Source organism: Nicotiana tomentosiformis, chromosome 6 (genome assembly GCF_000390325.3).
Source record: "Nicotiana tomentosiformis chromosome 6, ASM39032v3, whole genome shotgun sequence".
In the NCBI taxonomy this organism is placed as follows: Eukaryota; Viridiplantae; Streptophyta; class Magnoliopsida; order Solanales; family Solanaceae; genus Nicotiana; species Nicotiana tomentosiformis.
In genome coordinates this window covers 4,256,031-4,328,119 of record NC_090817.1, presented here as the reverse complement: position 1 = coordinate 4,328,119, position 72,089 = coordinate 4,256,031, and the positions used below count along the sequence as shown (strand labels likewise).

Here is a 72,089-nt window from a genome sequence, read left to right as displayed (position 1 = left end):
AAATTGGAGCAAGCCGAGGTAAGTGATTTGTCTAACCTTGTGTGGGAAAAATTTCCCCTAGGATTAGTATAAATTGTAATGAGATGAAAGTTGTGTACACGAGGTGACGAGTGTGTACATGGGCTAAATGTGAAGTATTATGTTTTTAAATTGTGTAGATCACCGTTGCATATTAATTAAATTATTAAATCTTGTTATATTCTCCATCATTGATTTGATTTATATACTTTAAATATGCTTGACCTTTTTCTTGCTAATTGTTTTACCTGTTTAGTTGGAACTTGGTTTCTTTTATTCTGTGCATTAATTGAAGTTTATTTTATTTAAATTAAATATTATTAATATAAAGTATTTTACATTTTTAAATTTGGTATTGAAGCAACTTAATAAAGACTTTGAAATATTATTTTGCTGAATTATTTATTCCTGAATATTTTTGTAAGATTTTTGTACTCATTGTGATGGAGCCGCGAACTCTTTATTGAGGGAAAATATTATTGACGATTTATTTTTGCATGAGCCATGAGCTCTTTATTGTGAAAAAATATTGTTGTTGAACTATTTTGGCAAGTCAAATTATTTGAGCACTTGAGGTGCAAATTGTGTTATATTGCGATATTGATACACATGTGGTGGTATAAGGTCTGTGCATTGAAATGCATGCGGTGAGATAAGGGTGACTTGATACATGTGACTAGTAGGGGAAATTACTAGAAGTCATGCGGTGTGATAAGGATAGCTAAAACGCAGGATGCTATTTCAGAAAAAATATTTTCTTTAAAAATAAATTGTGAAGGCTCCCGCGGTGAGATAAAGAAATGAGATATTATGAATTTATTTATGATTTGGGACTACGAGACGGTACCTCGGGAGTGCCCTTGTTTATATAGATTTATGGCCGCAGTTGCCTTTGATTATTTGTTGTGATTTTCTTAAATTGAAAGAAATTTTGTTTTGATTCCACGAGATATTATTTGCCATTATTTTGTGTAATTAAATGGTGACATGCTACTTGATTCATTTCCATTTTTATTTTATTTTATTATATTGTTAAACATTTTACCATGCAATTATTATTTTCCAGTAGGGCCTGACCTGACCTCGTCACTACTCTACCGAGGTTAGGCTTGGCACTTACTGGGTACCGTTGTGGTGTACTCACACTACGCTTCTACATTTCATTTTGTGTAGATCCAGGTATACCTTATTAGACCAGGCATCAATAAACTAGTTGTACGAGGAAACTTCGAGGTATATCTGCTAGTGTCCGCAGACTCCGGAGTCCCCTTCTATCTTACTATGTTGTCTTCCTTATTTGCTTTAGAATCCGATGTATAGAGACATATAGAATAAATTCTTAGAAGCTTGTGACTTATTTCTACCGGGTTTTGGGAGTTGAAATTGTTTGAATTGTAGTTTATTTATTTCAGATATTTATTATTATTCCGCATTGATAGTCTTACCTAGTCTTAGAGACTAGGTGCCATCACGACATCCTACGGAGGGAATTTGGGGTCATGACACCTTTGTTGACGAAGGTAAGGATATCGGAATTGCTTATTCGACGACAAACATTTCTCTCGCGGCCGGTTGTTCTCCGTACACTGTTTTGATTCCCCCCGATGTTGGGAATTTAAGAACCTGGTGTAAGGTCAAAGGCACAACTCTCATGTTGTGGATCCATGGCCTTACAAAAAGGGCGTTGTACCTCATGTCGTTTTCGATTACGTGGAACTTCGTTTCCTGGATGGTACCACCCATGTTTATCGGCAGAATTATCTTGCCTTTGGTGGTTTCACATGCCATATTGAATCCGTTTAGAACCAGGATTGCGGGTACGACCTGGCCCTGTAGACCGAGTTGTTCTACAACCTTCGACCTAATGATGTTGGCCAAGCTACCTGGATCAATTAACACACGCTTAACTTTAGTTTTATTCATAAGTACATATATTACCAGTGCATCGTTATGAGGTTGTATGACTCTTTCTGCATCTTCATCATTGAAGGACAAAGCTCCTATGGGTGCATAATCCTGAGTTCGATATCGCTTTTCCCTCACAATCGATGTCTTAGTGCATTTAAGCACCAACCCTTGAGGGGTATCGACGACACCGATAATTATGTGGATGATGTGTTGTGGTTCTTCTGGTTCATTTTGTTTGCCGAAATCCCTATTTTTGAAATGGTTCTTTGCCCGTTGCTTACAAATTCTCGAAGGTGCCCTTTATTGAATAACTGGGCTATCTCTTCTCTTAGTTTCCTACAATCTTCCGTTCTGTGGCCATGGGTGCCATGATATTTGCACATTTGATTGGGATTCCTCTGGGCAGGATCAGTCTACATGGGTCGAGGATATTTAGTGTCTTTGGTGCGTCCGATAGCCGACATGATGGCGGATGCATCAATGCTGAATTTATACTCCGATAACTATGGTGCTTCCTTAGATCTGGTAGGCCTGTCGAACCCACTTATGTTCATCAGCCCCCGAGACCCTTGACCTCGATCATTTCTTTTGTTTCTTTGTCCGGGGTTGCGTCTCGATTTAATTGATTCTGTGGTTTCCACTATACGGTCGGTATCGGTCCCTGATCGGACCTTGTTCTCGATTGATATTCATTCGAGCAACGGTTCAGACCCCAATTGATCATCTTCGACTCTTATTTTTGATTGGTATCGATTGTGCACATCGGCCCAAGTGATAGCTGGGTACTCGATCGGGTTATGTTTCAAGCGCCGTGAAGCCGTAGAACTTCATTCGTTCAAACCTTGAGTAAAATCCTGAACAACCCAATCGTTTGTGACTAGTGGCAGATCCATTCGTTCCATTTGAAAACGAGATACGAACTCCCTTAGCATCTCGTTATCCTTTTGTCTTACCTTGAACAGGTTCGACTTCCTGGTCTCGACTTTTATGGCCCCGGCGTGTGCTTTTATGAAGGAATCTTCAAGCATAGCAAAATAATCGATATAATTAGATGGTAAATTATGATACCATATCATTGCTCCCTTTGATAGGGTTTCACTGAATGTCTTCAATAATACAGATTCGATTTCATCATCATCTAGGACGTTCCCTTTGATGACACCTATGTATAAGGTAACATGTTCGTTGGGGTCGGTAGTTCCGTTATATTTAGGAATCTCGGGCATGCAGAACTTCTTTGGGATCGGTTTAGGAGCCGCGCTTGGGGGGAAAGGCTTTTATATGAAGTTTTTGGAATCTAAGCCCTTCAATATTGGTGGTGCCCCCGGGATCTGATCAACCCTGGAGTTGTATGTCTCTACCCTTTTGTCATTTGCTTCGATCCTCCTTTCTTCCGATTCTATTCGTTTGGTCAGTTCTTCGAACATCTTAGCAATTTCGGGATTAGTCCCCGACTCCTGCTCATTTGATTTCACTATAGCTGGTTCCGTTGTATGGGCAATTTCTCGGGGTTGACTGGGCTCTGGTCTACTCGGTATCTGGGTTTGACTCTGCAACTGAGTGATTGCTGCCTGTTAAGCTTGCAACATTTCTAAAATCATACGCAAGCTGACGCCGTTTTTCTCGATGTTATGGGTATCTCGAGCTGCAGACCGAGTGCCACCATGAATGCTATTTTCAGGTTCAGAATGTAGGTTCGCCTCAATGGCCACATACGAATTGATATCTATCGGCACTTCGTTTCGAGCTCCAACGGCGTGGGCAAGTGGTCTTTCGGTACTGAGTGTCAACTTGTTATTCTCATCTTGAAGACCAGCTTCGTTGTCGATAGGTAAGGCCATTTGATTGATAGTTAGTCGTTGCTAATCCGAAATCGAAGATACTTTCGGAAACAAGCGCAAAACGGTATGTTTTTGCAAATTCGTATCAAATAACCACTATTATCCTTAGTCCCAAGGTGGGCGCCAAACTGTTTATCCGAAAAACGGATAGAGTTAAATTTGTACGTAGTTCTAAGGATATGTGGTATAATTTAACACAAATCGTATGGATAAATAAGAATATCTAATATTTGACTGTGAGGATGAAAGATATGAAGTTAGAAATGATAGTTCTTCAATATGAAATGTGTGATATCTCAGTTACCAAGTATGCAAAAACTTGTGTCTTACAGAAATAATAACCATACCCTTTATAGTGGAGAGATTCTACTTTAGATATAATTAAATATACATAGTGGGAGACCCATGATAAATCAGCTTTTTCATAATTTCTGCCAGGATTCTCTTCTCTAGTGGGATTGCAACTGCTCTTGTCTATAAAATCGATCTTGACCCGAGCTCTCGATCTTGACTCGAGCTTGATTCTGACCCGGATCCTTGTATTGATTCGGGGTCAGTGTTAGTCGGTCTCTGCCTCGTAAGCTCGATAACTTCACTTTGCATCATAGTTCGATTTGGACTCGAGTTCGATAATGATATCGAGCTCGACATTGATCGGTCCTTAGGGCTTGAAGCTTGGTGACCTGACTCCGAGTCTCAACCTGATTATGAAGATGCTTCTCCAATCCAACGCATTACTATCTCGACCAATTCATACAAAAGACTAATCAGTTTTTACCGTATACAACAAGACCAAATTTAGAGTTTTTCAACAAATAATTCTTGTTGTGTAGAATATAAGCCAAGATAAAAACAATACTATACCTTTGAAAAATAATTTCAATGAAAGCTGAAATGGAGGAAACAATGTATCTTCCATCGTTTTTCCTTTTCTCGCTCTTTTCTCTCTTCGCTTGATGGATCAATAACTACAGATAAGATGTTACGTATCATGCACTTGCTTTTTTAGTTTTTCAATTGATGATTTAACCAAAAACAAAATCTTATATCTTAAACCATAATTTTTCTTATCGGATAAACCGTTAACCCGTTAAGAATTTTTATATTTACACTTTTATATGAGATCAACAAAAGTTATATGAGTATTATCAGAAAATAAATTTGAAAATGCCTTCAAGTTTTCAGTCAAGTTTTGTAGGTGTAGGGAATTCCGATTGTATATAAATTTTCAGTCAGTTTGACCAGTTTTCAGTCTTTCCCTTTTTTTGTTGATATGAAATAGGATAACTATGCAACCAAAAGAAATACTTATAATAAGTGCAGTACAAATTACAAAGTGTTATTAGATTCTATCATGTAGCAACAGATGTTAACAAGCCTCGTAAACTAAAAGGGGATGCAACTTATACTCGAGTCACTTTATTAGGTTTGGCCGTTTAAGATTCACAAGACTAGGATTGTTCAAAAATTTTTTATTTGATTTAGTCGATAAATCGCCCAATAATCGTTAATCTGATACCAATCCGCCCGTTATCTTATTGGATTGCTAACTGATTACTACATTTAATAATTCGATAACCGATAAGATGAACCGTTAAGCTTAATTATCCGTCTGATTCACCCGATAAGCACCTCAACCCCTATGGCTGCAGTCCTTCCTCGAACCCTGTATAAACGCATGATATTTTGTGCCCGTACCAGGCTGGCCTTAGTTCCAAAATAACAAACTCTTATTTTGGTCCTTGTAATACATGGTTAAAACATATTTAACCTTTTTATATCTTTGCTTACCAACCTTGGCAAATTTAACAAATTATTAATTATGAAACTATTCAATTAACAAAATTCTTTTGTTAAATTTGTATTTTCATTTTTATTTGGGGGAACTATACTTCTAAATATAACATATATCCTACGTAAAAGGAACCCGGACGGACGTTTCAATTAATTGAATTTGAAGGTTGAATATGATTAATCAAATTTAACAAGCACCAAAATCACAATATATCAATAACTAAAGGATCAAAACTGCAATTAGAATAATATTCAGAGCTCGTTACAACAGTTTTGATTAGGACTCTTCAATCTCGTTAGTGGGTGGCTATTTATAGAAACTAGGGTTTGTCAATTAGGAACCAAACATAAAATTTTATAACATTGTAGAAAGAAATGTTTGAATATTTATATACTAATCAACTATTTTTGATATGTAGGTGGTTAGCAAATCTTATCAACTTTACTAGTTTGGTATATCAATTGGGTTATTAGCCAATTGTATTATTTCAAGTGGTCCTAAATGTGGCTTACATCCAAATTTAAGAACGTCAAAGCTAGAAAAGATAAGGAAAACAAATTGTTATAATAATAATTGAAAATGTTACAATAAGTCTTTTTTTAAAAAAAATTTGTGGTGTATGATGAATTCAACATTTGTAAAATGTGCTTTCAATTTCAAGTTGAATTATTTAATTGCAAGAAAAATAAAGGTCAACAGAAAAAGAAAGGAACTTTATTTAAAAGAAAAACATTAGTTCTAAGAAGAGGAGCCAAACTACTAAGCTTTTCAGAGTATCATTAATTATCATGTAAAATGGGGATAACAATATATTCTTACTCGCTATTCGCTAATAATTTCATTCTGTCACAAAAACATTGGAACTCAATTCATTTTAGAGAATATGATGCTTCAATAATCAAAAAGTACATTAGACCAACAAAAAATAATCAGAATTTGTTCTAAATATATATTCTAAACCTTTTTTCCAAGTGAAGGAATTTATTCCCTTGGTCAGGTAGGTCAGGAAGGGAGCTTTAGGTCCACGGTAAAGTTGTTTCCGATAAATATATCACGGGTTCAAGCTGTAAAAATGTGATGATCATATAGGTCAATTTCAGTTTTAACCTTTATTTCTGTGTTCTGAGACCTCGAATAGTTGCGTTTAGCCTTTTTCGATTTGCGTTCCCATTCCGTATCTTTTCTAGAAAAATTTTTATGTGAAAAACTAAAGAAAATGTGAAATTTTGCCTTAAAACTCATTTAAGTTGACTACAGTCAACGTTTTGTGTGAACGAACCCGAATCAGTATTTTGACGGTCCCGGTGGGTCTGTATCGTGATTTGGGACTTGGGCATATGCTCAGAATCGAATTCGAAAGTCCCTAGCTTGATTTAACGTGATTTCTTAAAAACTAGTAATTTAAAGGTTTAAAAAATTTCTAAGTTTGACCGTAGGTTGACTTTGTTTCTACCAGATTAGGATTTCGGTTCCGTACATTGATATAGGTTCATTTAAGTATTTATGACTTATCTGCAAAGTTTGGTGCAAAACGGAGTTGATTTGACATGATTCGGACGTCCGGTTGTAAAGTTGCATGTTCTGGAGTTTCTTTAAAAATTTCATTTGTTTTGGTGTCTAATTCATAGTTCTAGGTGTTATTTTGGTGTTTTGATCTCGCGAGCGAGTTCTTATGATGCTATTACACTTGTGTGAATGTTTGGTTTGGAGCTCCGAGGGCTCGGGTGAGTTTCGGACGTGTTTCAGAGAGTTCATGAGAGATCAGATTTTTGCTGGCGCTCAGATCTCGCATTTGCGAGCTTCATGCTAGCATTTGTGAAGAGCACAGTGGCCTGAAGAGTTCGCATTTGTGAACTCCCTATCGCATTTGCGATGATGGCCTGGCCTGAGTGTTGGTCGCAATTGCGCTCACTAAGTCGCTTTTGCGACATGTCCAAGTTCGCATTTGCGAACAATTCATCGCAAATGCGATGAAAGCAGAGATGAGAGTTCTTCGCAATTACGATAGTTTTCTCGCATTTGCGGGGTTCGCATAGGTCGCAAATGCGACATCTGGGCCTGGACAAAAAGCGGAGAATGCGGGATTTAGCTCATTTTTCACAAACTTTCAACCCTAAACACCTTAGAGGTGATTTTTCCAAGAGGTTTTCTTCCTAAATTCATTCGTAAGTAACTTTAATTTATTTCTTTTCAATTATCCATTATTTTCCAAGTATTTTCAACATTAAATCTAGGTTTTTCATGGTAGAGATTAGGGATTTGGGTATAATAAAGGATTTTTGTAAATTTGGGATTTAGACCTTGAATTGAGGTCGGGTTTCGAAATAAATTACATAACCGGGCTCGGGGGTGAACGAGTAATTGGGTTTTGGTCAGAATATTGGGTTTTGACCAAGCGAGCCCAGGTTTGACTTTTGTTGACATCTTCGAAAAAATATAAAGATCTTAACTCTATGTTTTGTAATTGATTTTCTAGCATTGTTTGTTTATATTAAGTTGATTTTGGTTAGATTCGATTGGTTCGGAGGCGAATTTTAGAGGAAAGGCCCCGGTTGAGCTTTAATTTGCTTGCGGAGCGAGGTAAGTATTGGGTCTAACCTTGATTTGAGGGAATTAGGAACCCTTTAACTATATGTTATGTGATTTACATGTGTAACAACGTATATGCGAGGTGAAGAGTGTATATATGCCGTCAAGATAGTTGATTTCATGCTTTCCCGTATTTCATTAATTAGTTTGTTCCATATCTTAACTGTTACATGCTTTAGTTGCTTCTTATGCCTTAACTTGTTACTTGTCACTATCTTATGTTGTATTGAAATACTCGTTTCTTCCATGCTCCATGATTAATTACTACTTGCCTTAATTATTTTACTTGTACACTTTAAATGTCATATATTTGGCTTGTTTTGTATTAATTGTAGCATTTCTTGACTTGGTACGAGATTCCTTTATGGCTTTGCTTTCATAATTCTTTAATCGCATAAATTCTTGTGAATTGAGTTGTTTAATTGATTACATTTATTAATTTTATTTATGGATCGGGTTGCACACCGCAACAGATAGAATAAGAGGGATTGATATTGATATGGTGGAACGGGTTGCACGCCGCAACAGATTTTATATGTGATATTGATATGGTGAAATAAGGGAGGATTGTGTTTGTACGGTAGGATCGGGTTACGCACCGCAACGGATTGTGTGTTTTGTATTCATTGTTGCATTGTGTTAGCTTTCAGTGTTTTCATACGAGATTTTGAGGAACGATGTTTCCGGTTTTACTAATTTCGAGGATTGAGTTATTTTCATCAGTTAACTTCCTTACTTTTTCTATATTTCTTTCTTGTTATTATTATTATACTGCATACGGGTTATTGTAAGTGACCTGCCTTAGCCTCGTCAATACTTCGTCGAGGTTAGGCTCGTCACTTAGAGAGTATATGAGATCGGTTGTACTCATACTATACTTTGCACTTCTTGTACAGATTTTGGAGTCGGTCCTAGCGGCGGTCAGTAGATTGCTCGAATTGATTGCCTGACGGAGACTTGAGGTATAATTGCACGGCGTTCGCAACTTTGAAGTCTCCTTCTACCTTATCCTAGCTGTTTATTTCATTTCAGACAGTGTTACTTTCATTCAGACCATTATTTGTAATATTCTAGTCGCTTATGCACTTGTGACATCAGTTCTGAGATTGTATTTAGATATCACTATTATTACGGTTTTCTCACTCTATTTCAGTTATTTCAGTTGGTGAGTTATTATTTAATATGAATTATTAGAAATGGTTAAAAACTATTTTAATGTTGGCTTGCCTAGCAAGCGAAATATTAGGCGACTTCATGGTTCTCAGGGTGGGACTTTCGGGTCGTGACAAGTTGGTATCAGAGCACTAGGTTACATAGGTATCACGAGTCACGAGCAAGCTTAGTAGAGTCTGGAGGATCGGTACGGAGACGTCTGTACTTATCTTCCAAAGGCTATGGAGTTTAGGAACAATTTTACTTCTATCCTTCCCTATCGTGCGATTTTATTCTATCATTGATGATTTAACCCTTATATTCTTGTTCTCTCACAGATGGCGAGAACACGCACAACATCGGTAGTCGGACAGGAGTCGGAGCCCCTAATGACAGATATGACCAGGGGCAGAGGTCGAGGTCGCACCAGAGGCCGAGGCAGAGGCAAAGGCAGAGCTCAGCCTAGAGCTCGAGCAACAACACCCGCAGTGTAGCCTCACGTTGAATTTGAGGAGGAGGTTCCAGCTCAGACTGTATCCGTCGGACCAACTCAGGTCCCGGAGGGGTTCATGGGCACTCTAGTGCTTTAGGACGCTCTAGTCTGTTTGGTGGGCCTTATGGAGAGTGTGACCCAGACCGGTACATTCTCAGTGGCACCATCCATATCTTAAGCTGGGAGAGGAGCACAGACTCTCGCTACTCACACCCCGGAGCAGGTGGCTCCCCAGAATCAGACTCCAGCAACCCCGCCAGTTGGGGTGTTTCAGCCAGTTGTTGCAGCACAGGCCGGTGATATGCCCACTATGTCTTCTAAGGCTTTTTTGAGGTTGGACAATATTACCAAGCTCTTTCCTATTCATTTCAGTGGTGCACTTTCTGAGGACCCACGGGATTATCTAGACCACTGCCATGAGAGCTGCGGAATATGGGTATAGTTAAGACCAATGGGGTCAATTTTGTAGTGCTTCAGATGACTGGTTCCTCCAAGAGCTGGTGGAGAGATTATATATTGACTAGACTAGTTGGGTTGCTTGCACTTACCCGGAATCAGTTCTCACAACGTTTTCTAGAGAAGTTCATTCGTGTCACTCTGAGAGAGGATTACCGCAGGCAGTTTGAGCGTCTTTAGTAGGGTAGTACGACTGTTACCCAGTACGAGACTCGATTTGTGGACCTAGATCGGCATGCCATTATCTTTCTCCCTACTGAGAGGGAGAGAGTGAGGAGATTCATTGATGGGCTCACTTTCACTATCAGGCTACAAATGGCTAAGGAGACCGAAAGTGATATTTCTTTCCAGACGGTTGTAGATATTGCTAGACAGATCAAGATGGTTCGTGCTCAGGAGAGGGGGCAAGTGTCTGATAAGAGGCCTCGTCATTTTAGTGGTTTTCGCGGTGCCTCATCTGGGGGCAGGGGTAATTTTGGTAGAGGCCATCCTCCCAGGACATTTTAGTCAGCGCTTCAGGCATCTCATAGTGCTTCAGGAAGTCGTGGTCCTTATGCGCCTCATTTTAGGTAGCCAGCCTATAGTGCGCCATAATCTCCTATCAGTGCACCTCCGATTCAGAGTTATCACCATGGTTATCCGGCCCGTTCGGGTCAGCGTCAGCTTCAGCAGCCACAGCAGCAAGATGGGTGTTTTGAGTGTGGAGGTACTTGTCACATCAGGAGGTTCTGTCCGAGATAGTTGGGCGGCATGCCATAACAGAGTTCTCGTGCCATGGTCCCGGCACCGATTGCTGCACTGCCAACTCAGCCATCTAGAGGCAGGGTATGAGGCCCCTCAAATTTCCGATGAGTCCGAGGTCATAAAGCACGCTCACAAGTCGCTTAAGTGTCGTCTTGCCTTCCACGAGAGGTTAAGGACTATAACAACTTATATGATTATGATATTAAGTGCAGTAGGTGTATTGGATGTTGTTTAGGGTCTATGGAGATCCCTAGAACTAAGCCAAGTTGGGAGCTATACAATGGGCTAAAGTTTCAAATAAATTTGCATAAGACCTAACTTCAAACGAATGTAACTCCCAAAATATAAAGACTTAGGTGGTGATATACCTATAAAATTAAATCTATTTGAGTCTAGTTTCCAACTCATCAAATCATTTGTCATTTAGATATTTCTACAAAAGGTTATGGATATTTTACCAGACCTATACCATTTGCATGCCCAAATGCACGGCAGCGCACAAAAGAGGGGTTTCTGCCTTGCGTGCGCACTCAGATGCGCGGTCAATTGCCCAAGTGTGCAGTTGCACACGTAGGAGCCCTATAAATACCCTCAAGGCCGGGGAGATAGAGTGGCCAGGTCATTTCTTTGAGCTAGGTGACCGCGTCCAAATGCACACCTCAAAAGGAGTATGAAACGGTCGTTGCAATTATAGAAACCCAACTAAGAGTCGGGGTCAAATCCACAAGGAGCTAAGATAGGAGTTAGGGATATATATATATATATATATATATATATATATATATATATATATATATATATCAATGCATGTGATTGAACTATGAAGATTTCACTTCTACAAAATCCCTGCCATTTCACCAAGAACTCCTGGTGATTGTTTCTTGAGGCGTGAATCACTCGATCATCAAGAATAGCTTCAGCACGCCTTTTCCCGGTTGAATTGGGACCTCGAATACTTGGTATTGTCAGTTGGCTTCGTGAAGGATCCTCCATATCTTCTCGAAAATGTTTCAGGAGACTGACATGGAAAACAGGATGGATTTTCCACCAAGCTGGGGTATCCACCCGGTATGCAACTTTCCCAATGCGCCTTTCAATGGACAAGGGTCCAATATATTTTTGCAATAGGCGAGGGTCATGGACCCCTACAAACAAGTACCACTTTGGGATTTTGACCATCACTTTGTCTCCCATATATTATTCAACAAAGCGGCGATTCCGATCAACATGCCTCTTCATCCGCTTTTGGGCTTTGACAAGATAGCTCTGCACTATCTCCAAAATTTTCTTCCATTCTTTTGAGAAGCTAGCAGCCCGAGGAGATTTTAACATGTTTGGTGTGTTCACTGTGTGTGGGAGTAGCGGTTGTTATCCGGTAACAATTTCAAAAGCGCTTTTGTTGGTACTTGAGCTCTTTTGTGAATTGAAACACAGTTGAGCAGCATCCAGAAGCTTCACCCAGTTCTTCTGCAATCCAGTCACAAAGTGCCGGAGATATTCCTCTAAAATGCCATTGAATCGCTCTATCTGGCAATCAGATTACGGATGAAAACTTGAGCTATGACTCAATTTTATCCCGAGACACTTAAAGAGTTGGGTCCAAACATTGCTAGTGAAGTGTGAGTCGCGATCACTAACAATGTCTTTAGGTAGGCCCCAATATTTGACGACATAAGAGAAGAATAGTCGAGATGTATCTTCTACTGATATATATTGTGGGGCTGCTATAAAGGTAGCATACTTGGAAAACTGATCCACCACAACCAAGATAGTTGTGAGATCTTCGACCTTGGGCAATCCGGTGATGAAGTCCAGGGAAACGCTTTCCCAAGATCTTTTTGGGACAGCTAGTGGTTCCAAGAGCCCTGCCTGCATCAAGCGGTCTGACTTATCCTCCTAGTATACTAGACAAGTCTTCACACACTGAGCGATGTCATCGACCATTTGAGGCCAATAATATGCACGTCGAAGCAATGCCATGGTGCATTCCTCATCACGATGACCGACCCACAAAGTATCGTGGCATTCCGCCAGAAACGTCCTTTGCAGATCTCCTCCTTTAGGAACATAAAGTCGGTTCCCTTTCACTTTCAGGAAACCATCTTCGGTGTAGAACTTGCGAGTCTTGTCCTGTCCTACCAAATCAACCAAATACTGTGCAGCAGGATCCTTGATGAGTAGATCCTGTATCTGGTCTTTTATGGTGGTGGTTACTGCGCTTCCCTTTAGGGCAGCGAGTACACACACCGATGCTAGATCAACTCTCCGATTGAGTGCATCGGCAACATGATTGGTCTTTCCACTTCGGTACTCCAGGTTGAAGTAAAATTCCGCTAGGAGTTCTTGCCACCTAGCATGTCGACCATTCAGCTTTGGCTGGGTCATGAAATAGCTAACGGTTGTGTTGTCTGTCTTGACCTCGAATGGGGCTCCCAGTAGATAATGACTCTAAAAGCGTAAGCAATGAACGACAACCAATAATTCTTTCTCATGGGCGGCATAGCGCCGCTCTGCATCCTTCAGTTTTCGGCTCTCGTATGCTATGGGATGCCATTCTTGTAGCAATACACCACCAAGTGCATAGTCGGAGGCATCTGTTTGCACTTATACTTGTGATTGAAGAAAATGAAGAAGAGAGACTAACTAAACTCATAATTAAAGATTAAAATGGCTAAATCTATTGTAAAATACACCAAAGAAAAGTAAACTTTCAAAAATGGCAAAGAAAAATGGCTACGGTAATTGCTGATGTTCAAAACTTGACCTAATTTTGTGAAACTCTTCTATTTATACAACGCTAAAAATTTCTGACAACAATACCCCTCGGGAGGTTTGGCGGCCGCACAATTCCATGTGCGGTCTGTAGATTTCTTCATCTGACCAGATCAGGAGTTATGCGGCCGCATAATTCTGAACTGCGGCCACGAAGCAGCTTTTCTGCGGTCTGCAGATTTAGAACTGCACCCGCAAGACAATCTTCTATGGTCCGCAATGTTAGGGTTATGGCCACAAGGCTATCTTCTGCGGCTGCACAAATATTATGGAGTCCGCAATTCACTAATGTCCTGGACTTGGAAATTTGCATACTATCTGATCTTGAATCCTAGCCCAGTTTTTGCAGCCGCACAATTCATGTGCGGTCCGTATATTGCACAATTGTTTGCAGATTTCCTCTTTGGTTGCAGCTGCAGATGGAATTCTGCGGTCTGCAATTTCTTTTGTGGCCGCAGAATTCCTTCTGCGGGCCGCACATTTTATGCTTTTGTGCCCCTTTATTGTCTTTTGCTTAGACTGCTCCTTTTTTAGTCGGATTTCATCTAGGGAGCCCAACTTCCAGCATTCCTAAAGTTTTGTACAATTTTATTAGTTCCGGGAGCACAATTAAATGCTTTTAGAGTAAAACAAAAGTTAAAAGACGCTAATAAGTAGTCAAAATCCCCACTTATCAACTCCCCCAAACTTAAATCTTTGCTTGTCCTTAAGCAAACAATTTAGTTCCCACCTCCAGAAGTTAAAGGTCATTTCAGCGAGTCGAGGGTGAGCCATCCACATAACGGTTGGGGCCAACAATTACCCACACTTCTTATGTATTATCAACAAGGCGACAAGTTAAACATTTGTGCACATATAGTTCTAGAGTGACATTTGAGCATCAAAATTTGACTTTTCTCATTAAGGACTCTTTCTCTGTCATGTTGGTCATGGTGGATTCTAAACTCTACCTCATCTACTTTCCGGTTGCCTGACTCACTTAAGAATTTTTGCACTCAATCCAAAGATTTATAAAAGGTTCACTCATCTATATCAAGAGAATGTTGCAAGTACGGTTTCAAGTACTATAGGCTCGCCACTCATGTAGATCGCCACTAATGTAATCTCACTCGGCTCGAGATCAAATAGGACTTCTTTCGGGATGTAATGAAGGCTTTTGGATTAGGGTTGGATACAATATGGTTGAGTGGTTACACGTTCCTTAAGCACTCCATCATTCATTTCTCGGCTCACACTTTGCCAATTCCTTGAGGCACTTTGCTTTCCTTGGGGGACTAGAGAGACTTAACATCACTCTTTCTTGATCATTACATTCATATTTCTCCATGATTGGGATCATTTCCTTTCTTTGAATCCCTTTAACTCTTCTACTTATTCATTTTGTTACATTTTTTTTGTTCTTTTCTTTTCTTCGCCTTTTGTTCTTATCATTTCTTTTTCTCTTTTTGTGCCTTGATACGTTTTTCAATTTCCTCGTCTCTCACCCAAACGTACATTTTTAGCCATTTACTTCACATGAATGTTAAGGAAATCTTGGGTGCCAAGAGAGGGTCACAATAGAATGGGTAAAGGCTTCAAATGAGAAAGGCTAAAGGCTCGAAGAGGTTGACTATGGATGACATCATTGGTAGGCAATAGAAAACTCAAACAGGCCAAGGAAAGCCTACAATCACTTCTCAAGCCAAGCAAAACTTAAGATTTCACCTTGAAACACATTCGGGGCAAGTTCTAGACCTTTCGCATGGGTACTTGGACTAACAACAAAACAACTCATCTCTCACGCAACTGGATTGTTAAAGAGGACAGAGTTGAGGACCCACAACGACCACATTCAAGTTTGAAAATCACTATGGTTTAATTAAACCACTCGATGGTCGCAAAAGTCAACGCAAGAGTCACAAAGTCACTAATTAGAGCTATTTCTTTCAAAAACCTTATTTTTAATCATAAGCACGTAGTTAAGTGTGTTGGTACCAAATGAAACGCGATTGACTCTTCGAGCATGACTCAATTAGGTCTTTTTATTCATTACTACTACTATTATTTCCTAAACACAAAACATACTCATTCCCTTAAGAAGGTTGTCACGCCATCCATCGTTGGGGCGAGTCATCCGGTTCATATAATAACTACCTTTGAAAAAAACCGTGGCATTAAAAAAACCAAAGACTTATTATTTACTAAAACATAAAAAGAAGCTAATAAATCAAAAAGAAGCTACTAATTCAAAAAGAAGCTACTAAATTAAATATTGACTAATAAGAAAACAAACTAAAGAAGCTACAAAGCAAAAACTATCGAAAACATAACGAATATACATAATGAGGGAGAAAGACAAGATATATACATAATGAGAGAATAAGATGAAAATAATATCAAGTTATTACAAGCCAAATGTCTCAGAATCATCAAATATGATCAAATAAACTCCAGCCCCTGAATAAAAATAAGCATTGTCCCCAATGCTGAACAAAATAATAGTAAAAGAAGGAAAAGAGTGAAGAGGACTCCCTATGGCTCCTTGGACATATCTGTGTCCACAGCAAGGTCACCACCCTCAGTCTCTTCCAGCTGGATCTCATCATCCTCAACTCTGGAGTGACTGGGTTGGTGAACATCTGACACACTACCTAGGCAGTGTCGGCAGCAGAGTCTGGCTCCTCAGACTGGCCAACTGGTGCCACCGGTGCTGATGCTGCTGCAGGATATGTGTATAAAGGGTATGGGTCAATCAGCATATCAAACGGGATATCCCCGGCTGCAGCAAGCTTGGTCACCTGCCTTCCGAGCATGTCCACTGACTTCTTACTAGCCTGGGACTTTCTCATCTTCTTTACTTCTTTTCCCAGCTATTCGATCACTGGCCCGTGCTGCACCAGGGTAGCCGTGATGGTATTCTGGTTCTCTAAGAGCTTCTTTAGTATCTCCTGTCGGGGGAATCTGAGGTGCCCGAACTGAAGACTGTATTGCAACAGTACTGGATAGGTCAGAAAACATTACAGTGGTTGTCTGCATCCAGTTGTTGAGGCTCGCCAATGTCTGGGAGACTCACAACGCAGAAAGTAGATCAGTAGGCATGGGCACCGGCTTCAAAGCCAAAATAGAGATTGTGGCAGGAGCTGCAGAAGGGGATTTGGATGATGGTGGAGGAATAATTGCGGCACTAGAGGAAGTCTCGGCCGAAGTAGATGGGACATCAACTCCCCCCCTAACTACCACAGCTGGCTCATCAGACTGGCCTGTGGTAGTAGACGGTCGACCCTTTTTCTTCGAGTTTCTAGCATCCATAAGCAAGTACCAGGAGAAAGGCTTCTTCAGCCTCACTTTTATATCAAAATCCCTCGGCTCCACCCGTGTATCTGTGAGATACTCTATGATGGTTTTGGGATACGGGTAGGAAAAATCTTCCTGTCGGGCGATCACAGAAATGTCGCCATTACGACACCCATATGGGGTACCCAGCCATGATAGAAGCAACTTGAACCGCCCTAGGAATCGGGAGATAGGTCTCATTCTGGCTCGGGTCCAGTCTGCTGCAAACAAAGGTTTGCCACCCCTTTGCCTTTAAAATCAAAATGCTCATGTGAATAGGAACCCCTGCTATGATCCATGGCAGTGGTGGCCCAGGAGCTGCTAGGATCTCTGCTAACCAAGGCCGAGCCTCATCTCCCGTTGCATACTTCTCTAAATATTATGTCGGCTCGACATATTCGAAACCCAAGTACGTGCTAAGAGTAGCTTGATCAAATCTCACTTTAAAGTTATGCACTTTGGTTACCTTTGTACCCTTCTTAATATGCGCCATATTGGCGTAACATTCCCAGACAAGATGTTCCTTGGCATCCACCACGCGCTGGGTGAAACACATCCACCCCTTGAGTTTCTTGAACTGTCTTAGCACTGCCGGGTTGTATTTCTCCAAATCTTTCAACTTAAATTGCCGCTCAAGAGTAAGCGACTTCACTGTCCGCCATTAACGGAAACTGGTGAAAGCGGACAAACTGACAAAACGGTCCTCCCAAACCTCTTTCTTCTTTGTCCTTTTGAGGCCGGTAAATGTAGCATCTCCCCCTCTACCATCATCGGGGATGTCCTGAACTGATGTCTCTGGTACCTCAGGGACAGGTGTAGTGGAAGGCTCAGAAGCCTGACTAGCACTTTCCGAACCCTCGAAAGTGTTGTGTGATGATGATGGCTCGTCCTTCAGTTGAAATCTCCCTAACGGACTGGACTGGACTGCCGGTTGTTCCTGAACGGAGGTTGAGTTTCCCTCTGATACGTCCCTAGACGAGGCGTATAAACTTGTCTCAGAGAGATCTGTACCTCTCCCTCTCCCAGCTGCTGTCTTTTTCTGATTTCATGTTGTTGGGCACTAGGTAAGGGTCTTTTGCCTCATCCCTGAGAAGGTTCGCCCCTTCCTTTCAAAGTATCGCCTCTGCCTCTAGATCGAACCATTTTCTATACCAAGCAAAGGCGATCATTAGTTGCAATTCAAGTTCAGACATACAATGAGATATGTAAGGACACACCAGAATACACAGTGAGGAACACAGTTAAAACATGCTTTCAAGATTGGGATATGCGGTCCACACATTTTTCCTTGCGGCCGCAGATTGGGCCTTACGGACCGCATAAATTTCTCTTGCGGCCACAAACGTGAAGTGCGGTCCGCACATTTTTCATTGCAGCTGCAACTCATAAACCAAAAATATGCCAACTCTCTGATGACAGAGAATTGGCTGATATGCGGCCGCAACATGTTTTCTGCGGACCGCACATTTTGTCTTGCGGCCGCACATTGGATCACAAATATGCACACTTCTCTGAAGACAGTGAAATAGCTATTTTGCAGTCGTAATAGAAATTCTGCGAACCACACAATTTTCCTTGCCGCCCAGAACCATTCATTCCTAAAGTTACCCTAGACTCAACTTTTGCGGACCGCACTATCTCTTATGCGGTCGTAGATTTCAAACAATTACATACATATTAGTACTTTTATCTAGGGCTTGCAATGTTTTTGCACAAATTTTGACAGGGAAACAACGTATAAGCATGAAAACATGTTTTCCCAGTCCCCAATAAGCAAGTATTAGATAACCCACCACATATTTAGCCCCACATGGTTGTACAGTTGAATTCTACTAACAAATGGCCTAAATTTTGACTAAAAATCTAAAAATTAAAAGAAAAAGATTAACAAGATTGTGAAGCATATCAAATGAGTGAGTGTGATGAGTGATTGATCAAAGATGTTGTATGAATGCATAGGTAAACTCAGCAAGAAATTCGAAAGAGTATGTGATTTTTCCTCAGAGAGGGAAAAGGGTAACAGTAACCTAGCCCTCAAAAGAGTGCGGCCGCAGAATTTCAATTACGGACCACACTCTACTACCTGGTAAGCTTAAATATCATTTTGTCTGTGGTTCATAGATTTCTAGGTGCGACCGCAAATCCCTTATTGCGGACCACAGATTTTCTGTTGCGGCCGCAGATCGACCATTGTTTTTACAGACCAACTTCAGAGAGTTGTCATTTTTCATCTTCCAGTTGTGCGGTCCGCAAGTTAATTGTGCGACCACAAAGAACTTTTGCAGTAGCAACCATAATTGTGCGGTCCGCATAATGCAATTGCGGTCCGCAATTCTTTCAACACTTAACCTGATTTCTGTCCACAATTCTTGTAAAGCATACTCATCCCTATAGTATACATCAAATCAAGTTAGCACAAAAATAACACCTAGCTACAAAATAAGAAAAGAAAAGAAAAAGAAACATGGGTTGCCTCCCAAGAAGAGCCTGATTTAACGTCGTGGCACGACGCAGAATACCATCAATTGAAATGAATCACTGCCAAGACATGGACATCTCCAACTTTTCCCAAATAGTGCTTCACCCGGTGACCATTGACTTAAAATAACTCATTGTTTTTGTTCTTCAAGTCCAATGCACCAAAAGACGTCACACCCATAATTTCAAACGGACCACTCTATTTAGACTTTAGCTTTCCGGGAAATATCCTCAACCTTGAGTTGAACAACAATATGAGATCACCCACCTTGAACTCTTTGTTCCAAATGTATTTAGCATGAAGATATTTCATCTTTTCTTTGTACAAGGATGAACTTGCATAAGCATGATACCGGAACTCATCTAATTCATTCAAATGTGCAACCCTCAAGTTAGCGGCTACATCCCAATCAAGATTCAATTTCTTTAGATCCCGCATGAATTTGTGCTCAAGTTCCACCGGAAGATGACAAGCTTTGACGAACACTAACCGGTATGGCGACATTTTGATAGGTATTTTGTAAGTTGTCCGATAAGCCCATAATGCATCATCAAGCTTCTTGGACCAATCCGTCCGGTTAGTATTCACTGTTTTGGACAAAATACTCTTTATCTCCCGGTTGGAGACTTCCACTTGACCGCTTGCTTGTAGATGATAAGGAGTCGTGATTTTATGAGTAACACTATACTTCCTAAGTAAAGTGTCAAAAGCCTTGTTGCAAAAATGTGACCCCCATCGCTTATGATAGCCCGCGGAGTACCAAACCTTGTTAAAATATTCTTATTCAAGAATGCCACCACACTTCTCGCCTCATTGTTGGGTAGAGAAACGGCCTCAACCCATTTAGACACAACTTCAACCACGACCAAGATGCAGGTGTTTTCACAAGAACTCACAAAAGGACCCATGAAGTCAATACCCCACACATCAAAGATATCGATCTCCAAAATGGTAGTGAGAGGTATTTTATTTTTCTTCAAGATTCCACCGGCCCGTTGACATTCATCACATCATTTCACTATATCACTTGGATCCTTGTAAAGAGTGGGCCAATAGAAATCGCAACTTAGCACTTTGGCCGTCGTTTTTGCTCCACCATGGTCACCACCATATGGCGAAGAATGACAAGCCCCAAGAATTTCACCTTGATCTTCTTCCTGTACACATCTTCTAATCATCCCATCCGTGAAAATCCGGAAAAGGTATGGTTCATCCCAATAATAATCTTGACAATCCTGTTTGAGCTTCTTCCTTTGGTTTGAAGAGAACTCATCCAGGATGACTCCACACACAAGGAAATTTGCTAGATCCGCGAACCACGGTACCTCATTCATTAAAATAGCCAAGAGTTGCTCATCGGGGAAAGAGTCATTGATTTCAAGGCCATCATGCGGCCTCCCCTCCTCTTCCAAATGAGACAAGTGGTCCGCCACTTGGTTTTCACTCCCTTTTCTATCTTGGATGTCAATATCAAACTCTTGCAACAAAAATACCCATATCATCAACCGAGCTTTGGAATATTTCTTGCTCATAAGATAACGAAGTACTGTATGATCCGTGTGGATAATAACTTTCGCACCCTTCAAGTACGGGCGGAATTTCTCAATTGCAAACACAATGGCAAGGAGCTCTTTCTCCGTGACGGATAGTTGACTTGGGCACCATTCATGATCTTACTAGCATAGTAGACCGTATAAAAAATCTTGTTGATGCGTTGCCCCAAAAACAGCCCCAACCGCTACGTCACTAGCATCACACATAAGTTCAAAAAGGACACTCCAATTAGAGGCAGTGATGATGGGAGTGGTTGTCAACTTGAACTTTAACAATTCAATGGCTCTCATGCAATCATCATTGAAGTTAAACTTAGCATCGTTCTCAAGAAGCTTGCACAACGGGTTCACCACCTTAGAGAAATCTTTGATGAAATACTGGTAAAACCCCACGTGGCCTAAGAAACTCCACACACTCTTTTTACCGAGGTTGGAGGTGGAAGTTTAGAAATCACTAATATTTGCCTTGTCAACTTCAATTCCATTCTTTGAGATCTTGTGACCAAGGACAATGCCTTCCTCGACCATGAAATGACACTTCTCCCAATTGAGCACCAAATGCGTTTCTTCACATCTTGCCAACACTTTATCTAAATTTACAAGACAATCATCAAAGGAATCCTCAACCACCAAGAAGTTATCCATGAAAACTTTAAGATAATAATCCACCATGTCCGTGAAGATAGTCATCATACACTTTCGAAAAGTCGCCGGTGCATTACACAAACCAAATGGCATCTGCTTGAAGGCGAAATACCATAGGGACATGTAAAGGTTGTTTTCTCTTGATCCTCCGGAGCAATAAGGATTTGGTTGTAGCCCGTATACCCATCAAGAAAGCAATAGAAAGCACGGTCGGCCAACTTATCAAGCTTTTGGTCAAGGAAGGAAAGTAGAAAACGATCCTTCCTTGTGACTTTGTTGAGCTTGCGATAGTCCATACACACTCTCCAACCGGTCACCATTCTTGTAGGAATCAACTCATTCTTGTCATTGGTGACCACCATCATGCCCCCTTCTTTGGGACACATTGAACCGGAGAAGTCCACGAACTATCGGAAATAGGGTAGAAAACCCCGGCATCTAACCACTTGATAATCGTCTTTTTGACAACTTCTTGCATAGCCTTATTAGTCTCCTTTGATGTTCAATAGATGGTTTGGAACCTTCCTCCAAGTTGATTTTATGCATGCAAATTACGGGACTTATTCCCTGAATATCCACCAATGTCAACCCAATAGCCTTCTTCCTCTTATGTAGCACCACCAATGTAGAATCTATCTGCACGTTAGTCAAACAAGAGGAAATAATAACCGGTAAAGTAGAACAAGAGCCAAGAAATTTATACCGAAGATGTGGAGGTAATGACTTCAACTCCAAAGTAAGAGGCTCTTCAATGGAAGTCTTTATAGGCAGATTTTTCTTATTTTCGAGATCCAAGGATAGTTTCTGGGGTGCATAATTGTACGACCCCATTCCTTGCAAAGAGTTCACACATTCCATGAAGCCATCCATCTCGTCATCATCAAAGTTGAGCAAGACGACCTCGAACATATCACCAACATTGATTGTGTTACTTGTATCAACAACAATAACATCGGTCACCAAGTCCACAAAAGAACACACCTCATTGCTATTTAATTTCCGCATGGATTTACACATATGGAAAATCACTTTTTCATCACCCACTTGGAAGGTGATTTCTCCGACATCAACATCATAAAGAGCCTTCCCCGTACCAAGGAAAGGTCTTCCAAGAATAATCGACACCTCATAATCAACTTCACAATCTAGAATGATAAAATCCGCCGGAAGAATGAATTTATCAACACGAACCAAGACATCTTCAATCACTCCCAAAGGTCTCTTCATGGTACGATCGGCCATTTGCAATCTCATAGAGGTGGGTCTTGGTTTCCCAATTCCCAAGGTCTTGAAAACCGAATATGGCATCAAATTGATACTTGCCCCAAGATCACAAAGAGTTTTAGCAAACTCAGCACTTCCAATTGTACAAGAAATTGTGAAAGCACTGGGATCTTCTAATTTAGGATCCATTGAGTGCACAATTGCACTCACTTGATGAGTGACCTTGATAGTTTCAAAATTCATTTACCACTTCTTTGTCATAAGTTCCTTCATAAAATTTGCATAATCAGGTATTTGTTCCAAAACTTCAACTAATGTCACATTTATTGAGAGACACTTCATCATTTGAATGAACTTTTTGAATTGATTCTCGCCATTTTGTTTGGAAAGACTTTGAGTATATGGAGGTGGAGGCTTAGGCAATGGTGACTTAGTCTTTTGCATTATCGGTTCCGGTATGTCAATAATGTGATCCCTAGATGGGTTCACATCCTCTTGAGTCTCTTCCACATTATCATCAATATCAATACGAACTTCACCATTTGATTGCATCACATTGTTCAGGACCTCTTCTTCTTGTACCACTTGCTCATCATCCACAAGTTGCCTTTGACTTGAGGTGGGTGCATTTTCACCTCTTCCACTTCTTTTAGTAACGACCATGGCATGTCCCGTGTTGTTCCCACCCTTTGGGTTCACCACCGTGTCACTTGGTAGTTCCCCCTTAGGATGAGAATTCAGAGCTTGAGAGATTTTCCCCATTTTCACTTCTAAGTTTCGGATCGATGTGTTGTGTGAGGCAAGTTAAGCATCTGAATCGGCATTCTTTTCCGTCATTTGCTTGAACATATTCTCAATAAACCCCATCTTATTGGTTGAAGAACTAGGACTATGGGAAGGATATAGAGGTGGTTTGTTCAGTTGTTGATACATCAGGGGTTTTTGAAAACCCGACCCCTAATTTCCTTGATTATTGTTCCATCCGCCTTGATTGTTACCTTCCCTATTTCCTTGATTATTATTGTTATGCCAATCCCCTTGATTGTGGCCACTATTCCAATTTATTTGATTGTTTCCACCACTCTGATTTCCTTGGTTATGAGAATTCCAATTGACTTGATTGTTTTGAGGTCGCCATTGTTGTTGGTTTGGGCCTTGGAAGTTGTTTCGTTATCCTTGAAAGTTGTTCACATATTTCACCCCCTCATCTTTGTCATTGTAAGAATCATCTTGATCAAAACTACTATCCTCTTGCACAAAAGTATCCACTCGATGTTGCACTTATGTACCCTTTGTTCTTCTTTTATTCAGCATCATGTTCACTCCCTCCATGGCATTGAATTGCTTAGGATGTTGAACTTGTTGAAGTTGAACCTTTGCTAGATTATTCATGGTGGTATTCAATTTGGCTATAGCTTGCCCATGGTCATGCAACTCTTGGTGAAGGTGGATCACATTGGGATCACCTTGTGCAACATTAGCCCGGGAATGCCATGCCGATGATGTTTTCGCCATTTCATCTAAAATATCACACGCATCCGCATAAGGCATAGTCATGAAGTTCCCACCGGCAAGTTAATTCACTACACATTGGTTGGTTATGTTGATCCCACGATAGAAAGTTTGTTGAATCATGTTCTCCATCATATCATTGTTGGGACATTCCTTAACCATTGTTTGATAGCATTCCCATATCTCGTGTAGTGGTTCATTTGGATCTTGCTTAAATGCCAAAATCTCATCCCGAAGTGTAGCCATATGCCCCGGAGAGAGAGAAGAACTTAGAAATAAACTTTCCCTCCAACTCATCCCAAGTGTGAATGGAATGGTTTGGCAAACGTTCCAACCAATCTAAAGCTTTCCCCCATAGAGATAAGGGAAAAAGCCTTAGCCTCAATTCATCCTCGGAGACATTTGTTTGTTTGTTCCCTCAACAAGTGTCCACAAACCCCTTCAAATATTTGTATGCATTGTGACTTGGAGCACCGGTGAAGAAACCCCGTTGCTCTAGCAAAGTGAGCATCACATTGGTGATTTGAAAATTGCTCGCCCTAATACAGGGAAGGACTATTGCACTTGCATATCCTTCATTGGGTAACACCCGGTGTGGAGCCGCTCGTGGTGGATGTGGAGGTGGAACGGTCACATTGTCATGAGGCACTCGACCTCTTCTATTGGCTTGAGGTTCAAGAGGAACCTCATCCACTTTGTCATCCTCAATGTCCACATCCTCCAAAGCAATATTTCTGAGCTCATTGTTTGTCATGGTTGTACCTACGATTTCTCAAACTAGTAACACGGAAGGAAAAGATGAAACTCCAAAAACACACCCAAATATATAGCTAACACCGTTTTTAACTCCCCGACAACGGCGTCAATAATTAATCGCGTCCAATTGCACACCTCAAAAGAAGTATGAAACGGTCGTTTGCAAATATTGAAACCCAACTAAGAGTCAGGTTCGAATCCATAGGGAGCTAAGATAGGAGTTAGGGGTATATATTTCAATGCGCGTGATTGAACTATCGATATTACACTTCCACAAAAAGATTGGTTTTATATTTCTAATTTTACTCTATTGATTGCAAAATAAAGAAAGAAAACTAGAGATAATTGTTTTTGGTTTTTTCCAAATTGATAAAAAGCCTAGGGCTGTGACCATTACCTAGGTGGTTGCCTAATGAGATAAAGCTTTTAATGCTTGTTCTATTGACTGTGGTGTATTATAGCTATCAACTCTAAATTACCCATTCAATATGTCTCGGTCAGAGAGTGGTTTTACCCAATTTGGCTTTCTCAAGACCAAATAGGTATCACACAAAACAGTTGATAAAAGCTCAAGTCGGGTTATTACTATCTCTAGTTTGAACCTTTTAATTGGGTAAATCAATCTCTCAATTTGATCAAATTCCTTGTTAGCCAAGTTATCCTAAACTAGGTCTCTTTTTCTCAAAAAGAGACTAAGTCAAATAGGCGTGAACTAATGTTTGCAACCATTAATTCCTCAAATTAAAGCATGAAATAAGCAAAATAATAAACATTCAATCATAAACAAGCACTAAATTAAATACCAGTAAGGTTTACACACTAGAGCTGGGTCACAGCCCTAGTAAAAATCTAGCTACTCATACTTGGGGTTGAATAAAATGAAGAGTAAAGACTAATTAAACTCATAATTAAAGATTAAAATGGCTAAATCTATTGTAAAATACACCAATGAAAAGTAAACTTTCAAAAATGGCAAAGAAAAATAGCTACAGTAATTGCTGATATTCAAAACTTGACCTAATTTCGTGAAACTCTTCTATTTATACAAGGCTGAAATCTCAGATACAAATACCCCTCGAGAGGTTCTGCGGCTGCACAATTTCATGTGCGGTTCGCAAATTTCTTCATCTCACCGGATCAGGAGTTCTGCGGCCGCACAATTCTGGACCGCAGCCGCGAAGCAGCTTTTCTCCGGTCCACAGATTTAGAACTGCAGCAACAAGACAATCTTTTGCAGTCCACAATGTTAGGGTTGTGCCCGCAAGGCTATCTACCGCACAATATATCACTGAGGTCCTGGACTTGGAAATTTGCATACTCTCAGATTTTGAATCCTAGCCCAGCCTTTGCGGCCGCATAATTCATGTGCGATCCGCAATTTGCACAAATGTCTGCAGATTGTTTTCTCTTTGGTTGAGGCCGCAGATGGAATTCTGCGGTCCGTAATTTCTTTTGCGGGCGCAGAATTCCTTCTACGGACCGCACATTTTATTCTTCCGTGCCCCTTTATTGCCTTTTGCTTAAACTGTTCCTTTTTTAGTCGAATTTCATCTCAGGAGCCCAACTTCTAGCATTCCTAAAATTTTGTACAATTTCACTAGTTCCGGTAGCACAATTCAATGCTTTTAGACTAAAACAAAAGTTAAAAGACACTAATAAGTAGTCAAAATCCCTAATTTATTACTAGGGCTTGCTCTATCAATGGGAATCCGTCCTATACTTCCATCACATGAACCAAGGTAATGTTTTTGGAGTATTTTGAGTTTATTACTACTCCTAAACATTTATATTAACAAGGATTAATCTTGAAGATCCGTAGATTTCCATTCAAATCCCCAAATTGGTCAAGAATTCTACAAGAATCCTCAAATCCTAAGAGGTATGTTTATCATCTCTAACTAATCTATGGTGATCAATTATATATGAAATATGTGTTATGACTTATGGTATGGGGATTGGAAGCCATAAGTGCCTAACCTAGGTTGTGTTGGTATTGTTGAGATTGTAACATGAATTAATTGATAAGATTTATGGGTTGGGAGTGAATATTTGGGCATGCATTTGCTAATGGAAGTTGTGGATGGCCTAGAGACATATGTGAGGTGAATCATTGGTTTGAAAGGTGGTTGTTAGGTGAAGAAATTCCATTGAAGGAGGTTGTAGAAAGATATGCACATTAGAAGTTTGATAAAAAGTCTAAATGACTTAAAGTATAGAAATGTTGCTAATATTGGTGAAATTGTGTTGCATTGTTATAGATTGAAGTTGTTTAGTATGATGGACCATCGTATTATTATTAAGGGGCAAATTTCAGGTATGTTGGCTAAAACTTCTCTCTTAGAATTGAATTCCATGATGTTCCCGTAAGTTTCAAGTATGGTTGGCCCAGATTCCTAATTCCCATATTCCCGAGTTGTTCCTAATAAATTTGATTATCCCGAGTAAGCAAAGTGTCTAAAGATGTATGTACTCAAAACGTGTTCCAATTACTCCTATCTCATCATGATCTCCTTCGGGAATGTGTTTAAGTATAAGTTATGTGTTAAAGCGTTATAACTTCAATTCGTGTTTCAAATGAAAGTCCATTATGCTTAACTTAGAAAGTTTACTCAATGTGACTAAAACTCCTATTGCTCAAATATATACTTAAGGCCTTAATTTCAAATGCTCTTATTGTTGATAATCTATAAAGATGTTTGAAAGTGAAATAAGTGAGTTGGAGATATAAAGTGTGGCCACCGTGTCAAGAATGAAAGTTATACTTGTGGCCAATGGTCCCAATGAGATGAAATGATGTGTGAAATATTATGAAATGAGCCTTGATTCAACTGTTCCAAATTGACTCCAAAAATAGTTTTGCCTAAAAGCTTATGTACTCAAGTCATATTCAAATATGGCTGTTTTAAACTAATACCTATGATTTGAACCCATGTTTCAGTCGTAAATCATCATGCTCTCTTTTATAAATATTTCCAATGTGATTTTAGTTCTTACATACTCATGAGTTAAAATTGTATATTGCCCTTTTTGGGAAAAAGTATTTCAAGAATAAGTGGTGTATTACTCATTTATGATTTTAACCTGTGCTTCAATTGCGAGTCATTTTGCTCCATTCTTTGGAAAAGAATCTATTATGTTTAAAGCCTTCATTACTAATGAACCTAAAGTTGTGATTTATGGAATATTCTATATGTTGATGTTTATGATGATGATCCTTGAAAGTAAAGAAATGAAAGTGTGGAATATGAGATACGGCCAGCATACCATGAATGAAGAATCATATGTATGGCGAAGAGAGCCAACAAAATAATGATGTTATGAGTGGTTGAAAGTACTAATGAAGCTATATATGGTGTGAAAGGTTATGACGTGAATGTATTTATATGCAAAACAAAAATATTTTTGGGAGTACCATTAGTCACCGAGGAAGGGTAGGTTGAAACAACCTAACCCCGAAACTACATGTGCGGGTGTATGAGTGATTGAAGGGTAAATTCCCGTATTGATATGATGAAATTATTCCCCTTAATTGGGATGATATTGATGTGATGAGATTATTTCCCTTATTTGGGATGAAATTATTGTTAGTAGAGGGTGATGTCAATCCACATGACATTGTGGTGAGACGGCCTAGCCGATCGGGTCACGATCGGACGCAATATCATACACATGGTGGTGATTGTGCTTGAGGTTATCATTGAGATTGTGATTAGATGTCTTTGGGTGAGACAGCCTAGTCGATCGGGCTGTGATCGGACTCCGTGCTAAAAACATTGTGGTATATCGGTACTAAAGATCTCCCAACCAAAAGTAATATTATTTTCGTATTTTGAAAAATTGTTATGTTTCAACTTGGCATTTGGATATCATTGATTGTTGCTTGCTACTTCTATAGTTTTCCCCTTCTTATATTGGCATTCTATTCCAAAAGAGAACATTTAGCTTCACATACTAGTACTATTCCATATGTACTAACATCCTTTTTGCTGGGGGCACTGCATCTTCAATGGATGCAGGTGGTTCGTAAGTAGGCAGCTTTGGTCCTCATTAGCAATTACTCTCTATTCAGCAAGTTTTGGTGAGATCTACTCTGTTCCGGGCCTGACGTCACTTGATGTTGTACCTTGTTTTTTGAGGTGTATCCCTTGGCCTTATCGCTGACACTTCCATACTACTCTCATGTTGTACGTAGAGGCCCCGTGGACATGTTATGGGTTGTACATTGGTATTGGGAAAGTCAAAATTAAAAATGTTGTAATTGTAACACATGTCCCACTTCAAACTATGAATGGGTAATATATTTTGGGAATTATAAATGAAGCTACTAATGGTAATGGAATAGGTGTTGATCATGAAATCCTCTCAATATTTTAATAATGGAATACATATCCACTCTATTCATGGTCAAGTTCGGCTAGAAAGCATCTAGCAGGCTTGCTTGACCGGGTTATCTTGGTTAAGCGCCGGTCGCGCTCTCCAAGGTTGGGACGTGACATAGGGGTCAGACAGCCAGAGGTAGAGGTCAGGCCCTTAGAGGTGTAGATTAGGCCGTCAGAGGTAGAGGCCAGCCAGCTAAAGGCCATCCTAGAAACGTAGTTCAGAGTGGTGGAGCCCAGCCCCGATTTTATGCTTTACCAGCTAGTCCTGAGACTGAGTCATCTGACGTCGTTATCATAGGTATTGTTTCAGTTTTCCATAGAGATGTTGTAGTTCTATTTGATCCGGGATCTACTTATTCCTACGCGTCATCTTATTTTGCTTCATATCTGGTTGTGCCTCGTGATTATTTGAGTGCTCTTGTGTATGTGTCCATGCCTGTGGGAGATTCCATTATTGTAGATCTCGTCTATCGCTCGTGTGTGATTACTATTGGGAGTCTTGAGACTAGCGTAGATCTCCTACTTCTTGATATGATAGATTTGATGTTAACATGGGTATGGATTGGTTGTCACCTTATCATGCTATATTGGATTGTCACGCCAAGACGATGACCTTAGCCATGTCGCGGTTGCCTCGATTAGAGTGGAGGGGGACTTTTGGATATTCTACCAACAAAGTTAGTTTTTATGTCAAGGCTCGATGTATGGTCAAGAAGGGATGTGTAGCTTATTTAGCCTATATTCGTGATTCTAGTGCGGAAGCTCCTTCCATGGATTCAATACATGTTATTCGTGAGTTTTCAGAGGTGTTTCCTGTAGATCTGCCAGGGATGCCACCCGACAGAGATATTGACTTCTGTATTGATCTGACTCCGGGCACTCAGCCCATTTCTATTGCACCATACTGTATGGAGCCACCTGAGTTAAAGGAACTGAAGGAGCAGTTGCAGGATTCGCTTGATAAGGGATTCAATAGATTAGTGTCTCTCCCTGGGGTGCGCATGTAATATTTGTGAAGAAGAAAGATGGGTCGATGAGGATGTGTATAGAATATCTGCAGTTGAACAAGGTCGTTATCAAGAACATGTATCTATTGCCGATGATTGATGACTTATTTGATCAGCTTCAAGGTGCCAAGGTGTTTTAGAAGATTGATTTGAGGTCTGGCTACCATCAGTTGAAGATTAGGGCATTGTATGTCTCTAAGACAGCTTTCGAACTCGGTATGGCCATTATGAGTTCCTAGTAATGTCATTTGGTTTGACAAATGACCCATCAACATTTATGGATTTGATGAATCCGATGTTCAAGCCCTATTTGGATTCTTTTGTGATTGTATTCATTGAGGATATCTTGATCTACTCCCGCAGTCGAGAGGAACATGAGCAACATTTTCGTATTGTACTTCAGACTCTGAGAGACAGTCAGTTATATGCCAAGTTTTCAAATTGTAAGTTTTGGTTAGACTCAGTCGCCTTTTGGGGGCATGTTGTGTCGGCAGAGGGCATAAAGGTGGATCCTAAGAAGATTAAGGCAATTCAAAACTGGCCTAAACCTACTTCAGCTATGGAGATCTGGAGTTTCCTAGGTTTGGCGGGTTATTATCGCCAATTCGTGGAGGGATTTTCATACAAAGTAGCCCCATTGACTAGATTGACCCAGAAGGGTGCTCCGTTCAGGTGGTCGGATGAGTGTGAGTTGAGATTTCAGAAGCTCAAGACTGCTTTGACAACGACACCAGTGTTGGTGTTGCTCACATGTTTAGGATCTTGCACAGTGTATTGTGATGCATCTCGTATTGCGCTCGGTGCAGTATTGATGCAGGATGGCAGAGTGATATCATATGCATCACGATAGTTGAAGGTTCATGAGAAGAATTACCATGTTCATGACTTAGAGTTGGCAATCATTGTTCATGCGCTGAAGATTTGGAGGCACTATCTTTACAGCGTTTCGTGTGAGGTTTTCATGGATCATCGGAGTCTGCACTATTTGTTCAAACAAAAGGATCTTAACTTTAGGCAGATGAGGTGGTTGGAGTTGTTGAAAGACTATGATATCACCATTTTGTATCATCCCGGGAAGGCCAATGTGGTGGTCGGCGAATTGAGTAGAAAGGCTATAAGTATGGGTAGCCTTGCATATATTCTAGTTGGTGAGAGACCGCTTACATCCGATGTTCAGGCTTTGGCCAATCAGTTTATAAGGTTAGATGTTTCGGATCCTAGTCGTGTTCTAGCTTACACAATCTCTCGGTCTTCCTTGTACGAGCGAATCAGAAAATGTCAGTATGATGACCCTCATTTGCTTGTCCTTAAGGATACGATATGGCACAGAGGATCCAAGCAGGTTACTGTTGGAGATGATGGGGTCTTACGGATGCAGGGTCGTATTTTTGTGCCCAATGTGGATGGGCTTTGTGAGTTGATTCTTGAGGAGGCCCACAGTTCCCGATATTCTATTCATCCGGGTGCCGCCAAGATGTATGAAGTCTTGCGGCAGCATTATTGGTGGAGGAGGATAAAGAAGGATATAGTTGCATATGTAGCTCGGTGTCTAAATTGTCAGCAAGTTAAGTACGAGCATCAGAGGCCTGGTGGTTTGCTTCAGAGGCTAGAGATTTTTGAGTGGAAGTGGGAGCGAATCACTATGGATTTTATTGTTGGACTCCCACGGACTCAGAAGAAGTTCGACGCGGTTTGAGTCATTGTGGAAAGGTTGACCAGGTCGGCGCATTTCCTTCCAGTGACAGTTACATATTCTTCATAGCGGTTAGTAGAGATTTTTGAATCCACTAGGCATTGTGCCTAGGGCTGATTTTCATATATATAACAAAAAGTACAACAAAGGATGGGGACATAAACCTTACCTCCCGAAATAAAAAAGATGGAATATCTGGTCATCAATATCTGGCGACTAGATGAATCTTGGAAACTATGTGCATTAAGACCTAAGATGATGTTCCAATTGTCTATCCAATATTGATAGCCAATTGGGTATACAAAAACAAGGTGGAGCAGGCCTAGTTCACCTATACAAACATGCACAACTAATCCTAATTCTACTAAGTAGATGAATGGAAAGATTTCCTTCCATATACAAAATTGTCTACGGCTAGAGAAATTACAAAAGTTGTAGAAATTCCCTAGAAAGTATAACAAAAACCATGTGTATGTAGAGGGATTTATCTTCAACTTAGCTTTGACATTGAGGTCAAAGAAATCCAAATTGAAGATAAACATCAAAGAAACCATTGCATCTTGGAAGTGAAGTTGTTGCTGGCTTATGTATGTGACAGGAAAGAGTGAACACTTTCCTGCTTCTGGTGTCCTCAGTTTGTGGCCAAAGAATTGAGTTATTCTTTGCTGCAGGTCACTGATGAAGAAACAAGACATAAGAACTAGGTCTGGGGCCCTAGGTGTGTCATGTTAAAAGCTTGGACTGGTGGCAGTAGACTGTATAAGAAACGGCTGCAAACTGTTGTTGTTCTGATGACAGTTGTATTGAAGCCTCTTGGTTGTGCTGAAGTTGTGTAAAGAAAGGGCAACACCTGTGGAGTTCTTGAATTCATGCCATGTAGGTAGCCTGGAAATGCTGTCCATAGAGTACTGCTTCCATTTATTAAGGATTAGCTTGTTTGTGTGTGTAATAACTTGTTGAGGGACTAGAGTGAATTGATGCCCTTCCGGTAGAATGAACATTAGAAATGCTAATACCACACACTGGAATTGTATCAATTGACTAAGCAACCTCAATGAACCTACAAAACTTAACAAACATGTTAGCCAAATTGGAGCTTTAAAGCTCCTGTTTTTGAAAATCACATTATGCTTCCAGGTTTTTGTGAGAGTTGGCAACAGAAGATGAAAGTAAGGTGGGGTTGAGCAGTATTGGGACATGAAAATTTTCTCATGTGACTTGTTGGCAGAACTGAGTGCAAGGGCTATTGATACCAGGTATTGGGCTTTTTTTGCCATGTTTGCTTGCTTTCCTTTTCTTGTGGGGTTTCTAGATGATTGCCTTCAGGTTCTTGTGTGGACTGAGGCAAGTTGGAGGAGAAAATGAATGTATGTGTGAGTGGTTCATTGAGGTTTGGGTGGGATGTATGTGTTGCATTTGGTTCAGAAGGAAGGGTTGTAGGTTAGAGGTCAGTGGTGACTTCTAAAAATCTTCTTCTAGAGCAATTGCAATAGTGAGAGAGGGGTGATTGATGATTGGGTTGTTGCTGACATGGTGCAATTGGTGTTGTTGCAGTAGGTGTTGAGTTGTTGATGACCTACAATTGAAATACCAGGATTCCTTGTTTCTTTCTGGATAGTACTGTATTCTTGGCCTTCTCAGGTATTCTAATTGGCATATTTGCCATTGGTGTCTCCTCAGTAGATTGAGCATTGCTGCTAATATCACGCACTGGGGATACATCAAATAGTTAAGCCATGAAATGATCAGACTTCCTGCAAAAGAGAAAACAATGTTAGAGAAAGGAGTGGTCAGGTTTTTGGTTTTGCTGGGGTATGATGAGTGGTGGTGATCTTGGTACTTGGTGGGATTGATATGTAGGTAGTGAATGGGGGAGGGAGGTAGAGATTTACAAGGTTGTGTGTTTGGACTTGTGTTGTAGGATTGTGATTGTGTGTGTTTTCTGGTGTGATTTGGAGAGGGGATCTGCAGAATGCAGAATACAAAATGCAGAGTCTGTGTGTGTTTTTGGATTGGTTGTTGTGTGTGGGGTTTGAGATTAGTGATGTGGAGTTTCTTATATGAAGCAAGGGGGATATGACATGAGTTGAACTGGGGGTGATCTATTTTTAAGCATGAAGTGGGAGGGGGAAGTTATGGTGATGATTGTATTTGGTTGGATAATTGGAGCAGCTTCTCTAGATGTGTGTGTGTCTACCATGATTATGAGAGGAGGTTGAAGCCTGCTGAGATGGGATTTGGAATTTCTTGGTTTGTCTATGTCTGAAAGAAGGGGTGCCAATTCTGTCTAAATGAATTTGACCTCTTATGTATTCAGGTAGTTCATTTAGACAGTGGTAGTGTGTTATGGTGGGGAGGTTGTGACTAATTTTGGACAATGAATCTATAGGGAAGTTTGCCTCTATGTAAACATGGGAGCATTTGAACTTTTCACACAACTTGTAGTTCTTTGAGGTTTTGCAATCCAGTGTCTAGATTCCAAGGAGGAGCTGAGGTGTGGTTAAGCCAATGAATAAGCAATGCAGAATCAGCTTCTAGGTGAATTTTGGTGATGCCATTGACCAGGCACCACTGCATGCCCAAGACTACTGCTTGAGTTTTTGCAAGATTGTTGGATCCTTCACCAAGAGGACTGCTATAGCATGTATGAAGTGGCCTTCCTCTGATGATGACACCAACACCAATCTTTCCAGGGTTGTTTAAGGCACTACCATCACTGTTGACTTTAACAAAACCAGCTTTAGGTTTCAGCCATGCCACTGAGGTAATGCTAGTGTGATACTGCAGGTTTTCAACCATTGAGAGGAGGTCATACCAACCAAGAGGCCATGGGATATCAGGGTAGTAAACTTTGAGGAGTTGGTTGGTGTCAGAACTGATGGAGAAAAGAACCCTTGTCATTGATGAGCTTTTGGAGCCATATTTAGCATTGCATCTATTCTTCCAAAGATTCCAACAAACAATGATGGGAATGATGTCTATGAGTAACTTGTGAATTTTATTTTTACTCTTCTGAACCCACCATTTTACAAGCAAAGGTTGTAGAGGCATAACAGTGAAAGGAAATCCAAAGGGTCCTCAGATGATTTTCCAAATAGCCTTAGCAAAGTGACCCCTACTGAGGATGTGATCAACAGATTCAGCTTGGGGTTTAATGCAACAGATACATCTGTTGACAGTTGAAATGTGAAACTTAGCAACTCTATCATCTATAGGAAGCTTGTTCCTTAGAGCTCTCCAAAGACAGAACGGCCATTTGAAGGGGATATATTTGTGCCATGTCATCTTATTGGTAAAGAGGGTAGGTCTTTTCTCTCTTACCACACTTCATATTGAAGCACAAGTAAAGTTGCCTGATGGCGTTTCTTTCCAAATTAGTTTGTCAGGCATGAGAGGGTTATGGTGGATAGGGACTTGTGAAATGAATTGGATCATATGGGCAGGGGTAGAGGCATTCAATTTCTGGAGATCCCAAGTTCCTGAGCTCCAGAAGTGGAAGACCTTTATGTTGCCAGGTCTGCTGCCTTGTGGTCTATAGCTGGCTAAGTTTCCTGTGCCAAGCCAATTGTCCCACCAAAAACTTGAATTTCCTGAGTGAAGTCTCCATTGTATGTGTGTTTTTGCGTGTTTCTTGTTAGCCATCATTCTTTTCCATGTCTGCGATTGGCCTGAGTGCCATGTTTTGGAGATGGGGTGGGATCTCTGACAGTATCTGGCCTTGACAAAGTTACTCCAAAGAGTGTCCTTTGTTCTGATGAGCCATTATTGTTTGAACTCCATGGATTTGCAAACATCCTCAATGGTTCTTAAACCAATTCCCCCTTCATTTTGGGGTTTAGAAAGCTTTTGCCAGGATGCCCAGTGGTATTTGTTTCTATCATTATCCATACCTCAGAAAAAGTTTGCAGCAAGCTTTTCAATTTGTTTGATCACAGTTTTAGACTGCTGAGAGGAGATGGATGGGGAGAGATTGGAGAACATGTTTGATCAATGTTGCTCTTCCACCGTAAGACAACATTCTACCATGCCATCCTCTTATTCTGCTAACTACTTTGGATATGAGGGAATTGAAATGGACAATTCTCTTTCTACCAATATAGATGGGACATCCAAGGTAAGTAATTGGGGAGTCTTTTCTGGAGAAGCCAGTGATTTGTTGGATTCTCCTGTTAGTGTATTGGAAGACACAGGGTGAGGTCATGAAGTGACTTTTGTTCTTATTGATCAGTTGGCCAGAAGTGTCTTCATAGGATCGGAGGATATCCATGACTTTTTGAAGAGAAGCTTTGCTGCCAGAGGTGAAGATTATAATGTCATCAGCAAATCTCAAATGGGTGATTTTAGGACCTCTCCTTTCCATGTAAGAGCCATTGAAAAGTTGGTCATGAGTGAGGTTGTTCAACATCCTAGAGAGAAGTTCTGCACCAAGAATGAAGAGTGTAGGGGCCAAGGGGTCTCCTTGTTTGAGGCCTCTAGTAGAGTGGAAGAAATTACATCTAGTGCCATTCACAATTACTGTGTACCAATTGTTTGAGAGTGTTCTCCACACCATGTCAATGATCATTTCACTAAATCCTAATCTCTTCATCATGATGTAGGTAAAAGACCAGGATACTCTGTCATATGCTTTAACCATATCAAGTTTAATCACCACATTGACTCTAATATTTTCAGAGATGCTTCTTCCCTTAACAAACCCAGTTTGATTTGGAGAGATAATTCTGGGCAATATTGGTATAAGTCTTGAGCTGATAACTTTTGAGATAATTTTGTTGATGAAGTTGGGATTGGCCTGAATTCTGAGAAGGAGTTAGGGAATTCTACTTTGGGAAGTAGTACAATGCATGTTTGGGTCATATGTCTGGGCATAGTGGCACCACAAAATAAGGCATTGACCACATTAAGAAGGTCAGTTTTAATGATGTCCCAACAATGTTGGAAACATTTTCCATTAAGTCCACCAGGACCATCTGCACTTGTTGGATTCATTGAGAAAACTACATCTTTGATTTCCTGTATAGTGGGATCTTGGGTGAGAATCTCATTATCTTCACGAGTTACCAGAGTAGGAATGCAAGAGAGTAGATCTTCCCTAATGGCACCACCAGGATTAGTGAATAAGTTCTGAAAGTGATCACAAGCAGCCTCTCCAATGGCTTCATCACCTTGCACCCATTCATCTTCACTGGTTTTGCTCTTATGAATGTACAACTTTCTTCTCCTACATCTTATTAAGTTATGAAAGTATATGGAGTTTGCATCACCTTCTTTGAACCATTGAAGTTGTGTTTTCTGTTTCAAGACTGACTCCTCAATCTTCATGTGTCTGATGTACTGGGCATTGAGTTCATGTAGTTTTATTCTGTCATATTCCAAGTTGGTATGTGCCCAGGTCTCTTCAGCTGTTCTTACTTTGTTTTCAAATTCTTTGACCTTTTGGAAAATATCACCATATTCCTGTCTTGACCATTTACTCAAGGCAGAGCATATGTTTTTAGTCTTCTGGTGAAATATACACATGGAATTTCCTTGCACTGGCTTGTTCCAAATGGCTTGGACCAAAGGCATGAAGGTTTCATCATTGATCTAGCAGTTTAGGAATTTGAAGTATCTTTTTTGGTTGTTTGGTCTTACATTCATGTCCATGAGAAAGGGAGAATGGTCAGAGCCAGAAGAGGCAAGATGAGTGATGGTTGTTGCAGGGAAAGAAGCTAGCCAGTTGTCATTCACAAGACCTCTATCCAATCTCTTCCAAACAATAGCACAAGGGTCCCATCCATTAGACCAAATGTACCTTGGACCATAGAATCCTAGATCAGTGAAGCCACAGTCTTCAATCATGTTAAGGAACTCAATACTCTTATTGATTTGGTATGGAATTCCCCCAATCTTTTCTTCAATGGATGCTAACATTAAAATCACTAATTGCACACCAAGGGACATCTGTAGCAGTAGATTTGAGCCTTAAACTATCCCATAGTGGTCTTCTCGGGATAGGGTTACATTTGGCATAAATGAAAGATATGTGAAAGGTGTCACATGCTTCCGCATGCTTTAGTTCCATTGTGACCTGTTGTTCATCTGATTCAAGAATAGTCCAGTAAATTCTTGATCCCAAAAATCCAGTTTTGTTGTTACAGTTTGAGATGGAATGATGCATGGAGAGTTAGATTTTGAATGAGAGGTTCCAGGACAGCAATGAGGGAGATATTGTGGAGTTTTTCGAGGATTCTTAGTCTCTCAATGGCTCCAGAGGTCCTGACGCCTCTGACATTCCAAGTGAGTGTACTAATCATTTAAAAGAGAGAGGGTAGTTTGTGGTTTGGTGGTACATTGCTGCTTGAGGCAGCTTTGCTCCTTGTAAGCCTTGATGAAGGTCTCATTTTGGATCTTTGGGAGATTATGTTTTCTTCCTGATTTGGTATTCCATTTACTGCAGCAATTAAGAGGTCACAATGATGCTCCTCTTCTAATGCTTAACTTATCCTCATCTTCAAATTCACCTCTCATCTCATCCTCAGAGAGAATAGGTCTGTATCCATCTTCTTGTGAGGAATATTTGTTGAGAGGATATTCTTCAAGGACAAGTTCAAGGGGGTTCAATTGATGTTGTTGACTTTGGATCTGGGAAGGTGTGTGTTGAGGTTGTGGGACATATGTTTGGCTAATCTGAGTATTAGGGGGAACTGTGAGGATATCTGGCTCACTTCCAATATCAGTGTCAACTTTTTTGTTGGAAAGAAGGGGTTGAGAGAGAAAGGGGTTAGAGAAAGGTTTTGCACTCATGGATCCAGAATTACCTGAGGAAGGACAGAGCTCCATTTGGTTTGAGCAAGTGGTCTTTGGAATGGGGTGGCAGAGTTAGAACACATATCTATTTCAGATGGTTCATTTATACTGATACTTGCACTCTGTTTCCTCATGGTTTTTCTCCTTTTATGGCTAGGTTTTGTTTTGGATTTTGGGGTTTGAATTTGGAAGTCTGAGGCAGCATGACTTTTTCCTTTGATCAATGATCTCATATGGGCAGCATGATCCTCTTCTGAATTGATAATATCAAGGATCTCCTCATGATCCTCAATCTGAACTGAGGTTGATTTTTCTGATTGACAGGAGTGGGAATAGTGGTAGCAGAGGTTAGAAGGTCCATCCTAGGGTCAACCAATTGTGCAGGAGCACACTCATGAAGAACATGAGGATACCCTTCCCCCTTATTTGGATCCTCATCCTATAATTCTAGAGGTTTCTCCAGACCATTCACCTTTCCTCCATCAACTTTATTATTCACAACAGATAACTGAGGGCAGGGGTGTTGGGATACAGAATTCTAAGAGCCAGAATTAGCAAGTAAAGCAGCAAGAGCTATTTCCTGAGAGATAAAAGGCATATCTACCTGTGAATTATTCACAGTAGCTTATTGTGCGTTTGCTTCCTGTGTTGGCTGAGCAATGCTTTGCTTTGGTATGTATGCCTGATTCTGTTTCTTGTTGTTTTGTGAAGTATTTTTGAAGTTTTTCTTCTTTTCTATTTGCCACTTTTCTTTTGATGATTCGGCATCAGCATTTTGATGGTCAACCTGGTTTTGGTGTTCCTTTTCTTGTTGATTCCTCTTTGGCTCAGAAGTGCCTGGCTTTTGGTTATCAACTTGTGTCCTCCCATTTTGCTATTTGGTGGTTCCTGCATCTTCTTTGGCGTTTCTCTTGTTGGTTGTCATATTTGCAATGGCTGCAGTAGTTTCTTCCTCTTTTCTTTTTTGAATTTCCTCCATTTTTTCCTGGCTTAACATTTGAGAGCAGAGTGGCCCTGGTGTTTGCAGTAGTTGCAGTATTCAGGTATGTTATCATACTGCACTTCTAGCCATTCACCATCACTATTTTCTACTTGTTCTTCATCATATCCAAGCCAGACATGGTGAGGTCTTTCCTTTGTGAGATCAATCTGCATTTTCACTTTAGCAACACTCCCTCTACTTTTTTGGAATAGGGCTAAGTCCAAGAATGGGGGAATAACCACCCATATAGGAACAATAAGGGAATCTTTATTGGGCTTGAATATAGGTGTCCAGGCTTCCAGCTTCATCATCTGACCTTGAATATATATGTATTGTTTACCCCAAACAGTTGCATGATCATATTCATTGTCCAAGTCAATATACACAGTTCTAGCATTGAAGTGTGCTATCCCTTGAGTTTAGTTTGGGCAATGAAGCTTCTCCTTACTACTTCCATTCTTGGCATAGTATTCAAAAATTTGCCAACCACAATAAATTTGCACTTATCAGCAAACTTGATCATGTAGTCATCCCTCTTGAAAATCACGGCAGGTTGACCTTGCTTGGTGGTTATTTTGGTAGGGGAAAATTCAATTGGTTCAAGTTGAGCTTCCTGCCTAGCTCTCAGTCTGGTTGCATAGGAATGAGTAACTGTGGGGGGTGGAGGTGGGGGTGACTGGTAATGGTTTTGCTTTAGGCATTTGTGGATTGGCATTAGTGATGGTGGGACTCTATTGGTTTGGTTGGACTACTTGCTCAGTGGTTTTGGTTGAAAGTTTGTGGTTCCTTTTTGAGTTGTTTGGCTTATAAAAGTTGGTTAAAACCTTAAGATGGGGATTTATAAGACCTGTGCAAAATACCTGGGATTGATTTTGGGGCTGTGGGATAGTTTGAACATCAGGAGGTTTCTGCTGCACAGTTGAGGGAGCCACAGTTTGATCATCAATTTTTGGGGTTGGTTCTTGCAAATTCTTTTGACGATCACTTTCCTGAGTATCATGTGAAGCTTGAGGATTGCTTGGATCACCTAATTGGGTACCAGAAGTTTCTTTGGCATTTTGTCGAACAGTTGGTGAGCTTGACTGCACTGAGTTACCTTTTTGCAATGTTGTGTAAATTGGCTTGATAGAAATTTGGTTTGATGGGTGGGAAACAATCTCTTGAGTGCTAGGAGTCATTTGGCATAGGTTTTGGGGCAATTGATTTACCAGAACACCATGCCCGGCCAACTGGTGGAGGACTGGACTATGCAATTGATCATGGTGATCAATTTCCATATTAGACTGGTTTGAAACTTGGCATACATGTTCTTTAGTTGTCGTAGAAGGGTTTCCAATCAGTGGTGGTGGATAATTAGGCCTAGAAGTGGAGACTTCATTTCGTCGAACACCTGGTGGGTTCAAGCTGTCTGTGGACTTTGATTGAAAAATTGGTTCAATTGGTTGGCACCCATGTGCAATTGGAGCTTTCAACGTATTCTCCTCATTAATACTAGCAAAATGGAAACGAGTTTTTTCATTTCGGGCAGTTAGAACTCCGTCTCCGGCCACTTCAGTGTCGCCGGCGGTTTACAGAAGGTCGGAGATGATGATTTTGACGGTGGAATTGGCTGAAATTTGGTGGGTAGGTGCATCTTGAGGTGGGGAACGATCTCTATGGTGTGGAATTTCATTTTTGGACCCAGAATTGGCTAGTGGAATTTTTGAATCTCCTAGGCGATTCACTGCTATAGTGATCCCATCGTCATTTTGAAGATCTGTATCGATTGGGAGGGAGTTTTTGGATGATTCTTGTTGGGGTGGGTGCACCTTAGGTAGAGTTTTTGTTTTTACCGGTCCGGTGGTTTTTGGCCGTTGGACGGCAAAGAAGTGTTCATAAAAGCTTGACTGTGTTACTGTAACACAAATAGTTCTTCTAGTGTCCCTTTTTTGAACCATTATTCGCGCTTTTTGTTAGCGGAGATTTATATCCACGAGATCATCCGTCTTTACGGCGTTCCAGTGTCTATCATTTTTTATCAAGGTACGCAGTTCACCTTGCACTTTTGGAGGGTTGTACAGTGAGTTAGGCATGCAGGTTGAGTTGAGTACAACATTTCACCCCCAAACGGAGGGACAATCCGAACACACTATTTAGATATTTGAAAATATGCTTCGCGCTTGCGTTATGGATTTCAGGGGTTCTTGGTATCAGTTCTTGCTGATTGCGGAGTTTGCCTACAACAGCAGCTACCGGTCAAGCATTTAGATGGCTCCCTATGAGACATTGTACGGGAGGAGGTACCGTTCGTCAGTTGGATGGTTCGAGCCGGGAGAGGCTCGGTTTTTGGGTACCGATTTGGTTCAGGATACCTTGGATAAGGTTAAGATTATTCAGGATCGACTTCGCACAACTTAGTCTAGGCAGAAGAGTTATGCCGATTGTAGAGTTCGTGATGTTGCATTCATGGTTGGAGAGAGGGTATTGCTCCGGATTTTACCCATGAAGGGTGTGATGAGGTTCGAAAAGAAGGGCAAGTTGAGCCCTAAATATATCGAACCCTTTGATATTCTTGAGAGAGTGGGTGAGGTTGCCTACAGACTCGCATTGCCACCTAGTTTTTCAGCAATCCATCCGGTGTTCCATGTCTCCATGTTCCGAAAGTATCACAGTGATCTGTCCCATGTGTTATATTTCAGCTCAGTCCAATTGGACAAAGATTTGACTTATGCGGAGGAGTCGGTGGCTGTTCTAACCCGGCAGGTCCGACAGTTGAGGTCTAAGAGTTATCCTTCAGTTCGAGTGCAGTAGAGAGGTCAGCCAATCGAGGCATCCACGTAGGAGTCCAAGTCGGACATGCGGAGTAGATATCCACACCTTTTCACCAGTTCAGGCACCTTTCTATGTTTATTCGAGGACGAACGTTTATTTTAGAAATGGAGAATGTGATGACCCGATAGGTCAATTTTAGTTTTAATCTTCATTTCTATGTTTTGAGACCTCAAATAGCTCTGTTTATCCTTCCTCGATTTACGTGCACAGTCCATATCTTTTTCCAAAAAATTTTTATGTGAAAAACTAAAGAAAATGTGAAATTTTGCCTTAAAACTCATTTGAGTTAACTACGGTCAACGTTTTGTGTAAACATACATGGATCAGTATTTTGATAGTCCTGGCGGGTCTGTATCGTGATTTCGAACTTGAGCGTATGTACAGAATCGAATTCGGAAGTCCCTAGCTTAATTTAACGTGATTTGTTGAAAACTAGTAATTTCAAAGTTTAAATAATTCTTAAGTTTGACCGTAGGTTAACTTTGTTGCTACCGGGTTAGGATTTCTGGAACTTGGTATAGGTTCATTTAAGTACTTATGATCTGCAAAGTTTGGTGCAAAACGGAGTTGATTTGACGTGATTCGGACGTCCGGTTTTGAATGTTCTTGAATTTTCTTGAAAATTTTCTTTGTTTTGGTGTCTGATTCATAGTTCAAGGTGTTATTTTGGTATTTGGATTGTGCAAGCGAATTCGTATGATGTTATTACACTTGTGTGCATGTTTGGTTTGGAGCCCGAGGGCTCGAGTGAGTTTCAGATGCGTTTCGGAGAGTTCATGGGAGATCAGATTTTTGCTGGCACTCATATCTCGCATTTGCGAGCTTCATGCTTGCATTTGTGAATAGCACAATGGCCTAAAGAGTTCGCATTTGCGAACTCCCTATCGCATTTGCGATGATGGCCAGGCTTGGGTGTTGGTCGCAATTGCGCTCACTGAGTCGCTTTTGCGATATTTCCAAGTTCGCATTTGCGAACAATTCATCTAAATGAGATGAAAGTAGAGATGGGAGTTCTTCGTAATTACGACATCTACGCCTGAACAAAAAGCTGAGAATGCGGGATTTAGCCCATTTTTCACAAACTCTCAACCCCAAATACCCTAGAGGTGATTTTTCCAAAAGGTTTTCTTCCCAAATTCATTGGTAAGAAACTTTAATCTATTTCTTTTCAATTACCTATTACTTTCCAAGTGTTTTCAACATTAAACCTAAGATTTTCATGGTAGAAATTAGGGATTTGGGTAGAATTAGGGATTTTTATAAATTTGGGATTTAAACCTCGAATTGAGGTCGGATTTCGAAACAAATTACATAACTAGGCTCGGGGGTAAATAGGTAATCGAGTTTTGGTCTGAATCTCGGGTTTTGACCAAGCGAGCTCGAGGTTGACTTTTGTTGACTTTTTGAGAAAAGTGTAAAGATCTAAACTTTATGTATTGTAATTGATTTTTCTAGCATTGTTTGTTGATATTAAGTCAATTTTGATTAGATTCGGTTGGTTTGGAGGCGAATGTTAGTGGAAAGGCCTCTGTTGAGCTTTGATTTGCTTGCGGAACGAGGTAAGTGTTGGGTCTAACCTTGATTTGAGGGAATTAGGAACCCTTGAACTATATGTTATGTGATTTACATGTGTAACGGCGTATATGCGAGGTGACGAGTGTATATACGCCATCAAGATTGTTGATTTCATGTTTTCCCGTATTTCATTAATTATTTTGTTCCATATCTTAACTGTTACATGCTTTAATTGCTTCCTATGCCTTAACTCGTTACTTGTCACTATCTTATCTTGTATTAAAATGCTCATTTCTTCCATCCTCCATGATTAACTGCTACTTGCCTTAATTGTCTTACTTGTACATTTTAAATGTCATATATTTGGCTTGTCTTGTTTTTTTTGTATTAATTGTAGTATTTCTTAACTTGGTACGAGATTCCTTTATGGCTTTGCTTTCATAATTCTTTAATCACAAAGATTCTTGTGAATTGAATTGTTGAATTAATTACATTTATTAATTTTATTTATGGATCGGGTTGCACGCCGCAACGGGTGGAATAAGGGAGGATTGATATTGATATGATGGGATTGGGTTTCACACTGCAAAAGATTTTATATGTGATATTGATATAGTGAAATAAGGGAGGATTATGATATTGATTCTGATTATATGGTGGGATCGGATTGCGCGCCATATTGATCTTGATATTGATATGGTGAAATAAGGGAGGATTGTGTTTGTACGGTGGGATCAGGTTGCGCGTCACAACGGATTGTGTGTTTTGTAAGTCATTGTTGCATTGTGTTAGCTTTCAGTGTTTTCATACAAGATTCTGAGGAATGATGTTTCTGGTTTTACTGATTTCGAGGATTGAGTTATTTCATCAGTTATATGCCTTGCTTTTTTATGTTTATTATTATTATACTGCGTACATGTTATTGTAAGTGACTCGCCTTAGCCTCGTCACTACTTCGTCGAGGTTAGGATCGGCATTACAGGGTACATGGGGTCGATTGTACTCATACTATACTTTGAACTTCTTGTGCAGATTTTGGAGTCGGTCCTAGCGGCAGTCAGTAGATTGCTCGAATTGATTGCCTGACGGAGACTTGAGATACAATTGCACGGCGTTCGCAACTCTGAAATCCCCTTCTACCTTATCCTAGCTATTTATTTTATTTCAGACAGTTTTACTTTCATTCAGACCATTATTTGTATTATTCTAGTCGCTCATGCACTTGTGACATCAGTTCTGAGATTGTATTTAGATATCGCTATTATTATGGTTTTCTCACTCTATTTCAGTTGGTGAGTTATTATTTAATATGAATTGTTAGAAATGGTTAAAAATTATTCTAATGTTGGCTTGTCTAGCAAGCGAAATGTTAGGTGTCATCGTGGTCTCGAGGGTGAAAATTTCGGGCCGTGACAGTTTACAATCACTAATACTTGTATATAGGAAAGTCTGTCTCTATCATACTCCATTAGGGTGTCTTTGGATTCTGCATGAATGCGTGATACTTTATACACCGGTAAAGTACGTTATGAGAAAGATAATATGATGACCCTGCCCACACATGCTTTCTTTCAAGCTACTATAGTTTCCGCTCTACGCTAATATTCGATTTAATATACAAACGAAAAAGGGTCAAAAATACCTCTTTACTATGGAATATTATTTAATCGATCAAAAGAACCATTACCGTCTTAGTATTGAACAAAAATAACCTCAAAGTAATGGAGGGACCACGATTTAAGACATTTGGCCTATTATTTATTTTTAAACTCACCAAATAACTTGGGTCGGGTGGGTTTAAAAAGAATCGAATAGACCAAATGTCTGACCCTCCGTTGACTTGGGTATATTTGTTCAATAGTAAAATAATAGAACTATACTTTAAATAATATTAAATAGTGAAAGATATTTCTTTTCCGATATATAAATATATGTGAGCTTATGTGTCCAAAAGCTAAGTGGGGGAAGGGACAAAAAAATGGGGGTTAGGGTGTAAGGGATAAGTCAGAGATAAAATGACAATATATGCTTAAACAGACATCAATTTTGACATTTCAGATTCTGTATGCTGCAGCAGTTTGTGATGTTCTTTTCTAGGATGAAACATTACCGGCCTGTTGAATTTCCCTAACCAGTTACTCCATTAGGTTTCTACGTACTCCTAAAATTGAGCTAACCAAACTTTACAGATCCCAATGAAACTTTTGTTTAATCATACCTATGCTTTTTTTACATACTTACTTTTAAAGGGCAGTACTGGAGCACAGTAAAGTTGCTTCCGAGATCTATAAATCGGTAGTTCAAGTCGTGAAATTAGTCACTGATATTTGGATTAGTAGCTAATTTCTTATTTAGTTCGCGCAAAAAGAATGACAACTTTTTATATTTGAAAACAATTTACCTTTATGCAATGATTTATAGTCACACAAAATATATGTGCCTCATTTTACATCACAAGTTCAAAAGTATTCTCTTTTTTCTTAAACTCCATATCTAGTCAAATAGGTTCACATAAATTCAAACGGAAGGAGTATGATATTTCCTCGGGAGTCATAGAAAAATATCTCTATTAACACAAACATATAAAAGTTTTGGACCACCTTATACTTTTGAAAAATCCAATGAATAAGGAAAGATTTTGTGTAAGCTATTGAAACAAAATTGCAGAAGTGTGTGTTCTTAGTGCTTTGCTGCAATGGTGGAGAATGTGGTCGTACGTATACAGAGGTAGATGGCCAGGCCAATTCACATATGGTGCAATTGTTTGTATTATATCACATAAGCAGTGGTGGAGTCATAATTTAAGGTTGCGAGTTCTAAATTTTATCCCAATGATAGCTCGTCTTGGTTAGTGGGTTCGCAATTAAATATTTATATTAAATGAATTTTCAAATAAAAATACAATGTCTAAGCAAAAGATACTACATTTTCGTCCGAACTCATACCTAATACTCTAACTTCGCTCCTGCACCTAGGGGTGTACATGAACCGAGTTGGTTCGGTTTTTATCAAAACCAAAACAAACTAACTATATCAGTTTGGATTGGTTCGGTTTTGTCGGATTTTTCGGGTTTTTTTATTATATGAATATTATTTCAATCTTACCTTGTTAAACTTTTGATAACTAAATACTATATGTTTTTAGTAAAAATTAAAAAAATTAACAAATATATGATTTATTAAAATATTGTTGTGGAAGAATTTTCTTAGTAACACATGATGGTTATTTTTTAGTCGTCTGACAATAATTTTACGTTAATGTACACTTTCAAGGTTAACCGAATTTAATAATTAAACATAAAAATAAATATGAACTATATAGTGATATGTTCTATTTAATTTTAAATTATCGAAATACCATTTCAAATTCGAAAAAGATATAAAAATTTAATAGATCTTGACGTATGAATATGGAAGAACAAAGAAATTGACGTCTTTCACTAACACTTGATAAGAAAGTAACCATACAACCCATTATTTAAAGTTAATAAATATGGAACACTTCATATTTAACTATATATTACCTCCCATAAGAGAATCACAAATATTTCTAGACATTGTTTTAAAGAAAATTCTATAAAAAGTCTTAAAAGTATATATAAAAATTATATATTTATATGTCGGTTTGGTTCGAGGTTTTTTACTCAATACCAAAACATACCAAACCAAATCTACTCATATTTTTTAATCGGTTTGGTTTAACTTTTCGATTTAGTGCAATTTTCCGATTCGGTTTGTACACCGCACTTATATATGGGTAGTTCATTTGTTTATAGGGTTGTACGTAAACGATATATACATGCTTGGACCTAAAAGATCTTTTACTAGATATACGTTCAACTTTATGAAGAAAGAAGAGAACAACTTTTGCCATCAATATCCATCCAACTAACTAGTGAAATTAAGCACATAGTTATAATTTATCCCGCACAAAAAACCACAAAGTCAAGTCCTGCTATTTCAAAATCTTAGTACAACATATATGATTGTGATTTGTGATGTTACAGAAGATTCTGAATTAAGGATAGAAGATGGAAAAGATGGCAATGGAATGGCTACATTTTGTAAATATAGCATTTGCTAACATTTTAAATGTGAATATTTGTAGTAGCAGTACGATCCTGCAAGTGAGATCTGAGGAGGATAGTGTGTACATAACCTTACCTCTATTTGTTGAAGGTAGAAAGACTATTTCCGGTAAACCCCGACTCAGGACTATACTTCTCAGGAACTTGAAGAAATATAAAGTGAATAAGACATAAATAACTTACGGTTAAGGCACTCTGCACCTGCGTTAACTTTTTCCTTCTTGTATTGTACTTCATAGGGGCGGCCAACCATAAAGCAAGTGAAACACTTGCTTTAGGCCCCAAAAATTTAAGGGCCCCAAAATTACTAGTATTCTTTATATATAGTAGTATATTATTTATATAATTATCTTTTATTATTGATAAATTTATTTCTTTATTGTCATATTAATTTTTAATAACTCGATTTCTTTCTCTAATTAATATAACTAAAATAGTTTTCTGTCAATCTTATTTTACTTTTTTACTTAATTATATTTCTCTATCCATTAGTCGGTCACGTAACTATATCTAATAATCTAACTTATTATTTATTTTTCTTACATAAATTATACTCTCTCCATCCCAATTTATATGAAAGTGTTTGACTGGACATGAATTTTATGAAATAAAGGAAGGCTTTTGAAACTTGTAATCTTAAATAAATCATAAAAGTTTTTGGGCTAGAAATCATCTCATTAATGGTAAAAAGAAAAATCTAAAGTTGAATTGTTACCAAATATAGAAAGGGACTTACTAAAAAAAAGGAGTCAGTTGTGTTTTCTGGATTCTCTCATTTCAGTTGTGATGCAATCAACATTAAATTCATTTAATTTTCTGTATTTTATAAAACTAAGTTCTCATTTTTTTTAATTCTACATCCTCACTTGTCGATTTTTTTTAAAAACGCTGTTCATTAAATATTATATATATATATATATATATATATATATATATCAAGGCCTCTTATTAAGATTTTATTTTAGGCCTCCGATGAGGTTGGCCCGCCCCTGCATATTGCAACATGCATTACTGGCTAGCTATCACAATTCGTATACATAGATTATTCGTTACTCATTTGTAGATCAGTCGTTGAACTACGTACTAGTGAAATCTTTAATAAAGTTTATCACATGTAGATTGTAGTCAAGTTTCTATACTTAATTAACAAGGTTATACTATATACGTCTTTTTTAAATAAAAATAAAAAATAAAAAATCATCCGATGTTTGATACTCGTATTGTCGTCGGACTAAATTCGGATTCGTGTCAGGAAGTCCTCCATTGGAAGGTAAAGCTCCCTAACAAAAGTGATTTTTATACTCGGTGCTTAAACCCGAGACCTCTGGTTAAAGATGGAGTCTAATCACTCCACTACAATCCATATTGGTTACTATTAAACAGCTTCACTCAAAGAACTACCAACTTTATTCTAATTTATGTGACAAAGTTTAACTGAGTATAGAGCTTAAGGAAAAAAAAAAGATTATTTTTTAAATTTGTGATCTTAAACTTGTCATAATTGTCATATGGTTATAAAAGCTTGTCACTAGCGAAAAAAAAAATTAAGTTAAATTAGTTCCATATTTAAAATGTTATTTTTCTTAATATATTAAAAAACTATTGCAGCATAAACTGAAATGGAGGAAGTAATATTAAGACCAATAATGAATAATAAGTGCTCAAATGTCGAAAAGAATGTGAAGTTTCTTATAGCACATCTAAACAGTGCCTATCCCTCCCACGCAGCATATAATATCAAATACAAAAGGTTAATTGAAATTTTCTCATTAAGAAAAAATAATGTAGACATTAAAGAAAGTTACAAATTATAAAATATATAAGCAACAAATAGAACAATAAAAGAGTCTCATATTAAATAATACTCACACGCTAGAACACCTTGATTTCTAACTTGTCTTCAATTCAACACACAACATGTAAAGAATCTCAGTCTCAGAAGGTGAAGGTCTTTATTTTTGGCAATGCAGCCCTATGCATTATATGCTTTTCTGCATTCTGCATATAGGAATGAAAGCAAATAATTAAATAAAGGAAATATATATTTTTAAAAACTAAAAAAAGCCCGTATAGTCATAACGAGGTTAGTGGCGGAACCAGGAATTTGTATAAGGAAATAAAAAAAAAAAAGAGTTCCATAGTTGGGATTCAAACTTGTAACTTAAAGCAACTTTGAAATTTCATTTACCACTACACTAGAATTTTTCCTTTTTTAATGGTTTATATACTAAAATTTTGATATTAACCTATTTATACAGCAAAAAAATTTGACAAAGGAGATTTAATTGAACCGCTTTCCCTCTTATTATCTCTGTATGGCCCCTAAATATGGGCATTGCATGCTACTAAACTATGCCCTAGGGCTGAACTCAATACTTAAATTAAGTTACCACAATACCATGCCAATTTTGAAAAATTAAATTAATTTAACTTTGTCCTTGGTCACATGTTAATTCGAATGATGTTATCGAATCAAGAATATACTATGGACAGTTGCCTGTCCTAGGTACTCGTAACCTAATGGTGTGTACGTAATTTTTGCTAATACTATTATTAGTTCATAGAAGATAAACTCGTATTTTGACATGCATAGCTAAGATTGCTAGTTTGTGGAAGTAGAAGTACTAACAAAAATGCATCACTGTCCCAGAAAATTTTGTAGGTAGTATTTGTTGATGCGTGTGATCATCTTATTTCAAAATTTAAACTGTTAGAGAGGGCACGCTTAAATTATTTTTGATAATTGAGTGGTGAGATTTGAACCCAAGATCTCTGGATGTTCTGATAACATATCGGAGTATGTGCCTATTTCATCGAAACTACTTAAAAGTTTAAGTTGTTAGAGATAACTAGCATAGTTTATGATTACGTATTTAATATTGTTCTCTTGGTAGGTAATATAAAAGTCATGCTTTTGGGTTAAGAGAAAAAGAAGGATTGAATAATGGTTACCTCAAGTTTAGCTTGATTCTTGGTCTCCAGCGTGAGCCCAAAGTGAATGTGAGGGAAGTGTGCCCACTAAACCAAAAGATAGCTAAATCAGTAATTACCAAATCCTAATCCTAATAAGAAGTAAAGCAGTCAAAAAGAATTTTTTTAAGAGAAGATACAATGACATTTGTCAATTTTGTAGAACTCAATAGAAAAAATATATATAAAAAAATTAAGAGTGCATAGTGCTTGTTCCTAGATAGCAGCTCCTGATGAACTACCCAGTACACAGACACAAGTGAGGTGTGGCTTGCCTTGGTGAACTCGAAAAAGAGGAAGAAATTAAAGGGGAGGACGTTAAATGTACTTCCTCTATCTCAATTTTATGTGATGCTTTTCGTTTTTCGAGATTCAAACATTTTAATTTTAAGAGTGGAAATAGTGGCATTTGCCCATCATTTTAGAAATCAATAGAAAAGAAAACAAAATCTAAGAGTGATTAGTGATTGGTCTCGAATAGCTTCCGATGAACTGCCCAGCTAGATAGACACAAATGAGGTGTTTCTTACCTTAGTGAGCTCGAAAAAGAGGAAAGGAGAGGACGCTAAAAAGTATTTGCTCTATCTCAATTTTATACGATACTTTTCGCTTTTCGAGATTCAAACGTTTTAATTTTGACTATGCATTTGAACATAAAATCTTTTAATTTTGGAAAAAAAGGTTAGATATATCCCTATACTATTGGAAATAATCTAATCCTGCCGTTAGCAAAATAAACAAAAATACCCCTATCATTAACGGTTGTCCAAAGTGGCACGAGACCCATCAAATTTTAAGCTTAAGTGGAGTCCATGTTCTTTTTTTTAACAATATCTTTTAAAACAAATGACTAAACCTACCCCTTCCTTAATTAAAATCTTCTTCTCCTTTAAAGTCTCTCACTGCTGAGATCTAAGGAATTTTTTGTTTAATTCCAAAGGAAATTTTGCACAAACGAGAACTGTACATGAAAGAATGTTCAAAATCAAAAATTGTACAATCCAAATTTGAGTTCATGGATAACACTCTCACAAAAATCTCAAATGGGTCATGTCTCAACGCCCCTTCAATATCCACAAGTAAACAATAAACGAATCATTGTTGATTTCCTCCTCCTTTAATTTAAGAAGGAGTAGGTTTAGTTATTTGTTGTAAAAAATATTGTGAAAAATAATAACATGGACTCCACCTATGCTCGAAAATTGTTAGTGATAAGGGCATTGTTTTTTTACTTTACTAACGGTAAGGGTAAATATAAATGAAAAGTATAACGGAAGATAAATGTAAACTATTTTTAATAGTACACGGGTGTATTTGACCATTTTTCCTTTAATTTTTCGAAATAAAATATGCATATTTGAAAACTACCTAAAAAGTACTATAAGTAACAATAATTAATAATTTAAAAAATTTAAAAAGCATATGAAAAAATTTCGGTCAAAGTATGATTCGTTTGAGTCTCGAAATTTAAACACCTTCACATAATTTGGGACGGAGGGAGTAATATAGATTGTAAGTTTCTAAGGATTTGCACTTACATTTTTTGCAGCAGTACTAAATGCTTCCCTATGAGTGATATCTGGATTATTAGCCTTGATCCTTTGAATTTCCTCTCTGCACATTTACGCATTTTGTACATACTCAGCAAATTAATATATAGTGGTTAAGATATATCCTTATAAACACACATTTAATATAGATATTTTAATATGAACTTATTAAAGACACGTGAGCTGCCTTACTTTATGAACTGGTTATATGCAGAAGGTACTCGCTGCCTCTTCTCAGGGGCTGAAAAAGAAAACACATAAATAATTAATCTCGCTAAATAGAATAAATTAAGTATTTAACTTATATTCATATAGTGTAGCAAAGAATTTTTACACTATCATTATATTTTAACATGTTATAGCAGGTAACGTACGTCGATTTGCAATCGTCTCCTCACGAGGATTTTTTGTGAGGGATGATCGGACTGCCATCCTGCTGTTGCATTTAGATGATGAACCAAAATCTATCTTGTATTCAGGAGAAGTGTAGTTGGACACCTGAAATTAAGTTACTCACAAAAATAAAAAGAATATGATGAGAAGAAATAATCAGCCAAAACAAAAATCTAAATTTGCTAATGAGTGATTAATTTTTTTAAAGTAAAGTAATTAAGAGAAGATTAATATCAATAAGTATAGGCCACGAGGTTCTCTTAATTTCTTCTTTTCTCAATTTCTTTGAAGTATTGAGATAGATGGGGTAAAATAAATCTTAATGAGATAGACATATAGTTAATCTATTCACCTTTAATCACAAATTTCGACTTTAAGTCTTAATTATGAAAACCTTTTTCTATGAAGCAATTTACCCTCTTTACTTAGTCTACCAAAGATAAATTAGTTAGATAAATATAAATTCTATAGTGCAAGTGAGATCTGAGGAGGATAATGTGAATGTAGCTTTATCCCTACCTTGTGAAGGTAGAGAGACTGTTCATATAAACTCTCGCCTCAAAAAAAATAAAATCACAACATTTTATAGTGCATGGGGGAGTTTATTTTTTATCAAAAGGATTGAAATGATGTTATATGAGAAAGACCAAAAGATAACATGACAACAATTGAAGTGACTGAATAAGTTTGGAATGTTAAAGGCTAAATATATATACACAGTTTTTGTTGAGATCCAAGAAGGAATCTGTGGGAAAAACAAAAATGTTAGTTTTGGTCAGTGTTTCCACATTAGAGGACAAAAAATCCCTGACGAGAAACAAATCAATAAGGAAAAAAGCAACCTCAAAAATATTTCATATCAATCAAATCAACTTAAAAGCAGTTCGCGAGTAAAATAATAGGATCCACAATTTAAAGTTTAAATGCAACTTATTGAGTTTTGAATAAATGATTTACATGTATTAAATGATTTCTTTTTCACACAAATACATAATTTTAGTCAAAGCAACTGAATTCACCCCTATAGGTCAAGGACCAAAAAGAGAAAAGATCAGAAAATAAAATAGTCTACTTAGAATGTAGCTAGGTATTGGTTGTGGCGGCTGTTAGATTCTAACCAAAAAGTTGATTTAATAACTCAATATCCTGAGTATTAGTGTCTGTATATTTATGTCCTTAAAAGAAGCAAAACCTAGAAACCCTAGATTTCAGAAGCCTATGTATACAAATTAAAACATAACGCCCACAATTTGAGCTTCCAAAAAAAAATGTTTCCTTTTGGATTTTGACCTGAGAAAATGCAGCAGCCATATTTACAGTCCACATATTTGTGCAGTGTCCACATCGAATTGTCACTATATCAAACAAGTTGCTGCATGGTACACTCACCTGCAATTATATATATATTAAACCCCATTAATATAATAACATCAAAAAGAAACGAAACAAAATAACTTTTTTTTTAAAAAAAACTAGGAGTCATGTAAAACTCAGCAATTTCTTGAAGATCTAGTCACAAGTGAGTGATGGTCACAAAAAATGTGATTTTATTATATTTATTATATATTTTAAAAACATTCTTGGCATATAATTAATGTTTTACTATGATTTTAGCAAAAAATAATAGATTCAGTTGAACTCGTAGAACCATCTATGTCCGTCTATAGAGCTTAGGGAGAGGCCATTTCGGGTGGAAGGTAAAGGTCTAGTTCTTGAGATCTCTTCCCACAATTGCACCAAAAAAGAATGAGAGAAACTTCATATATTCTCCCAACTACAATGGGACTAAGCTTCCCCTTTGTTTCTCTTCTTTAGCTAATGATGAAGCAAATTCCTAAAATCAAAGTAGTCAATGAAAGCATTTATTTTTTCCGTTCAAAGAAATTGCCATAAATCGATAAACTAGGTAGTGAGAATAAGAAAAAAAAACATAAGCTACCTCGTTCGTGCTCATACGGCTCTTTTATGGAGTAAATTTTTAGATCTAAGATGTGAACAAAATTTGAAAATGAGAATTCTACCATTAACATATCTATGTCAGTCATATTTTAAAGCTTAGTAAGCTTCTAAAGAAACCCTAAAAGAACAATTTGGTTTTCTTCAAAGGGTGGAACTTCCAAGAAAATGGTCAAAAAACTGAGAACTTAAAATCATTTGAATGAAACCATTAGCAAAGAAAAGCTCTTTTCTGATAACACACTAAAGAGTAGTACTACTTTGTTAGCTTGCCTGTTAGTGCATTCTTTTCAGTAAAGAGAAAGGTACAACACAGAAATAAGAAAAATCTAAGGAGTGGAAGGACACTTCTTGATCATAATTATCTTCAATAATTTGTATTTTTTGAATTTAGGTAATCCTAAAATCAACAGAAAGCTTTAGTGTTTCAAGTATCACTTTCTTTGAGTACTGCAAAAGATCAAAGAATGCAAAAAAGAGATGCCTATAGATTGAGACTTGACTTCTGAAAGCAAAAACAAGTGAGAAAACCTATGGGTTTCTTTATAATACCACCAAAATAACCAATCTCTCTGAATTACAAATCAGCTTTATTCAACTAGTAAAAAGACAGAAAATAAAGTAACTTCACACACACATATGATACAGATAAAAACATGCATATTAGTAACACTAGAGAGAGAGAGATATATATACCGCAAGAACAATATTGCACAAGTTGCAAGGGATATAGCAGAGTTGCTCAGAATTAGTAGAATCAATGCAGTTTGCCATGTTTATTTGAGGACTTGTATCTTAAGGGAAAGAACAAAGAAAATGGTGAGAATAAATTAAGAAAAGTGGAAGAAGAAATAACCAAATATATAGAGATCAAAATAAGAGGAGACAGTCCTTTACTCCCTCTTGGAAGCACAAAGGTAAAGCAAACACTAAAGAGAATAGGCTTTTATTCTCTCTCTAGTGTATTGCCTTTTTTTTTTTTTGGGTTATTTCTCATTCGGCGACTCTATACACAGGACTAGAATTCCAAATCTCTAGTTAAGAATGAAAGATCACCTGCATAACCTTGTTGGTTAGTATAATGCTTTCAAAATGCGCTTTGTGCACAAAGGTAAATAAAATAGGTGTATAAAAAATACATACTCCCTCCATTCCAGTTTACGTTATCTTATTTCCTTTTTAGGTTGTTACAAAAAAAAAATTCTTTTCTAAATGCGAAATGATTTAACTTAAACTTCTCATATTACACTAAATAACTAGTATTTATAGCTAGAGGCGTATCCAAGTTGAGGGATATGGGTTCACGTGAACCCATACTCCTCTTCAGAAACCATGTATAACAATGTTATATTTTTTCAAAATTACTTAAATATATGTGTGTGAACTCATGCTCAAAGACTCTTATGGTGCAATTATATATTATTGGGTATACCTCTATAAATGAAATTGATAGTTCAAATCTCACTCTAAACGGTCTTATTTTCGGCACATAGTATAAATATATGTGAAAATTACTAAAATTTCAAAAAAAATATAATTTTGAACCTATAATTTCAACGGTGTAGTGGGTTCATGGTAAGAACTAAAGTTAAGCCCGTCAAATATAAATTCTTAATCTACCTCTTCACAATAGTGCACTCATGCATCCTCTTGAAATCCTGGATCCACCTCTGTTTATAGCCACATAAATATTGTGATATGTGTAAGACTATACAAGTTCAAAAGTGTTATAGTCATAATACAAATATTACGATATGTTTAAAACTACAAATTTTAAAAGTCTCCTTCCTGAGGAGCAAACGTTGTGTCGACTATAATACCAGACTCGGATAACAGAGACAAAAGTCTGCCATAGTGCTTCGAGATGATTTTTCCTATAAGTAGGCTTGATAAGAGCTCAAAAATGAAAAGAAGATATAATTTTTTTGACAATCACAACAATTTCTCAACTAAGAAAACTGATGTGTGATTAGGTAAATTATTACTATCCTTTAATATTCTGTAATATATATTGAGATTCATTGTAAAAAGAATACAATTTTCTGTAATTCTTTTATCCAAACTAAAAAAATAAAAATAAAATTAGGTTAGCTCAATTCAATAGTGCCCACGGCAATAAGGAAATTGGTGAATAGGAAAAAGCAAAAAGTTACTGCAAATACTGCTAGCTGTTATAGAGGATATCAATCCCATATAATATCCGGTTCATAGAAAACCGGGTTTTGAGGAATTAATGTGGGCTTCTTTTCAGAAGTGTCAGATATTGGCCAAACAAGGGTTAGGGTTTTGTTGGGAATTAACTTGGGAGGATGAGGAAGAGAAGGTTTTGGCTGTATTATGCAAGCAATCCACAAAATAAGTCAAGAAGAAGAAAAGAAGCCTCTTTTCTTTTTTTTTTTAAATTTAACATACATACATGATATCAAAGTAAAAAATTTATATTATCGGTGTTACTTGCGAACAGTGGCGGAGCCAGAATTTTTATTAAGGAGTGTCAAAATATATAAAAGTAAACACACCAGAAATTAAGGAGAGTCAACACATAATATATATACATATAAAAAAAATTTACCTACCTACACAATGTATTTTACCCGTGAAGGGGTGTTATTTGATACCCCTTTCTGTAAGGTGGCTCCGCCATTGCTTGCGGAGTGAAGAATTTATGTAAGTGGATTCACAAAAATGCATACTTAAAATTTGAACCGAAAACCTAAAACGCTTCAATGAACTTCTTTACCACTTCACTAGAATTTTGCTTTATGTAAAGAAAATTGATCAACAATTTAAACATAATAACAAAAGATTTAATCTTGTTGCGCAGTGTAATTTTTCAATGAAGGGAATACTATTAAACTCCCTTATCTCCACCACGTTGGTGTATATATATCTTTGTAATAGGTTACCGGTCTTATCTTTTAGGTAACCGATTAGTGTAAAATAAGTTGTATAGCGTAAGCGTACAAAAATTAAACTTTTTCATCTAATATTTTTTTTCATGGTGGGGTGAGGGCAGGGGGTGTAGCGAGTTTTGGGTGGGGGGGGGGGGGGTGTTACCCATGTTTGTTTGTTTGTTTGTTGCCATTATAATTGTATGTGCTGATGAAGAAAAGAGAGTGGTGTGGCTATGCCCTTTCCCTATCAATCTATGCGACACCACAGCGGACGAGGGGGGCGCAATGTCTCTGTGTGTTTAATTTTAATTTTTTTAAATTCTTTCTTCTTTTTTTATGCATTTGTTCTTTTTACAAGTTAAGTTTTATGCATTTTATACTTACCCAATCAAATCATATATATAAAAGATAACTGCATGTATTTTTATATTGTCACTAGTTTTTATTACTTATTATATTATTGTTTATTACTTTATTTTTATTATTTCTTAAGCCGATGGTCTATCGAAAACAGTCTCTTTGCCTTTATAAGGTAGGTGTAAGGCTGCGCACATATTACCCTCCCCAGACCCACGTATGGAATTAAGCTGGGTTTATTGTTGTTGTTGCATATAACTATATATAATAAGCATAGATTTAAGTTAAAAGAATTTACAGTAATGAGTTTAATTGGTTATACTAAGTTGTCGTTCTATTTTCTAAATTAATAGTTCAACTTGATTGTCTAAAACATCTCTTATATAAACTCGAAAAGCAAGAATGGGTAACTTAGGATATAGGATAAACAACCTTCGTTAAATTACAATGATAGTATGAAGATTCTATACAACTAAAATCCAGACTAATGTACAATATATAACGGTAAAAACTTATCTGTACAAGCCTAACAACAGAAAGTACTACGATTACCTCTACCATAGAGATAGTAATAGATTTTGATGGTGCTTTATTCCTAAAGCATATTTTTTCCTTTTTACCCTTTTTCGTGATACCTTAATACTCTTAACGAGACCCGTATTAATGGCTACAGACACATACCAAGAAAAACGTTTTCTGTAATTTACAATATTATTTTAATAATTTGGTATAAATATTTGGTGCGAATAAATTTTTATCTTATTCGTAAAATGTTTTACTTAACTCATTCTCCTGGGATTTCAACCCTCATTAATGACCCAATCCGAATTTAACTTGCATGAAAATATGAGACTACTTGGATATTGACTCGTTTTTGTTTAACTTATTTTTAACCGCTCAAATTTAACCCATAACATCGAGTTATCATCTTTAATAAGAATTACTTCATCCTTAATTTGAGATTTTTAAAAATTGAATAGTTGATAGAGAATGTTGGAGGGGCTTGAAGCTCAACCTCAGCCTTGGCATGTCGGGAATAAAGGGCGACATACTAGATGTAACCATTGTGTTGCGCTGTCTTTCGATCGATACACAGTTGAGAAGGCCAATCACAAATATTGTCCTAGAAAAAAGGAAATAATACAAGATTTCACAAGCAGAGTTAGCATAAGAAGAGTTTATATACGAGATAAAAATTTAAATTGATCGGAACAAAAGGCTAAATGGTTAAAATAAAAAGAGAAAGAGGGGCCAAATATAAAGAGATATATAGATTTGTCGGGAAAGCCAAACTGGTGAATGTGGTGGATGTACCTTGTTAGAGTTGAGTCGTTTTCTATGTCTCAAACGTAATAAATAGCCCTTAAAGTACAGACAAATCACACTCTCTCATATTTGCTTCTTTCACTATCATTTGCTATTTCTTTTTCGCCATTAATAATGCCCATTTTTCAAACTCTTTTTTGGCATTTGATATTCTGTACTTGTACAGGAGTGCCGACTAATCTGAATTACATAGCGTAGCGTTTATTAGAGGGGAACGATTCCCTACTAGGATTTTTCATTCCTAAAACTAGAACTCGAGACCTCTGATTAAAAATTATATGCTCACACCACAAACCTTAGCTTCGCATGCACCCCCTCCCCCAAACCAAAAAAAACCACCCCTAATTATTGACTTGAATTTGCATAATTATTTAGAGTGTTTGTGTGTGTACGATATCATATATATCATACGACATGAGATGGTAAAACTAACTCAAATCCATTTGATACGTCCAACCCGTCCAAGTTTTGATGGGTTTGGGCTAGAAGAATTTTGAAAATGGGTTGTTTTGGGCTAGCCCAAGTTAATCCATAAAACAATATCACCCCAAATGATGCAAAACATTGACCCAATAAATACTCAATCTTAGAGTTCTACCTTGGCTCATGTTCTGGAAAATATTTTCTAATTTTTCCATGTTTTGTTGGTTTAAATGTTTGAAAAATAATTTCTTTATGAATTCGCTTTTCTTTAATTGGAGGAAAATATTTTTCAAAACTCTTTTTCAACCTTCCCATCTCTACCAACCCCCACCACCCCACCCAACCCCCATCCCCAAAAAAAAAGTCGCCTCACCCCCAACTCTCACCCATGCACCACCCAACCCCACCCCTACCACCGACCTCCCCGCCTAAATATATGTAAATATTATTTAGAGTACTTTCTTTTCATGATATAGAGAAAGTATTTTCTTTCATTTCAACAAAATGAGTTTTTTTTTCCATGACGTAGAAAAAGTATTTTCTTTCATTTCAACAAAATAAGTATTTTCTTTCATTTCAACAAAATAAGTATTTTCAACAAAATAAGTATTTCCTTCTAAATTATGAAAAGAAAGTACTTATTTTATTGAAATGAAAGAAAATATTCATTTTGTTGAAATGAAAAAGAAAATACTATCTACAGCGTTAAAAGAAAGTACTCTAAATAACATTTCTATTTAGGGTTGGGGTGGTGGGAGGTGGGTTATAGTGGGTGAGAAGTTCTAATTTTACTACTTTTTTATTATTCTGATCTTTGTTAGTATTATAAGATGACGAACTATCAAATAAAATTCTAAATCCAAATTGAGGAAAGAAATATTGACATTTATTCCAAAACATAAGATAATTTTTATATATGTTTGTTTAAAAGTTGAGAATATTGCAAAGATTTGGGTCAATTTGGGCGAGTTGGGTTACAACCCATTGTTTAGCACATCTTAACCCAACCCACCTTAATCCAAGTGAACTTTCAACAGGGTTGTGCAATAACCAATTTAATGAGTCAGTCCATCTTGACCAGCCCAAATAAACCATTTATCACGGGTAAAATTCAAAAGTATCCAGATTTATAAGTGGTAATTGAAAAATAGCCACAGTTGCAAAAGTAATCGAAATTTAGTCACTTTTCATGTAAAGATAAATCTGAATGAAAACACTGTTCAAAATCTAAAAAGTATTCCAGCATAATATATTAGAGTTCCAATATAATATACTGGACTTCCAGCACAATATACTGGAGTTCCAGCACAATGTGCTGAAAGTTCATACACAGATGCTCCAACCTCCAGTATATTATACTGGAACTTTCCGTGTGTTGGAGTTCCATCATAAAATGCTGAAAGTTCATACACATGTGCATCAATCTCCAATACATTATGATGGAACTTTCCGTGTTACAGCAAAATAGTGGCTATTTTCCAATAATTTTACAAACACTGACTATTTTTCAATTACCAGTACGAAAACTAGCTAGCTTGTGTTATTTTCACATTTATCACCCCTACATACCAGTGTTTTAAAAGGCGTGGACGTAAGTCGAGGCGTTTTACATATGCCTCAGTGAGGCGTAAGCCCCATAGGTATTTAATTTTTAATATTTTATAAAATAATATAATGATAGTAAATATTTATAAACAGGTAAAATTGCATAAAAATTGAAGAAAACTATAAATATGTGAAATATATATGTGTGTATATATATATATATATAGCATGATTCTTAAGTATAACTAATGCATACAAATCACGTATAACGTCTTTAACTTTCAAATAATTAAAAACTTATAATTTCTTTTAAAAAAATGATCGAACTCCACATTTTACCTTCCTAAAAATAAATAATTAATAAAATTTTATTAGTACGATAATTTTATTATGATTGTTGTGGCGATACTAATATTGTCTCCCTTTACTTTGCATCTTTCTTCTGGATTTCATAGTGTTCCTATTTTTCCTATGATTGCTGTTGTGATACTAATATTATCTCCTTTTTGTCCTTTTGTCTTTTTATTTTTTTGAGTCGAGGGTCTTTCGGAAACAACCTCTCTACTCTTTCGGGGTAGGGGTAAGGTCTGCGTACATACTACCCTCCCCAAACTCCATTAGTAGAATTTTACTGGGTTGTTGTTATTATTATTAGTACGATAATTAAAATATTACTCCTTCATAAATAAATACAAATTAGTTTAAAATATTAAATTAATAAAAGTGTATAATAAGGAGGGACAAATGAACTAAGACACGACCAATAACAAGTGAATATATAAATTCGTAATACTATGTCTCATTATTAGAGTTATGCTGAATCTTCATATTTCTATCGATGAATAGAACTTTTATCATTAATTTGTTAAAGAATTTTAAAGGTCAACGATATTAATTAGGAAATTCGACACGTGATTTGCGTTAGAACTGTTAGGCGAGCCCCGAGCATTGGGCGTTAGGCGTGTTTAGGGCGCACGGTCGGGCGCTTGGGGCATAAACCTCATAGAACTAAGTCCCAGGGCATTTTGCAAGTGTCCCGCCCAGGGGCGAGCCCCGAACGAGTCCCAAAAATACCTTTTAAAACACTGCTACATACAACCAACTCTACAAAAGTATGTTTATGAGTATAATATATACTTCAAAGTTCGATCAAATTGTTATTGACTGATGAGGATATTTCTGATTGGATAGAATTTCCAGCAATAATGGGGAATAATAGAGGGAATTGAACCTTTGTGGTCAGCTAACAACCACGATTCAGCTACTAAAATCACCAACTTCAACATGCATATAATTGATATTTGAGTGGATATTGTATTTAGGAGTATAGATATATAGTGGGTGTATCGACGTATAATTTTCGATAGGCAATAAGATGCCACCTGATCTATGGCCCAAATTCGTACTGGGAAGGAATATTACTTTACACAGTCAATCTTTTTAAAGTATATTTAAGACACATTACGTTTTTCTTAACTAATTTTTCAGAATATGTGTGTAATATCACACCCAATCAAACTGTCACGACCCAATTCCACATATAGGTTGTGATGGCGCCCAACACTATAACTAGGCAAGCCAACTAATAAATTAATCATATATCGATAAAAATTTAAATCCAAGAAAAATATAAATACCAAATTCTACCAATGTGTGTACCAAGACCTGGTGTCACAAGTGTATGAGCATCTAGTAGATTATACAAGACCTCTTATATTATCTGAAATAAAATAAAAATAGACAGAATGAAAAATACAAGGAGAGACACTAGTAGCTGCAGAACGGCTTAGAAAGGCAGCTCACCACTATGCCCCTGGATAATGTGGGTGTAAGACGATATGTTCCCCCACTAGTACTTGCCTCAGGTCCTGCACAAAAAGTGCAGCAAGTGTAGTATGAGTACGTAAACAACGTGTACCTAGTAAGTATCAAGCCTAATCTCGAAGTGGTAGAGACGAGATGGCCGACTTTGACACTCACTATGGGTCAATAATAATAATTGAAATACAACTAGAATATCTAAATCAGCATGATTCACAGAATTTACAATAATTTATTTAACCATCAGAAATAATCAAATTCCTTCAAATGCAAAAATTCTCAATATATTAATTAAATTCCTTCAATTCAGATAATTTTTAATTTATCAATTAATCTCATTTACAGGAATAACAATTAATTCCTTAACAAGCAGGCATAATATTTCATTAAATTCCAAGGATTCTCCAATTTATCAATTAGCTTCGCAAGCTGAAATAAGCTATTAAGGTATCGTGTGATTATTCTTATTAAGCACGATTTCTGTCGAGGACGTACGGCCCGATCCAGAGTGTCATGTACACTGCCGAGGGACGTGCGGCATGATTCATAGATGCATCTATCCTGCCGAGATGTTCGGCCCGCTCCACAAAAAAGGAGGACATTTTCTTATGTACCTCCGGAATGAGAGTATATTTATTATAAGATAAATTCGGGAGGATGGACAATTTCTCTTAACAATTAATTAATTTAAACAGAAAAAAAATTAAGTATATGAGATTTTCATCCTTAAATATTTTTATCTAACAATTCACTATATATATATATATATATATATATATATATATATATATATATATATATATATATATATATATATATATATAATATTAATTAAATAAATAATATAATTTACACAAGTAATTCATGCTTTGAGTCCTAAACTACCCGGACTTTAGCATTAATAGTAGCTACGCACGGACTCTCGTCACCTCATGCGTACGTAGCCCCCACAATTAGCAACAATTATTACTTTAATTACCTATGGGGTAATTTTTCCCTCACAAGATTAGACAAGAGACTTACTTCGTCTTGCTCCAATTTAATCCACTAGAAGACCTTTTCCACGATATCCAACTCTGTCTGGCTCGAATCCCATTGTTTTCTCTGAAAATCTCCCAAACATCGCCTAAATCCGAGCTCCAAATCGTTAAAAATGAATTTTCAGAACTTAAACTCTTCGCCCAGTGATTTCTTCTACGCGATCGCGAACTTCCTCACGCGATCGCGTAGCATAAATTTTACTGCCTTAACATTAACCCTACGTGATCGCGGAAAATCTCACGCGATTGCGAAGTACAGTCTCCGCAAACCTACGTGATCGCGAGCCTCCTCATGCGATCGTGAAGCATTAAGCGCGTGGCCCAACTCCTCTCCAGTTTTCCCTACGCGATCGCAAACAACTACACGCGATCGTGATGCACAAGCTGGCCTAACCTACGCGATCACAAGCATGCTCACGGGATCGCATATAACGAATTTCCAGTTGCCCAAAATAAGCCTACGCGATCGTAATCCCATTCATGTGATCGCGTAGAACAAATCCACCTCTGTCCAAATTACTCTACGCGATCGCAGACCATATTACGCAATCACGTATAAGGAAATCAGAAGAAAATACCAGCAGTTATCAGTAGTGTTCCAAAGGCCAAAAGTGATCCGTTAGTCGTCCGAAACTCACCCGAGCCCCTCGAGGCCTCAACCAATTATACCAACAAGTCTCAAAACATCATACGAACTTAGTCAAACCCTCAAATCACACCAAACAACGCTAAAACCATGAATTATCCCCCAATTCAAGCTTAATGAAACTTAAGATTTCCAACTTCTATATTATGTACCGAAACCTATCAATTCAAGTCCGATTGACCTCAAATTTTTGCACACAAGTCATAAATGATATAACAGAGCTATGTAAATTTTCAAAACTGGATTCCGACCCCGATATCAAAAAGTCAACTCCCCGGTCAAACTTTCAAACTTAATTTTCTATTTTAGCCATTACAAACCTAATTTAGCTATGGACTTCCAAATAAAATTCTGAACACGCTCCTAAGTCCAAAATCACCATTCGGAGCTGTTGGAATCGTCAAAATTCTATTCAGGGGTTGTTTTCTCAAAATATTGACCGAAGTCAAACTTGGCCTCTTAAAGCCAACTTAAGGAACCAAGTGTTCCGATTTCAATCCAAACACTTCCAAATCCCGAACCAACCATCCCCGCAAGTCATAAATTATTAAAAGCACATACAAAAAATTTTATTTTAGGGAACGGGGTTCTAAAAGTTAAAATGACCGATTGGGTCATTACACAAACAGTGACACGTGTCATTTAAAAAATAAAATAATTAAAATTACAGTTATATATTTCATCTTCCCCGTCTAAACTACCATGGTTGTCTTCCTCCTCTCTTCACCATCAAACACCATAGCCTCTTTCTCCACCTTTTACTTAATAACAAAGCCACCATTAAACAAAAATCACCTAAAACTCACCCAAAATTCCATCTTTTTCGCTGAAATTGAATCAAGCTTTAATAGTTGGAAAAATTTTCGGAAAGTTCTTGCTTTCGGAAAATTTGACTTCGCCATGGATAAAGCTCAAGTTAAGTTTCTCTGCAAAAAAAGAAAAGATCTTCTATGCAAAAGGTTGAGGCAAGCTTTTGGCAGAACTACAAAAAGCTTTAACTGTTGAATCTAATCTAAGTTTCTCGACAAAAGATCTGGAAAAAAAATAACTAAAAACTAATCAACGAGAAGAGATATGAGAAATCGTGGTATGTCTATTTGAGAAGAAGGAGATCGAGTGGTGGAGCTCAAGGAGTAACCATGGCAGAATTTAAAAAAAGAAAGAAGATGACTCAATTTAAAATATTTAAAAACTAAAAAAAATTGATATCTGACACAAAATTCTTCCGTTCACGCGACTCATTTGTTGGGAAAAACACGCATTGTCCACGTGGGCAAAGTAGTGTGTCTTAAATACACTTTGGAAAGGTTGGGTGTGTAAAGTAATATTCGTTCTCAGAAAGTGTGTAACAAGGATTTGGGTCATAGTTTAAGGGTAATAAGTTATGTATTTTGCCTTTTCGATATAAAAACTCTTACAAATATAATTCTCTATTACTAACACATAATTTGGTTATCGGTGTAAAACTCAGATAAGTACGTACACCAGCATAATTATGTGTTACACCATTTTGTATAAAATAGAATATAGAATAAGAATATACACGTGTATTATAAGCATGTAGCCGTTTTAAGACCCCAATTTAAAGAATAACCAAAGTTTATAACAATTTTAAAGTTTAACCACATTATAACAAGTTAAGAATTTTACGTCTGAAATACTAAACTTTAGTCTCGCAGGTCTGAAGTTGGAATTGCATGTAGGCAACTTTAGACTGAAATGTCTGGCATTATGCTTGACAACCAACTTCAGACTAATTACGGATTGAAGTCTAAAATTTTTCGGACCAAAGGTCTGAAATAGGGGACTATCAAGCTTAACTCAGACTCAAATTAAATGTCCCCATTGTAGATAAGCATACCTTAATATGTAATAGGTATATCTGGTAGTGAATATTCATAAGGTAGCAATGAATCAAACTAAAAAGTAGAACACTATCCAAGTTTCTCAAAGCAAGAAAATTTAACAATCTTTTATGAATCAAAAATCATAACATGAAAATTAAACCAAATGCGACTTAAACTTATAAGCAAAGCTATAATCAAAAGAAAACCAACAGCCTATTGTTAGAGATACATTACGCTGATTTTGTCTAAAGTTCCCCTCTTCGGGCAAAAGTTTGATTACTTTGAAAAAATTGGCTAAGTTTTAAATAGCACGTAGAAAAGAGGCTACCTGGTGTCAGTTGGCCCAGATAATTTTGGTAGAGACAAGTGAATTGAGTAGAAATGACACCAGATAGCCATTCTAGAGGGCTGCTATTTAAATATTAGCCCGTGTCTCCTGAATTTCAGTTTTTCAGTTCGATTTTTCAGGACACAGAGTCCTGAAGTTAAGTTTTTAAATTAAATTTTCTGGACAAAATAAGTACCGGTTAATCCCTACAAAAACAGCCCTAGAAATGACTATTTCTGTACGTGGATTAAGATAATATAGGTTATGCTGCTCATAAATCAGATTCCTATTTTAAAAATTAAATTTTTTAAAATGCCGAACAGTCAATTATGAAGATTCTAAACAGAAAATAGGATTTAAAAATGAGGGATACACTCTTTATGAAATTCCAATTTAACAATTTCATAAAATGTGATTGTTAAAATTTATTTTCAGTCTTCAACTCATTTTCAGTTAAATAAATACATACAATGCCTAACACTTGAAAGAAAGATCCACTTTTCATCACTCTTGATTACATGTTCAAAAATTGTAATTGATCAAGAAATTTTGAAAAATTGTTGCATATTTTTTGAAGAGAAAACTTTTTCTTTAAATTAAACTATACGAGTTAGTTTTAGCACAAATTTCCAATGAGAATGAAAGCTATCTTCTCCGTGTCATCAAATGTTTGATTGATGAATTTCCACAAATGGCACGAGTAATAGAGCAATTGGCAGATTAAAAATGAGTTTTATAGTTCGACTTAACTCATTTTTTTTAAATCCATATATATATAATTAATGAACATCGTTTTTAAAAAAATTAGACAAGTGAGGATGTAGAATTAAAAAAAATGAGAACTTAGTTTTATAAAATACAGAAAATTAAATAAATTTAACATTGATTGCATCACAACTGAAATGGGAGAACCCAGAAAACATAAGTGACTCCTTTTTTTAGTAAGTCCCTTTCTATATTTGGTAACAATTCAACTTTAGATTTTTCTTTTTACCATTATTGAGATAATTTCTAGCCCAAAAACTTCTATGATTTATTTAAGATTACAAGTTTCAAAAGCTTTTCTTTATTTCATAAAATCCATGTCCAGTCAAACACTTTCATATAAATTGGGACGGAGAGAGTATAATTTATGTAAGAAAAATAAATAATAAGTTAGATTATTAGATATAGTTACGTGACCAACTAATGAATAGAGAAATATAATTAAGTAAAAAAGTAAAATAAGATTGACAGAAAACTATTTTAGTTATATTAATTAGAGAAGAAATCGAGTTATTAAAAATTAATATGATAATAAAGAAATAAATTTATCAATAATAAAAGATAATTATATAAATAATATACTACTATATATAGAGAATAATAGTAATTTTTGGGCCTTAAATTTTAGGGGCATGTCATTTCTGTATTGTTTGCATTCCTCACATGCAAATTGTGTTCTCATTGATACTCTGCTAGTGATGATAAGCATTTCTGTAGGGAGTACACGCAAATACTCATTTCAAACGTTTTTTTTCTCATTTGATAAAATTATTAATTTTGCTTTAGTCAAATGAAAGGGTCTATATAGAATTAATTATTAACTAATATAACAACAAAAAGAAGTATTGAGAAATATTTACAAGATTTTCATAATTACCCACACTCTTTTAAAGCAATTAAAATAAAAATTAAAAGGTTTTCACCTATCCATATTGCTTGAAGGCGATTTCAAACTGAAAATTTTTCAATTTATAATTATGAATTGTTAAACCTCAAAAGTTAATTTAAGTGACGATATTTGTAGGCTATATTTTATATGCTTAATTGATGTGAAAATTTTAATATATATGGTTTGAACTTCATTCTTCCCTGATAAATTTTCAACTATCAATAAATTATCTTAAATATTATCTATTGATTTTTATATAGTTTCATTACGAAAATTTAACATGTGACAAATCTATAGAAAAATGAAAACAATTCTTTTATTTCCTTAATTGAGAACAAAATCTGTATAATTTATATAGATTTCTATTCAAATGTTTATCATTTTATTATCAAAATATTATTTTAAACGAGTTATAATAAAATATAATTTCAACTAATATATTGGATTACTCCAATATATATCATGTTAATATTTGTTTAGTGCTTTTTGGTTCTCTTTGTTAAAAGTAATAAATTGTCTCATTACGGATGAAAATCCTCTTGAAAGTTCTCTTTGCTTACTGTACTAAAAAGATTTCTTGATTTTGTTATATACAAGACATAAAGTAAAATCAAAATTTTCCCCCATCTTTTATCATGTTGTAAAGAATGATGTTATTCGTTTAAAATTGGCAAAATACATAAAGACCCCATTAAACTTGTCCAAAAAATAGGTTTGAACACTTTAATTAAACGGGTGTTCTTTTACCTCCCCTAAATACATTGCAAGTGAATTTTGTTCCACTCTCCATGATCCCAGACCCAGCGCGTGGAAACATTTGATTTGTGAGCGCGTTTTATACTAAAATTAATGGATAAAATGAATTAAAAAAATAAAGAAAAATCATTATAAAATAAGGAGATCCAACGGTAAAATCTCCAATTATCTGATCCAATTCTTCTTCTCTTCTTCAAGAACCCTAAATCTCCTCTCCTTCAATTACTCACAAATTTTGGCTAAGACCTACAATTTCGAATCCTTTTATTTGAATCAAAGCCTTATTCTTCTCTATAATTTTTTGGTTAATCTAATTTTAGGGCTTATTGAGTGTTTCGAATTTTTTCTTATTTGAGGGGTTCATCTGATTTTAGGGCTTAGTCGACAATGCGGTCAACTAACTGAGATGACCCAAAAGGCCATCTTTAAATTTAATAATTAATTATGTGTTCTAAGACCTCGAAAAATACTATTTATTATTTCTCGACTTGCGTTCCCAGTCGGTATAATTTTTCAGAAAGTTTTTATGTGAAAAATGGATTAAAATGTGAAATAGAGCTTTAAAAATTAACTGAGTTGACTTTGGTAAACATTTTGAGCAAACGGACTCAGATCAGTGTTTTGACAGTTTTGGTAGGTCGGTATCGTGATTTGAAACTTGGGCGTATGCCCGAAATTTAATTTGGAGGTCCCTATCTTGAATTATCGCTAGTTGGCGAAAACTAGAAGTCTAAAGGATAAAGGTTTCTAAAGCTTGACTACGGGGTTAACTTTATAGATATCGGACTCGGATTGAGATTTCGAAAATTGGAATAGCTCTGTTATATCATTTATGACTTGTGTGCCAAATTTGAAGTCATTCCGGATTCATTTAACATGTTTCAACACGAGCTTTGTAAATTGAAAAGTTTAAAACTCAAAAGTCCGAATCGAGGTGTAAATTATGATTTTGATATTGTTTGACGTGATTTGAAACTCCGAGTAAGTCCGTATCATGTTTTGGCACTTGTTGGTATATTTGGTTGGGGTCCCGGGGGCCTCGGGTTGGTTTCGGGTGGTTAACAGATCATTTTTGGATTTGGGAAATCTGCTTCACGTTTCCTTCTTCGCGTTCGCGAGAGGGGTCTCGCGTTCGCGAAGAAGAAACTGGAGGCAGGCGAGGTTGTTCTTCGCGTTCGCGAAGCGGAAAAGGCTGGTCAGGAATTTTGCCTTCGCGTTCGAGAAGGGCATCTTGCGTTCGCGAAGGCCAAGCCTGGCAAGCATCGCGTTCGCGAGGTAGCCCTCGCGTTCGCGAAGGACAATGTTGGAGCGCACAAATTTGTGCTTCGCGAACGTGAGGCACTTACTGCGTTTGCGAAGAAGAAAAATCTGAAAAACAAAACTTAAATTCTGGAAATGGGATTTCGACCCATTTTCTACCATTATCGATTTTGAGCTCGGGTAAGTCGATTTTTGGGCGATTTTCACGGAAAAATATTGGGGTAAGTATTCCTTATCCTATATTGATTATATTTCATGATTCCATACTTATTTATATCACGAATCCGTGAATTTATGTAAGAAAAATCATATTTTTATAAAATCTTCCAAAAATATAAAATTTAGATTTGAAGGTCAATCCGATGTCGAAATTCGATAATTTTTATATAGTTGAACTCATATCAGAACGGGTGTTCGGATTTTGTGAGTTTTTTCGGGATTCGAGATGTGGGTCCCACTGTTGATTTTTAAAATAAATTTCAGATTTTTATCCTAAAAATTTATAAATTCATATGGAATTAATTCCTACGATTTGTATTGAGTATATTGAAATATTTATGACTAGATTTGAGGATTTCAGATAAGAATTCGCGAAGCAAAGGTTTATTGGATTCTTGAAATTTGGTTGCAAAGCGAGGTAAGTATCGTGGTTAACCTTGATTTGAGGGAATAGAACCCCTGAATTATTTGCTATGTGAATTTCATGCGCATCGATGTATAGGCAAGGTGACGAGTGCCTATACTTTGTCAATTTAATTGGTTGCTTAATTATTTTAACATCTTAAATTGTTTTAAGACATGAATTAATTG

The 72,089-nt window shown here is 37.3% G+C and overlaps 2 protein-coding genes across 2 annotated transcripts; both read right to left on the bottom strand.

Annotated features, from left to right (window-relative positions):
- Nucleotides 1-36,975: 36,975 nt before the first annotated feature.
- Nucleotides 36,976-38,271, bottom strand: LOC138893511 (uncharacterized). The gene is made up of 2 exons (XM_070178118.1): nucleotides 37,963-38,271; nucleotides 36,976-37,914 (listed from the first exon to the last, which is right to left on the bottom strand). The coding sequence occupies exons 1-2, from the start codon at nucleotides 38,269-38,271 to the stop codon at nucleotides 36,976-36,978; spliced, it is 1,248 nt and encodes a 415-aa protein (XP_070034219.1).
- Nucleotides 38,272-50,264: 11,993 nt separating this feature from the next.
- On the bottom strand, nucleotides 50,265-56,428 carry LOC104101482 (axial regulator YABBY 5-like). Its single transcript, XM_009608932.4, has 7 exons — nucleotides 56,079-56,428; nucleotides 54,717-54,815; nucleotides 53,408-53,531; nucleotides 53,226-53,274; nucleotides 53,022-53,097; nucleotides 51,466-51,531; nucleotides 50,265-50,511 (listed from the first exon to the last, which is right to left on the bottom strand). The coding sequence occupies exons 1-7, from the start codon at nucleotides 56,154-56,156 to the stop codon at nucleotides 50,449-50,451; spliced, it is 555 nt and encodes a 184-aa protein (XP_009607227.1). The 5' UTR covers nucleotides 56,157-56,428; the 3' UTR covers nucleotides 50,265-50,448.
- Between the last annotated feature and the right edge of the window lie 15,661 nt (nucleotides 56,429-72,089).

Coding starts and splice junctions, on each gene's coding strand:
- LOC138893511 (XM_070178118.1), bottom strand. CDS start 38,271: ATGTCCCTTGGTGTGCAATTAGTGATTTTAATGTTAGCATCCATTGAA. Junction 37,915..37,962: donor CCTTTCTCATGGACATGAAT/GTAAGACCAAAC, acceptor CTAAACTGCTAG/ATCAATGATGAAACCTTCAT.
- LOC104101482 (XM_009608932.4), bottom strand. CDS start 56,156: ATGGCAAACTGCATTGATTCTACTAATTCTGAGCAACTCTGCTATATC. Junction 53,532..54,716: donor TGGCTGCTGCATTTTCTCAG/GTCAAAATCCAA, acceptor ACTTAATTTCAG/GTGTCCAACTACACTTCTCC. Junction 53,098..53,225: donor GCATATAACCAGTTCATAAA/GTAAGGCAGCTC, acceptor GTAAATGTGCAG/AGAGGAAATTCAAAGGATCA.